General features: G+C 54.4%; 1 protein-coding gene across 2 annotated transcripts; it reads left to right on the top strand.

Moving 5' to 3' along the window:
• The first annotated feature begins 9,813 nt into the window (after window positions 1-9,813).
• NFAM1 (NFAT activating protein with ITAM motif 1) lies at window positions 9,814-59,060 on the top strand. 2 transcript variants are annotated; one of them, XM_010372768.2, is made up of 6 exons: window positions 9,814-9,998; window positions 30,479-30,808; window positions 32,694-32,806; window positions 44,557-44,655; window positions 54,944-55,033; window positions 56,813-59,060. In XM_010372768.2, exons 1-6 carry the CDS (start codon window positions 9,875-9,877, stop codon window positions 56,870-56,872), a joined length of 816 nt encoding a protein of 271 aa, XP_010371070.1. In that variant the 5' UTR covers window positions 9,814-9,874; the 3' UTR covers window positions 56,873-59,060. The 2 variants fall into 2 exon arrangements, with proteins under 2 accessions (XP_010371070.1, XP_030770309.1); XM_030914449.1 differs by lacking the exon at window positions 9,814-9,998 and adding an exon at window positions 25,689-25,839.
• Window positions 59,061-69,687: the final 10,627 nt, after the last annotated feature.

Raw genomic sequence — 69,687 nt, 5'->3', positions numbered from 1 at the left:
AGAAAAAAGGGGGTTTGAGAGCCAGAGATATCTGGGTCCGAATCCTGGTTCAGCCTCCTCCTCGCCCTGAGAATCCTGGGTGACTTGCTTGTTGCAGACTCAAGTTCTTTGTCTATAAAATGGGGATAACCTGCCTGACCAACATGGAGAAACCCCATCTCTACTAAAAATACAAAATTAGCCAGGCGTGGTGGCGCATGCCTGTAATCCCAGCTACTCGGGAGGCTGAGGCAGGAGAATCGCTTGAACCCGGGAGGCAGAGGTTGTGATGAGCTGAGGTCACGCCATTGCACTCCAGCCTGGGCAACAAGAGTGAAACTCCATCTCAAAAAAAAAAAAAAAAAAAAAAAAATGGGGATAATCTGAGCTCCACAGGGGGCTGTGAGGTCTGGTGTGTGTGCAGCATCTGGGGGACTCTGGAGTCCTTCACCTCCGTTATTCTTTGCCGCTCCCCTCGATCTTTCCTGCTCTGTGGCCCACCCTGTGGTCTCCATGCCTTCTGATCAGTGCAGGGCTGTTACCCTGGCCAGGCGTCCTCGGGGAGAGTAGATCCCAGGGCCTGATCATGTCTTTTTCTAAATCCAAATGATGAGTGTACCATCTCAGCCACTGAGAAAGGTGCTGGGATGAGGATGGGACAGAGGGGAAGGGCAGTCGAGGGGTCTTCCAAAACAGCTCCCTGCCTAAGGGTCACCCCAAATGGGTCCCTGCGGGGAAGGAAGGGCCTTGCCATGAGGGAGGCACAGGTGGTTCAGCATCACAAGGCACCCACAAGACAACCATGTAGGGACGGCGCCCACATCTCAAGAGTGAGGAAGGGCCTCCTGGGGCCCAGAAGGGGCACGGCAGAGGGCTTCCTGCAGCTGGCTGGCTCTGACCCCGGCTGGAAGGAAATGGGGGACCCGAAAGGAGCCAGGGGTCTCCCAGGAGCCATGTGTCCATGGGGAGGGGACCACAGTTCCACCGACCTCCATTCTGGTTAGACTTCATCTGGACACGGAATGCAAGCTGGGGGATCCCCCACGGAGAAGGGTCTGGAAGCCATGTTGGGAGGACCAACAGGACCAGGGATGTCCTGGCCTGGAGAAGGGGAGGCTGGGCAGCCACAAACCCCCATCCACACCTACCAGAGATGCTGGGGAGAAATTCCCAGGGAAAGGGCTGTTCACCAGGCCAGGCTGTGGGCAGTGGGGGAACACAGCAGAGGGGGTGGGCAGGGAACCAAGCTGCGGGGCCTCGGGCGAACCGGGGACCCTGTAGGGAGGGGCTGGTGACCTAGGAAACCCCTCCTTCCCCTAGCCTGCCTCCTGGGCTTCCGGGCCTGTGTCCAGGTGGCTGGGCCTCACCTGTGCAACCCGAAGCGAGGGGATAGGAGGTTCCAGCGGGGTCTTCTCTTTCCAGGTGCTCTCGGCGCTTGCCGGGGTCTCCCTTAACACCCATGGAGTTGAACGAAAGAGACAACCTGGATCTGAAGCCACCTGCCCTTTCTCCTCTGCCTGCTAGCCAGCACCTTCCTATCTAGGGCCAAACGCAGCCTGTCAGATTCTGACCTCCACTTTCTACAAGCCGGTGTGACCCAGGCCCTACTTATCTTCTATTAAATTTAGTAGAATCCACCGAGGTGCCCTTTCCACCTGCACATTAAAGGAAAGGGCTCCACCTTCATGCGTTCATTCAAGAGATTCCTGCGATTGGGCCTAAGCACCTGCAGAGAGGAAGGGGGGCCTGCTGCAGGTCGCGGGGGCAAGTGAGGGGCTGCAGCGAGCTCCTGTCTAGCTGGGAGGCACAGGCGTTTCTCGAGGTTATCCCCAGGCAGTGTGCCTGGTCCTAGGATGCGAACCCCAGCGCCACCTCCACTGGCCATGTCACCTTGAAACAGCAACTTCCCTTCTCTGAGCCACAGATTCCTCATCCGCAAATTGCAGACACAATAGCACCTGCCTCGCAGCGTGGCTTAGAGAACAGACTCAGCCAAGTGTCTGGCAAGTAATCTTTTCCTACCTGATGCCACCTCTTCCTCATCTTGCCCTCACCCTCACTCAGTGGCCATGCCCAGCAGCTGGTCGCCCAGTGCCCAGAAGGGAGTCGGAAGGCTGTGGCCACCTGGAGCCAGGCCCTGGGGTGGGTGACCAAGGGCCTCCCGCCCACTCCTAGGCCAGCTGTTCCTGGCAAGTGCCCAAGTCCCCATCCCACAGGCAGCTCAGAGATGGCCTGGCCCCATGCTCCCTGTGTGACACAAAGTCAGCAGACACCAGGAGGAAAGAAAGGAAAAGGGAAGCCCAAGAGAAACAGTGACTCAGGCACAAGCTCCCTTCCAGGCAGATGAAAAAGCCCCAAACACTTTCCTGTTGCCCCAGGGGAGTTTCCTGGGGAGGGAGCTTCTGACAAGTGAAGCCTACAAGTGAAGCCTTTGTGTGACCTGCTGGGAAGATCACAGTCCAGAGATTCAAAGGCGGATTTTCCCTTCCTCTGATTCTATTCCAATGATGCAGGACAGGCTGGGATTATTGTTGATCTGCGCGCCCCTGGGAGATTTCTGGTCCTAAAACAGCATCTCGCCTGTATTCCCAGCTACTCAGGAGGCTGAGGCAGGAGAATTGCTTGAACCCGGGAGGCGGAGGTTGCAGTGAGCCGAGATGGCGCCATTACACTCCAGCCTGGGCAACAAGAGTAAAACTCTGTCTCAAAAAAATTAACAAACAAACAAAAACAAAGCAGTATCTCTTCAGTGTTGCGGGGCATTTTGTATAGAACCGACCTTGGAGTCCAATAAGCGCAGGAAGTCTCTAACTTCCCAAGGAGCTGCCTCCTGGAGAAAGTCGCTCCCACTCAGAAACCAGATTATAAAATGACGTCGGGCTACTAGGAACTGCCTGAAAGCTTCTGAACTCTGAATGCCGCTGCAAATCTGTACATGTGAAATGAAAACAGTAAAAATCGATACTAGTAGCAATACCAGTAATTTCTGAACAGAAAAAATAAATGGTTTTATGCATCTGACTGTGGCTGCTGGAGAGAGAAGACAGTTTTCATCAGAGGAGGCCCAGGGGAGGAGGGAGGCCTTCTCATTCCACTTCCCCTGGGTCCCTCTCCAGCCTCTGCCTCTCAGCCAGGAAGGAACACCCCAGTCCCTCCTCCTGCGAGCACTCTTGTCTAGTCCCGGAAGCTGCTGCTGCTTTTTTTTTTTTTTAGACAGAGTTTCACTCTTGTTGCCCAGGCTGGAGCGCAATAGCGCGATGGCTCACCGCAACCTCCGCCTCCCGGGTTCAAGCGATTTTCCTGCTTCAGCCTCCTGAGTAGCTGGGATTACAGGCATGCACGACCATACCTGGCTAATTTTGTATTTAATTGGTGGAGACGGTGCTTCTCCATGTTGGTCAGGCTGGTCTCAAACTCCTGACCTCAGGTGATCTGCCCGCCTCAGCCTTCCAAAGTGCTGGGATTACAGGTGTGAGCCAGCACGCCTGGCCTAAAACTACTTTTCTATCAACATCTTCCTGTTTGCAGAGTGCTCTCAATTCGATTACTTCCATTGTTCTTCACTAAACCCTTACAAAGTGGGTATTTCACCCCCATTTTGTGGATGCAGAAACTGCCCCCAACTCCAATGCCTGAGGAGACAAGGCTGGGATGCAAACTCAGCACACACCAGATCCCTTGCCCTTCCCAGGACACAGCGCTGACCCTCCAAGGAGGAGGGAGAGGGGAGGGAGCGGGGAAGGAAGAAAGGTTGTCGGGAGGAAGGGGAAGGAAGGGAGGGAGGGCAGGCGGAGGGCAGAAGCGAGGGAGGAGGGAGGAAGTAGGAAGGAGGGCGAAGAAGGGAGAAGTGGGGGAACGGAGAGGGGGAGGGAGTATCAAACCGGTCCCAGATTTGAGAGGTGCTTGGAGCAGTTTCTGAAGTGGGAGAGCCAGGGTCTGTTTAAATGCAGATTTCCTGGCCCTGCAACTCTCTGGGGTGGAACCAAAGTCTGCAGATTAGTGGCAGCCACACACCCTCTGCCCACGGGAGACTGAGGCGCTGGTCTCACAGAACCTGAGAACTGTGGGTGAGGAAGCATGAATAGCCTCAGGGGAGGTTAATTGCTTCCGTAATTAGCTGAACCCGCTCTGGGGAGCCCTGCCCGGAAAGTCCCAGGTGCTGGGAAGGATGGGACCGGCTTGCCAGGCGGCCAATAACCGTCTCCGCTGGAGGCTGCCCTAGAGGAGACTGCGCGGCGTTCCCAGCAGAAACAGCACGAGGGGAAAGGGCCGGGCCACCGGGGTGCCCAGGAAGGGATTTAAAGAGGCGAGCTGAGGTCCTGCAGCCGCCACGCCCTGCACCCCATACCCACAGCCCTCCGCCGGCACATTCCTGGTTCTGTCTGCACCGGACACCCCCGGAACCCCCACGGCCCTATCCCACTGCCCCTCAAGCCCTATTCTGATCTTGCTGGGCAGTGGCCTCAGGGCAGCCCAGGAGCCCTAGAGGGGGAAAAGGGGTCACGGAGACGAAATCTCAGGTGAGGGCGTTCCCATGTCTACCACCAGGTGGCACCATCAGCACAGGCCAACCCTGGGGCTGTCCTGCGTGGCCGGGAGGGGAAGTGGGTGGCCCTGTTAGTGGGGCATTTGGTGGCTCTGGCGTCTGCTGTCTGAGGGTCTCCTGGTTCTGTGCTCGTCTCTTTCAGGGACACGGTTGTGTCAAGGGCCCGAGCCTCCCAGAACCTTGGCACATGGTGGACGTGAAATAAATGTTGAAAATTGCGGCAGGGTGTGGTGGGTCATACCTGTAATCCCAGCATTTTGGGAGGCCGAGGCGGGCAGATCACTTGAGGTCAGGAGTTCGAGACCAGCCTGGCCAACATGGTAAAACCCCGTTTCTACTGAAAAATACAAACATTAGCCGGGTGTGGCAGTGAGCGCCTATAATCCCAGCTACTTGGGAGGCTGAGGCAGGAGAATCACTTGAACCTGGGAGGAGGAGATTGCAGTGAGCCAAGATCACACCACTGCACTCCAGGCTGTGCGACAGAGCAAGACTTCATGTCAAAAAAAAAAAAAAAAAAAAAATAGAAAAAGAAAAAAAAATCATGCCACCTTTTGTTTTTTGTTTCTTCCAGATCTTGAAGATTCCTTTTGGTGTGGCGGGGTTGGGGAGTGGGCATTAGCTCCTTGCTGCCTCCCGGAAACTGAGTAGAGCAGGGGACCATGGTATGTGTCCAGTAGGAAAGCCCTGGTCCTGTCTGTGACCTCAAGCAGGTGAGTCACTCTGTTTTTCTCCCTCACTAATTATGTCAGCTGAGGTGTATATCTGCCCTCATTAAAGGACCAGGTGAATTGCAGGAGAGCACAGTGGTTAAAGCCAGGTCCCGGGAGCTGGAGCCCTTGTTCCACTGCGTCCTCACTGTGTGGCCTTGGGCAAGTGGCTTGTGTTCTCTGAACTCCAGTTTCCCCATCTGCGAAGCAGGAGCAGTCATAACACCTCCCATACAAGGTTTCTGTGAGGGCCGAAGTACAAGAAAAGCCTTTAGAACTGTGTCTGGCATCAAACAAATGCTTAAGAGCCAAAAATACAAGCAGCTGGAACTGAGAGGGGATTCTGGAGACAAGCCAGGCCAGGCTTCCAGCCCAGGCAGCCTGCGGGCAGATGGCCTCCAGGTGGGTCTGCCTGCCTCTGGTGGGGTCAGCACCACCCAGCTGCAGGGCCACTGTGAGGCACAAGACGGCCCCAGAGGCAAGCCCGGCTGCTCCTAGGATGGAGGCTGGCCTTTTTGACAGTGGGGGTGTTTGAGAGAGAGGATGGATCAGCCCCCGAGTACCCTGCAACCCTTTTCGACTCAGCGAAGCCAGCTCAGAGGGTCATTCTGAGGGTCCCCTCCTGCTGGTCGGCTCAACTCCTCTCGGTGCTGGAGTCTTTGGGGAGGAAGGAAGTGATTTCCGCAGCTGCAGCGGGGAGCTGAGGGGTTCCCTTCCCATGGCCCTTCTGCTTCCTGTGCAGAAAGGAACCACGAAGAGCTCAGGACCTCACTGTGTCCCGACTGGAGGCCCCTCAGCCACCACTCGCTCTCTGGGGCATTTGAAAATCCTGGATTGAGGCCAGGTGAGGTGGCTCACGCCTGTAGTCCCAGCACTTTAGGAGGCCAAGGCGGGCAGATCACCTGAGGTCAGGAGTTCGAGAACAGCCTGGCCGACATGGTGAAACCCCATCTCTACTAAAAGTACAAAAATTAGCCAGGTGTGGTGGCAGGCGCCTGTAATCCCAGCTACTCGGGAGGCTGAGTTGGGAGAATCGCTTGAACTAGGGAGGCAGAGGTTGCAGTGAGCCGAGATGATGCCACTGCATGATGAAGGGATAGAGTGAGACTGTCTCAAAAAAAAAAAAAAAAGCAAAAGACAAGAAAATCTTGGAGGTGGTAGTAGGTAGGGGATCTGTTTTCCTCCCTAGACATGGAGCGCCTTGAGGGCAAAACCATGACTTCTGTCTGCCCATTGCCTGGCATGCAGTAGGCACATAATAAGTGTTTGTGGAACTAAAACTGAAAACAGAGACGGCTGGGCGCAGTGACTCACACCTGTAATCCCAGCACTTTGGGTGGTCGAGGCGGGTGGATCACGTGAGGTTGGGAGTTCAAGACCAGCCTGACCAACATGAAGAAATGCCATCTTTACTAAAAATACAAAATTAGCCGGGCATGGTGGTACATGCCTGTAGTCCCAGCTACTCGGGAGGCTGAGGCAGGAGAATCGCTTGAACCCGGGAGGCAGAGGTTGCAGTGAGCGGAGATCACACCATTGCACTCCAGCCTGGGCAACAAGAGTAAAATTCTGTCTCCCGAAAAAAAAAAGAAAAGAAAAAGCAAACAGAGGCCAGTGACTGTGGTCTCATTTGGAAAGCCTTAGTCTTAGCGTGGAGGAGGCCTCTGAGGACTTCAGGGGACGTCTGGTCTCCCCCATTTCCCCATCCAGCTGCCACCTCCTTCAGGGCTGCCACCTGCTCCATGAAGCCCTCCTGGGCAGCCACTCAGAAATTACTTTAACCTCCCTGTTCCTCAGTTTCCTCCTCTGTAAAATGGAGGTAATTAGAGTGCCTGCCCCATAGGGCTGCAGTGAGGATCAAACTGTCAAGGAGAGCCGGTCCCCTGGAGCAGTGTCAGGCGCTTGGAAGCTGCGCAGAGCTGCTCTGTCATTGCTTCGCTCTGCTGAGGTTGCTGTACCCCTGCTCCAGGTGCAGGCTTTCCAGGGAGGCTGGGCTTTTTCACTTCTACGGCCTCTGTGAGGCCAGGGCCCAGGGCAGGGCAGGTGTTCAGTATGCTGTGAGGCATAGATGCACGGACAAATGGGTGGATGGACGGAGGCCTGGGCCAAAGCCAGTGTCTGAGAGGTGTGGTCCCCCAGGGACCTCACCTGCAAATTCAGCTGCCAAGGCCTAGCTCTAAGGCTGTGCCACTGCAGCTGCCCCTGGGAGGCCCACAGAGCCTCCTTCCATTCCTCTGCTCCGCCTTCAGCCTTTGGGGCCTCTACTGTTTATTCACAGCTCTGGCTGAGGGCACAGAAGAGGAAGCACATGAGAGGTGCTAGAAAGTTTTGGTAGAAATGAGGCTCCTGGATGCGCTGCGGTTTTATTTCTATCCCTCTGGCTCCCGAGGAGGATCAGGGCCAGACACGAGGCCCAGACAGCACAGCCAGGGCTGCTGGGCTCCTTGCCAAGGCCTATCCCTGCCTCTCCCCAGGAGGCTACGCGGCTGCAGAGCGCCTCAGAAACTCGGCAATGAGCTGGGACCCTCAGTTGCTTCTTGTCCAGTCATGTCTGCGCTCCGCGGCCCAGGGCCTGCCTGGGGAGTGTGCAGGCCTTCTCTCACCCTGCCTCCCAGAGCCCTACCCCTGCCCCAAGGCTTCCTGTGCACCAGCGTGATGTTCGGCACCTGCCTTCACATCGAGCCTGGAGGAAGGCCTCTCCCTGCCTTACGCTCACGCATCCATCCATTCATGCACCCCCTGGGCCAGGCTCAAGGAGGAGAGGGGAGGAAGACAGACAGCCAACTCAGGCAGGCAAGTGTGGAAACCAGGTGTGCAGCAGGCTAGACCAAGACTCAGAGGCAGCAGAACTCCCGGGAGTCCGGGGTACAGAGCTGGAGTGTGGGGGGCACCGTGACGGGCTGAGGGGCTTGTCTAAGAGGCAGGGGCAGTGAGCTGGCACAGGGGCAGGAGCAGAGGCGGCACCGGTATTGGAAGAGCAGGCTCCCTTGTTCCGAGGCAGTTTGGCATTCAGCTGCCTCCCAGTGCCAAGTCGTAACGAGACTTGTGGAGGCACAGACCAATGCTTTTCCAGTGCTCCCTGTGTGCCCTGAGGCATTGACATGAGGTCTATCACCATGGCATCGAGGTGCTTAGACAACCCGCTACCCCCAGGAGCCGGGAATAGCATGAAGCAGCCAATCTGCATCTCACTGTGACATATGTGAGCATGTATCACTGTGATGGATCAACAGTCAATACCACTGGGGTCCCCGCCTGCCCCCTGCGCGGTAGGAAACATCTCCTGTTCATATGTCTTCCTCCCCCAGTGGGCGGCCCCTGCTCTTGCCAGCCTCCCAGTGATCATGGCATTGGTGGAAATGTCTTTTGGCTTTCATTGTCCATGTTTGGAGCAGCCCAGGGAAAAGCGTGTGTGCAAAGGACTGAAATGGACCTCACGATGCCGTCACCGGGGGCTGCAGCCAGACACACCTGAGCAAGCAGCAGGGGAGTGGGAGGAGGCTTGGACATCACACCACTGGCAGTTCCAATGCTCGCCCCATGGACCTGCCCTGATCCTGGGTAAGTTGTTTTGCCTCCTGGGGCTGAGGTCTTCTCTTTTGTACAATTGGGATCATCATATTTATCTGGTGAGTGAAGGGAAACCTGCAGAGAAGGGAGGTAAGCGCTCAGCACATGCTGAAACGCAGCACATGCTGAAACGCGTCCTCCACGTACCAGGTGCCTCCAGCTCCCCCAGCCATCACCACACCCCAGCCCCTTTCCTTTGCCACTCCAGACATGCAGGCAGACGTGTGGGTGTCAAGGGTCAGAGGCTCCCAGTCGGCTGGGGAAGGGGGTCCCGGCAGCAAACAATTCCTGTCCCAGGCTGATGCTGCTAGAAGTGAGAGCAGGGGCTGTGACTTGCAGCCAATGGGGAAACAGTTCGAGGGTCTCACAGGTGGGAGGCTGAGTGAACTAAGCTTTAGGGAAGCCACAGGGAGGAGCTGACGCTAGAGATGGACCCGAGAGGAGGCATCCCCTGGGCCTCTGCAGGGGACCCACACAGGCTCTCGCTGGGTGAATGATGGGCAGCCTGCCTTTCACCCACCCTGGGTGTTTGGCCCTCTCTAGGGCTGGGAACATGAGGCTCCTGCCCTTCACTCCAGCCTCCCTACCGCCCCCCACCCAAAAACCTACTGTTTGGTAAACACATTATTAAGGGATTCTCGGAATATTTTAGAGAAGTTTGTGTGAACATGCTTGTGGTCGTTTCAAAAGTGCTTCAGAAGTGAGAGGCTAAACCAAGGCCTGAGGTTCCTCATGGAAATCCTGTGACCCCTCTGCATGGTTACCAGTGTCTGCTGGACGGGGCCCCCGCTGGAAAGGGGCCGAGATGGGGTGAAGCCCACCAGGAGTTGGACTGGGGAGGCTTGGGTCCCCATCTCCAGCTCTTCTTCTGGCCGTGTGGCCTGGACCAGTCTCAGTGCTAGGTTCTTCATCTGGCGGCCACTCAGCCGGGCTGTTCCAGCCTTGCTTCTGAGCGGAAGGTCAGGGGCTGCCAGGGAGGAGCTTTGTGGGGAAAGCAAAGGGGAAGCTGTCAGCGCCCGCTGTCCCCTCCTGTGAGCTAAAGAGTTGCCGCGGACAAGCAGGCCCCCAGATGGAGAGCCAGCCTCCGAGGTGGCGGGCCCTGCCGGACCCCCCACGCCCTCCTGGGCCCCCTGCAGCCCCCCGGCTCCTCCTTGGCCTGCTGCTGCTGCTGCCCGGGACCCTACGACTGGCAGGTAGTGTCTGTCCTCCTCCTTCTCTCTACTCTCTCGCTCCAGAACATCAGAGCGGCTTTCATCCCGCCCGGCGCAGCTAATTCCCAGGGACCTGTCTCTGGGGATTTGCTGGTTGTCGTTTGAACGCTGCAGACTTCACAGGGGAAGCCTTCTGGGACCGAGAAGATGTTTAGCTAATACCTTGCCAAGGTGGCTTTTGAAGGGGAGAGGGACAGCGCTCTCCCCCTCGCTGCTGTCACAGCTTCCCCCCAGCAGTCTGGCCTCCTGGCCCTTAAACAAGGAGGGTGGGCGCTATATGGCTGGGGTTGGGGGCAGGGCAGTGGGGAGGGACAGCTCCCCACCCAAGGAACCTCACGTGGCTGCTGCGGTGGAGCCTGTGTTGAACCTGGCAAGTGGCGGGGCTACTCTCTGGGTTGTTGCTGGCATTGGCCGGTGGGGGGGGGATACCAGGGCCAACCACAGGGCGCTGCGCCCAGAGACACAAAACTGTCAGTCACCAGAAAGGGTCGCACCTCCCAGTTCCTAAAATACAACCAGAGGCCAAGTGTTTTAGGATGCAAGTGTATCTTTCCAGGCCAGCGGCACTCCTTTCCTGGTCCCAGGCTCTCTCGGAAGCTGGGTGGCCAGGATCCGAGCCAGGCTGTGGGGTAGGTGGCCTCAGGGTCAGTTCATTAGGCCAGGGAAGGCCCAGGAGGGTCCCGTTTCAGGGCTGCCAGCACCAGGGCTCAGTGAGTTCTGCCAGATTCTCTCTGCTCCTCCTTGACCGGGCAGCAGCCAGCCCTCCCTCTGGCCAAAGGGTGGCCTCCACTGTGGAGACAGGGTGCCTTCCTTTCTATTCTCTTAGAGCTTATGAGGCTTCCAGGAGCTTCCCCCACCCCGTCCTGCTGCACCCCCTCTCATTACCGCGAATTAGGCTTTATGGAGACCTTAGCAGGGCACACTGGCCACCCTCACAGCACCCCTTGGGGTCCCTATTGTTCTCACCTGCACCATTTTAAGGACAGGGAAAAGCAGGCTCAGGGAAGCCAGTTCATTTGCTCAAGGCCTAGCCGGTAAGTAGAGGCCAGCCTCAGCCCCGAGCTGGGCCCCTCGGCCAGTAGGCTCAGAGGCTCCTCTTACTTGCAAAGAATGTTCTTCACCGAAACTTACCCTGGGGAGGCAAAGGCTGACCTGTGTGTACCTCCCCAGGCTGGAGCCCAGAGCCCTAGGACACCATCTCCTTTAATCCTGTGCATGCCTCCCCCAACACCCCAGACAGTTGGTGCAAACACAGCCAGACCCCGGAAACGCAGCCTGTTAGTGTCAGTGTGTCTCAACTCACAGCCATTCTTAATTTCCCCCCAATTCCCATCCTTTCCCTTTGTGTGGGTCCTCCTTCCCAAAAGACACCCAGCACACCCTGGTAACCAAGCAGTAAAAGAGGCTTTGTGGGGTGTTACTGAGGAAAAGCTCCTTTGTAACAATCTCAACTACAAACAAAAACAGATTCCCAGCGCCATCTCCTCCTACCCGGTGTTGCAACAAACATTACATAAAAGAGAAACTGCTCTTTCACAAGAGGTGAAAACACCCTTATGGTGTCCTAGAGTCCCTTGGAGCAGCAGACAGACCCCCACCCACGCTTTTTTTTGAGACAGAGTTTCACTCTTGTCACCCAGGCTGGAGTGCAGTGGTGCCATCTTGGCTCACTGCAACCTCCCCCTCCTGGGTTCAAGCAATTCTGCTACCTCAGCCTCCGAAGTAGCTGGGATTACAGGCATGCACCACCATGCCCAGCTAATTTTTGTATTTTTAGTAGAGACAGGGTTTTGCCATGTTGGCCAGGCTGGTCTTGAACTCCTGACCTCAGGTGATCCATCCGCCTCAGCCTCCCAAAGTTCTGGGATTATAGGCGTGAGCCACTGTGCCCGTCCTGTTATTTTTTTGAGACAGGATCTCGCTCTGTCCCCCAGGCTGGAGTGCAGTGGTGCAATCTCAGCTCATTACAATCTCTGCCTCCCTCGCTCAGATGATCCTCCCACCTCAGCCTCCCAAGTAACTAGAACTACAGGCATGTGCCACCACACCCAGCTATTTTTTAAATTGTTTTTAGAGATAGAGACTCACAGTGTTGCCCAGGCTGGTCTCAAATTCCTGACCTTAGGTGATCCACCCACCTTGGCCTCCTAAAGTGCCGGGATTACAGGCGTGAGCCACTGCGCCGGACCCCCAACCCGCTCTTTGTCCTACCCCGTGCATCCCCCTTCATCTATCTGTCACTCCATGTCACACCCCTGCTTTCTGGTCTCAGAGCTTTGAGGGTTTGCTGGAAGGAATCTTGCCTCTCCTACATCTTCCAAACCTCCCCTGACCATAACCATCAGCCTTAACCATCAGCCTGGTGCAACCAGCTCTGCCATCTGTCAATACCAACCCAGCTTGCATCCCTCAGCTGCATCCAAAGGGGTGTCACTGAAGGCCAGCATCCCTGATTCTGCACCGTATCCCTGAACTTGCGATAGGGTGCTGGCTTATGAGTACAGGCCAGGGGCATTTATCTTCAGTTTGAATGTTTTTTTTTTTTTTGAGATGGAGTCTCGCCTGTTGCCCAGGCTGGAGTGCTGTGGCACCATCTTGGCTCACTGCAACCTCCACTTCCCAGGTTCAAGCGATTCTCCTGCCTCAGCCTCCCCAGTAGCTGGGATTGTAGGCACCCACCACCATGCCTGGCTAATTTCTGTATTCTTAGTAGAGTCAGGTTTTCACTGCGTTGGCCAGGCTGGTCTCGAACTCCTGACCTCAGGTGATCCACCCACCTTGGCCTCCCAAAGTGCTGGGATTACAGGCATGAGCCCCCATGCCTGGCCCAGTTTGAATTTGAGCTCTGCTACTTGTCCAGGCATCCTGGGCAGATTACTTCTATCGCTGTGCCTCAACTCTCTCCTCTGTTAAATGGATGTGATAACACTGCCCGCCTCATAGCACATCCTGAGGACTGAGTGCCCAGCATGTCATTAGTGCTCAGTGAGAGTCAGCTGCCTGCCAGCCTCGCCAGAGCCATGGAAACTTGAGGTGCAGTTGGCGAGCCCACGGCCTCCAGCTCATCCTGGGTACCCACTCCTGCTCCCAGCCATCCTCCTCCTCCCACTTGAGCCGGGACTTGGGCCTGCCCTCTGGCTTCTTGACACCTCTGCAAAGCCTGCTTTTCTCCAAGGCAGCCACTGGTGGTCTCCCCAAGAGGGGAATTGTTGGAGGCTTGGCTTTTCCAGGAACAGCTGCAACTCAGCTTCCATGGGCCTCAGTCCTCCCCAAGGACTTTGGGGCTGGACAGACCTGAGTTTCAGGCCTGCCGCCTTCTGGTGACGGCTGTGTGACCTCGGGCAATTACTGAAGCTCTCTGCACCTTAGTGTCTTCTGCAAATGTCAGTCCCTTCTCTCTTTGTGGCCTTTCCAGAACTCTGGGCTGTATTTATTTCTCAAATATCCATTGAGAAGGACCGGTTCTAGGCACCAGAGGGACCCAGAGGTGAACAAGCCATAGGCCCCACTCTCAGCCTGGTGGGACCATGAGCCTCGGTGGGAGTTACCAGACAGGTTTCTTCTGGATCCAGGTGGTGGGCGCCTGTAATCCCAGCTACTCAGGAGGCTGAGGCAGGAAAATTGCTTGAACCCGGGAGGCAGAGGTTGCGTTGAGCTGAGATCGTGCCACTGAACTCCAGCCTGGGTGACAGAGCAGGACTCTGTCTCAAAAAAGTAATAATAATAAAAAAAAAAGATGTTCAGGAGCACCTGCCTGCTCTAGGCTGAGGCCTCCTGCCTCCCTTCCCGCCGCTCCAGACCTCTGTCAGGAGGAGCTTCTGTTTTTCATCTTTGTCTAATCCCAATAAAGGGCTTTCGAGGCACAGGCAGAGGCGGGCAGGGAGAGGCAGGGGAGTGGGGACAGAGCAGGAGGTGGCTGAGGGAATGAGGGCTGAGAGCCTAAAAGGCAGGGCCAGGAGGGCCGGGAGATGCTCAGCTTGACCACAGGGAAGTCTGACACAGCAGTGGGATGCAGACTGTGGTTGGTGGATCACAAATGTCCCTCAGGTCGGGGTCCGGGACACACTCCCGGCGGGTCCTGTCTCACTGCTGTCTCCTCTGTCATCATGAACTATCACACAGAAAAACGCAGCGTTGCGTGGTAAGCACTAGAAAACAAAATCCTGTGTGACTCCCACCAGGTCAAGAATGAGAACATCCCGGTGCCTCAGAGCCCCTTCTACTCTCCTCGTCCCACCAAAGGTACCGCCATCCCAGCTTGTCAGGAGATCACTTCCTGGCATTTCTTTGTAGTTTTATCATTAGTACACATCCCTAAACCATATGGACTAGCTTCGCCTGTTTGTGAACTTTGTATAGTTGAAGGATACTATGTGTCTTCTCCTGCAACGCGACCTGCTTCTTTCATTAAGCATTATGTTTTTTAAGGTAGATCCAGTCCACGTTATGGCTGAAGTTCGTTTTTGTTGCTATAGATAGAGCAAGAGTTGAAACCACGGCCGGTGGGCTAAACCCAGCCCACTGCCTCTTGTATGGCCTGTGAGTTATGAATGGTTTTTATATTTTTAAGTGGTTGAAAAAATCAAAAGGGACTGTGCAGACTCATGTGGCTTCTAATCCTCGACTCCCAGCACGGGGCCGGCACCCAGCGGATGCTCAGGAAATGGTGACAATCAAGGATGAATTAAGCCCTGAGCAGGGTGGAGACGCGATGCCACAGGAGGGGCACCTGGGGGAGGAGATGGAAGGACTGGGTAGTCGTCCTCTGCCCTCCCTCTGCCCTCCCTGAGCCCTGGCTCCTCTCCAGCGTTGGTAGGGTAATGAGACCCCCTGTATAGTGAATGGTAGAGAGGACACAGGCATCCTGGGGAAATGTGGACCTGGAGGCAGGATCTGACCCTCTGCTTGCTCCTCGTGGATCTAAGGAAAGCCGTACCCTAGTGGGGACATGGGCAACAGGACCCAGATGGGGCTGAAGCCAGAGAAAGGGGCGGGGTGAGCCTGGTGAGAGGGAGGAGAGGGATATGAACATGAAATTGGCAGGCGGGGCGCCTGGGCTCCCGGTGAGGTCTGAGCAGCCTGGATTTGGGTCCTGGGAGCCTTTGGCCAAGTCTCCGGAGCATGCTGAACCTCCACGAGCCCCCCTGCCTGGGTGCTCAGCATCCTCCCAGACACAACAGGAAGGCACATCCAGCACCATGATGGCCTCAGGGCCTGGCACCTGGGACCCCTCAGGGAGGGTCTTTGAGGCTTTGGCCCTGGGGACAGGGCTCGAGGGCACAGCGAGAGGGGGGACTCAGTGCTCACCTTCGGTCATGGGTCGTGGGTGTCCTGCCCACTAGGCTCCTCTGGGCCCAGCCACCAGCCCTGCCTACTCCTCTGCACTCCGAGACTCAGGTCCTCACAGGCCAAGGGGTCACCATGGCCTCCCAGTTCTCCCGCAGGCAGGGGTAATTCACTGTCCCTGGACACACTCTGGCCAGAGCCCTGATGGCGCCTTTGCCAAAACAGAGCTCCTGGAGGGCCAGGCCCCGCCCAAGCTGGTTCTCTGAGGCCGCGTCCAGCACTAGGCCAGGCACAGAGGAGGGGCTGCAGAGTCTTGGCTGGGACTTGGATGTGCTTGGCTGCTGAGGGTCTATTTGATGAGTGGTTACACTTGGGGGCTTCATTCTAGGGCTTGGGGGCTGTGCAGGGTGCCCAGAAGAGGCAGAATGCTGACCCTGGCTATTTCTGCTCCCCACGCACTCCACTGCAGGTGCTGAGGTGGAGGAAGGGCAGGGCCTGGGCCAGATCTGTGCTTGCTGCTAGTGGGCCAGGGGCCAGGGGCCAGGGGTCCACAGAGCATAACTGCAAACAGCCCCACTGCCATCAGCAGGCCTCTAACCCTGGTGCATTCAGATAAGACCCTCCTCAGCCCTGGGCCACCCCTTCTTCCTGGGCGCCCGCTCCTTATGGCCACTCCCACCTTTGAGGCTGGCTGGAGGCAGAGGACTCCCTGTCCCCTGAAGAAGCCAGCCACACCCTCTCCCCTGAACCTTTGCTTCTACACTGCTCCCTGTGCCTGGAGGGTATCCTCTCATTTGCCCACCTGGTGATATCCAAACTGTCTGTCAAGGTCAAACTCATAGTCTCTTCTGTAGTACCCCCTCTGGCCCCTTCCCTCTTCCCCAAGGTGTTCACCTGTGTGGTCCTGGGCACACAGGCACTCAGAGGCATGTGGGGCATGACTGAGTTCGCCTGAGGCATGTGAGGCTGTGGGCAGAGCCAAGGAACAAGCATCCAACTTTAAGAGGCAGGCTGTGTGACAAAAGCCAGGGACAGTGCAGAGAGAGTATGCAGGCTCAGGAAACCTGGGGGTGGAGGGGAAGAGGAGGGAAGGTCAAAGAGAGAGGGTCTGCAGGGTCATGGTCAAGGTCAGAAGCCTCAGGACCCTCCAGCATCTTTGCTAACCTCCTTGGTGGCAGCAGAGCCAGCCAACTGAAAGCATCCCATAGCGGGCAGGAGGAGGCAGACAGGGAGGGAAGGAGGGAGCTAGCAGGGTGGAGGAAGTAGAAGGGGAGGGAGGGGAGGACAGAGGGGAGGACGGAGGCCTGGAGAGGTTGTGTGCCCGGAGGGTGAGGGATCTTGTGGGAGGTAGAGATTTAAGACAAGTCAGGATAAAAGTGAGCTAGCCAAGTTGACCAGGGGAAGGAGTCAGTGTGTTGACAGCCAGAAGCATACATATTTTAAAAGGAGGCGGAGGGCGAGAGTGCAACAGATCCCACAGAAGGAATCACTAATACGAGGCAGGGTTTCAAAGACTGAGGGAGACTGGAATTCTAGTATTTCTCTTGTCCTTGTTCTAAAACGCAAATATGGGCAGGCATGGTGGTTCACACCTGTAATACCAGCACTTTGGGAGGCCGAGGTCGGTGGATCACCTGAGGTCAGGAGTTCGAGACCAGCCTGGCCAACATGGTAAAACCCCTTCTTTACCAAGAACACAAAAAATTAGCCAGGCATGGTGGCACACACCTGTAATCCCAGCTACTGGGGAGGCTGAGGCAGGAGAATTGTTTGAACCTGGGAGGTGGAGTTTGCTGTGAGCCGGGATTGCACCACTGCACTTCAGCCGGGGCGAGAGAGCAAGACTCCATCTCAGAAAATAAATAAATAAGAAAGAAAGAAAGAAACATGATCATGTCACTTCCCAATTTAAAAGCCCTCAGAGGCTCCACTAGGTTTCCAGGCAGTGTTCAAGCTGCTCCCTACCTCTAAGGTATCACCTTGAACCCTCCTCCCAGACACAAATCCTTCCTTCCAACTCCACCAAGGCACAGTGCCCATTTCAAGAATTTGAGAAGCTTCACCCGAGCACTTTCTTGCACTTAAAACCTCTCTCCACACCCCTCCCCCAACTGTCTGCTCCTGCTCTTCTCTGCTTTCCAAGTTCAGCTTTGTAAAGGGATGGGAAGAAAGATGGCAAGATTTTCACAGCTGTGAGGTCAGGTGGCAGAACCGTTCAGCTGAACAAGTTCAGCTTGCTTCTTGAGATTTTGCTGTCATTTCTTTTTTTGTTTTTTGTTTTTGTTTTTTTTTTTTGAGACGGAGTCTCGCTCTGTTGCCCAGGCTGGAGTGCAGTGGCCGGATCTCAGCTCACTGCAAGCTCCGCCTCCCGGGTTCACACCATTCTCCTGCCTCAGCCTCCCGAGTAGCTGGGACTACAGGTACCGCCACCACGCCCGACTAGTTTTTTTTTTTTGTATTTTTTAGTAGAGACGGGGTTTCACCATGTTAGCCAGGATGGTCTCGATCTCCTGACCTTGTGATCCGCCCGTCTCAGCCTCCCAAAGTGCTGGGATTACAGGCATGAGCCACTGCCCCGTTCGTATGTTTGTTTGTTTTTTTAAGAGATGGGGTCCTAGCCAGTGCAGTGGCTCACACCTGTAATCCCAGCACTTTGAGAGGCCAAGGCAGGCAGATCACTGCCTCAGAGATCAGGAGTTTGAGACCAGCCTGGCCAACATGGTGAAGTCCTGAGGTCAGGAGTTTGAGACCAGCCTGGCCAACATGGTGAAACCCTGCCTATACTAAAAATACAAAAACTAGCTGGGTGTGGTGGCACACGCCTATCATCCCAGCAACCCAGGAGGCTGAGGAAGGAGAATCACTTGAACCTGGGAGGCAGAGATTACAGTGAGCTGAGATCATGCCACTGCACTCCAGCTTGGGCAAAAAGGTAAGACTCCATCTCAAAAAAAAAAAAAAAAAAGAAAGAAAGAAAAGAGGGATGGATTTCACACTGTCACACAGGCTGGACCAAAGTGGTGTGCAGTCATGGCTCACTGCAGCCCCAAACTCCTAGGCTCAAGTGATCCTCCCACCTCAACTTCCAGAGTAACTGGAACTGCAGGCACTGCCACTTTGCCCAGCTAATTTTATTTATTTATTTATTTCAGAAACGGGGTCTTGCAATGTCGCCCGGGCTGGCCTTGAATTCCTGAGCTCAAGTAATCCTCCCACCTTGGCCTCCCAAAGTGCTTGGCATTTCTAGAATTTCTACAGTGAACGTGGTTTCACTTTGTTACTGGGAGGTGGTAGGGGTACCTAAAGAATTCTAATTTAAAAAACAAATAATGACCCACACTGCAAGAGTTGCCTTCCCAGGAACGCTTTGCCCCTCCCAGGCTGAGCTGGGCCCTTCTCTGGACTCCTGCAACCCAGGGTCTTTCCTTTCTCCCACCTCTTTCTGTCTCCATCTGTCAGCTCCTTCCTCGTGGCAGGGCCTGGCCCTCCTTGTTGAGATTTGGGTGAACACACACACTCCCTGCTGAAGGAGGCACTCTGGGGGATCTGTTCCCCTCACTTCATTTCCTTTTTTTTTTTTTTTTTTTTTTTTGAGATGGAGTCTTGTTCTGTCGCCTGGCCTGGAATGCAGTGGCGCGATCTTGGCTCACTGCAATCTCTGCCTCATGGGTTCAAGTGATTCTCATGCCTCAGTCTCCCAAGTAGCTAGGATTACAGGCACCCACCACCACGCCTAGATAATTTTTGTATTTTTAGTAGGGACGGGGTTTCACCATCTTGGCCACGCTGGTCTTGAACTCCTGACCTCGTGATCCACCCACCTCAGCCTCCCAAAGTGCTAGGATTATAGGTGTGAGCCACCGCGCCTGGCCTGTTCCTCTCACTTCATATTGCCCACTCCAATTCAGAGACAAGAAGCAGACCCCAACCTCACCCTTTTGGCCCTATTGCCACCTTCCACACCATCCTGATGCCCCTTTGAGGGTAAAGAGGTGGCTGTAAAAGGAGAGGCTGAGTCCCTTGATGACGGAGACCGCGCTCAAATGAGCTCCAAAGTTGGAGCGACTTGACCTTCTTTTTTTGTTTGTTTTTGTTTTGAGACACAGTCTTGCTCTGTCACCCAGGCTGCAGTGCAGTGGCACGGTCTCAGCTCACCCTCCACCTCCTGAGTTCAAGCAGTTCTCCTGCCCAGCCTCCCAAGTAGCTGGGGCTACAGGCACCCGCCACCATGCCCAGCTAATTTTTGTGTTTTTAGTAGAGACGGGGTTTCGCCATGTTGGCCAGGCTGGTCTCGAACTCCTGACCTCAGATGATCCATCCGCCTCAGCTTCCCAAAGTGCTGGGATTACAGGCGTGAGCACCTGCACCTGGCCTTGACTTTCAAAACAGGCAAAAAGGAGGCAACTGCTATAAAGACACTAATTGACCCTTGTGAGGTTTATTCCCGATTCAAACCTTGGATGCTCTGCACTTGGTTTGTGTCCCCAAGCGGCCACCGTACACCCTGGTTCAGGGGTCTAGAGGCATGAAAATGAGCTGTGGACGGGCTGTGGAAATGGCCACGTCTTGATGCATCTTTGTAATTTGGAGGTGTTGAAAGATGTGACAGTCTGTCCGATGGCGCCATTCCAAAGGCAACGGTGCTAAAAGCTCCGAAATAGTCTCTGTTCAAAGGTTGCCTTCCAAGGCCTGTGAAATGTCCCTCCCTCGCCAGCCACTTGGCCACACGCCTTTGCATTTGATGCCTGTGTCCTGCCCGCCCGCTCATCTGTAGCATCCTGGGATTCGTGCTCAGGCACATGGCTGGGGCTCTGTGATAAAACCAACAGCCCTGATCACAGCCTTTCAGATGGGCCTTTAAAAAGGCACAGCTCTGAGAGATGCCAGAATTAAATTGGAGGGCAAACCCCACGCCTAAAATAAAGACCGTGGGAACTGCTTTCTTCTGTAGCTGGGGAATCAAAGTGTTTTCCTTTAAAATCGACCTAACTCGGGATGGATACCTTTGATCAGCGTTGTCTGGGCCCTCACGCCCTTGGCTGACAACGCGCGCTTGATGCCATAGAAAGGATTGAGTTCCATGCAGCGGGGAGCCGGGACCAAAGCCCTGGCCCATGACTTGGTGGTGAGAGGAGCCTCAGCAGCTGGAGCAGAGTGTGACGGATGGAGGAGATTGTGGGTGGCAGATTCTGGGGGTGAGAGGAAGCCGTGGAAGCATTTTCTTCTCTTTTTCTTTCTTTCTTTCTTTTTTTTTTTTTTTTTTTTTTGAGACACAGTTTCACTCTTGTTGCCCAGGCTGGAGTGCAATGGTACGATCTCGGCTCACCGCAACCTCCACCTCCCAGGTTCACGCGATTCTCCTGCCTCAGCCTTCCAAGTGGCTGGGATTACAGGCGCCCACCACCACGCCTGGCTAATTTTTGTATTTTTAGTAGAGACGGGGTTTCGCCATGTTGGCCAGGCTGGTCTCAAACTCCTGACCTCAGGAGATCCACTCGCCTCACCTTCCCAAAGTGCTGGGATTACAGGCATGAGCCACTGCGCCTGGCCCATGGGAGCATTTTCAATAAGAGCGTACCATGTTTTCCACAGTGCATTCCTTTCCTAAAACGTCCACCCCTGCTGTGGAACAGGGATGCCATCTGGCCCTTTGCAGCACTGGCCTTGTCACAGGGCCAGCCTGTAGAGGGCTTGTGGGTCACTTTTGTTTTGGGAGCCACAGGCTCTGCTTGAGCTGAGGTGACAATAACAGTCCCCCAGTGCTGCAGGGCCATTTCTGACTACCATTGTCCCCAGGCCCCTACACGTTGCTGGCCCTGTCTACCTATTAGATGACCCAAATTTAAGGAAACAGTCTCTGAATTTTTGACTCCCTTTAAAGAAGCGTATTTCTTTCCTTTGAGAATGTTTTCTCTTGCTTGCTTTAAGGGGTTTGTTTGTTTGTTTGTTTGTGACGGAGTCTCACTCTGTCACACAGGCTGGAGTGCAGTGGCTCGATCTCAGCTCACTGCAACCTCTGCCTTCCAGGTTCAAGCGATTCTCTTGCCTCAGCCTCCCGAGTACCTGGGATCACAGGCGCCTGCCATCACACCCGGCTAATTTTTGTATTTTTAGTAGAGACAGTATTTCACCATGTTGGCCAGGCTGGTCTTGAACTCCTGACCTCTGGTGATCCACCTGCCTTGGCCTCCCAAAGTGCTGGGATTATAGGTGTGACCCACCGCACCTGGCCTGTTTGCTTTCTGAGACAGGGTCTCTCTCTGTCACTCAGGCTGGAGTGCAGTGGCATGATCATAACTCATTGCAGCTTCGAACTCCCAGGCTCAAGTGATCCTCCTGCCTCAGCCTCCTGAGTAGCTATGACTACAGGCATGCCATCATGCCTGGCTAATTTATTTATTTAGTAGAGATGGGGTCTCGCTATATTCCCCAGGCTGGTCTTAGTCCTGAGCTCAAGAGATCACCCAAGGTCAGGAGTTCGAGACTAGCCTGGCCAACATGGTGAAACCCCCACCTCTACTAAAATTACAAAATTAGCCAGGTGAGGTGGCACATGCCTGTAATCCTAGCTACACACTCCTAGATTGTGTCATTGCACTCCAGCCTGGGCAACAAGAGCAAAATTCCACCTCAAAAAAAAAAAAAAAAAAAAAGACTGGGGTTACAGACTCAAAGGGACCCAGTTTAAAATCCCATGTCTACCACCACTATTTGGGCAAACCTCTTCCTTTTTCTGAGCCTCAGTTTTGTTATCTGCAAAAGGCGACACCAAACCCAGGAGACATTGGCTCTTCTGATCACATGGCTGCACAGTGATGCCTGAGGGTCTGTGCTGGGCGGGGCAGCCAGACACACAGGAGTGGCTCAGGGAGGAAGTGAGCACATCCTGGAGACAGAGAGGGCAACCCCCAAGTCCAGGAAAGGAAGGAATGGGTAGGACATTCCACGCAGCCGGAACAGCACGGGTGAAGGCGCCAGACTGTGGCAGGCTGACGTCTACGCGGGAGTGGGCGAGTGAGGGCCAGAGAGCAGCTGAGCGGGGCTGTGCAGGTCCCGGGAGGCAAGAACTGGATCCACCAGGCCAGGGACTTTCCATTTTTTTTAGCAGTGGCCCAAAGTTAAGAGATGCGTGTTTTAGCGTGACCCTGTCTGAACCCAATTGTATGAATATAACTGAAACCAGAAGGTCACCAACAGTGCCCTTACTACGCATGAAATGCTTCATGTTCTATTTTTTTTTAATTGCTTGTCCTGACCCTGTAAATTCATTTCAGACTCCTTCCTGGGTCTCCTCCAGCAGGGAGCCCCTGCTGGTTCAGGCAGGGCAGGAGCAGGATGAGTTTCTGGATCGCTGGGGGCTCAGCCACAGAGACAGCCCTGGTTGGGTAGGAGAAGTGACTGGATGGGAGCTGTTGAGGTGGAAGGATGGGGGCGTTGTGCTGGTGGTGGGCAGGTCTGATCCTGAACATCAGTGATCCACAGGAAAGCTGCCAGGCGGCCACACAAACGCATGGGGGCACACCCCACCAGGGACTCACTCAGCATGGGGTCCCTGCGCCAGGTGCAGGAGGATAGCAACTCCGCCCACCTCTTAAACCCCAAGTTCGAGCAGCCACAGATTCATACGAAGAACCAGAAAAGAAGGACTCAGGCACCTGCGGGTGGTTGACAAACTCTTTCCCAACAAGGGGGGAGAAGAGCAGCTGGAGGCTGAAGGCAGAGGGTTGTTCGTGCCCCCAGCCCTGCACACAAGGGGCCTTCAGCCAGGCCAGGTCAGCGCCTGGGACAGGGATGGTGCCCGAGTCTGGGTCAGAGACAGGCCCCTGGAGGTCCTCCTGCGCCTGGACCATCAGGGCCTATGTGCCCTGTGCTGAGGGCATGTCATTTAACCAGGCAGAAGAGTAGGGCTGGCATTGCCTTTTTTTTTTTTTTTTTAAACAGAGATAGCTCTTGTCACCCATGCTGGGCTGCAGCAGTGCGATCTCGGCTCTCTGCAACCTCTGCCTCCTAGGTTCAAGCAATTCTCCTGCCTTACTCTCCCAAGTATCTGAGACTATAGGCCTGTGCCACTACACTCGGATAATTTTTTGTATTTTTAGTAGAGATGGGGTTTTACCATGTTGGCCAAGCTGGTCTTGAACTTCTGACCTCATGTGATCCGACTGCCTCGGCCTCCCAAAGTGCTGGGGTTAATAGGCATGAGCCGCCACACCCGGCTGGGATTTGCCTTTGTGGATCCCCAAGGAGGACTCCCTGCCTCATTCTTGTCCCCTGGGGAAAGGCAGCCTGGCCCTTGGCAAGTAGCTGGGTCCCAGGTCCCAATTAATCCCATCAGAACCCCTTAAGGTTGGCATCGTTGCTCTCCCTGTGTTGTGGGGAGATGCTGAGGTCACAGAAGTAAAGCCACCTTCCCAAGTTGCACAGCCTTGAAGTGGCAGAGCCAGGAGCCACATCCAGGCCTGTTGCCTCCAGAACCTGGGCTTTTCCCAAACGCCCCCGCTCACCGCCCCTATTTCTGGCCAGGCCCAGGACTTCCTCACAGTGTGGGAGGGACTTCCCTGGAGCTGCAGAGAAGTGAGGGATGGAGGGTGTGTCACCCCCGAAAACACAGTCTCCTATAAAGTGGGGTGGGCAGACTGAGCAGGGATCCGCGGCGCTGCCCAGATGAGATGTCTGTGCTTGCAGTTGTGTGGGGGTGGGGAGGCACAGGAGAGGAGCTAAAGACTCAAAACAAACAGCCAAGCCCGGGGGCGGGGCCCTCCCAGACACAACCTGTGGCAACCCTGCCTCTGATAGCCTTGCTGCCCTCCTGCTTGACCCTTCCTCCCCCATGGCCCTCAGTATAGGTGCCCTCTCCCCTCTCCCTGCACCATCCTGTCCACATTCACCAGGCTCAAGATGCTCCTGTTCAGGAAACTCCCCCTGGGCCAAACCCTCCCTGCCCCTGCAGACTTCCCTCCTGGCAGGGCAGGCCAGGTGCAGAGTTCAGGTCTTCACCCACCCCTCCGTGCCGTCTCCGTGCCCCAACTCTGCCCTCCCTGAGCCTCAGGGGTGCTCCTTGCAGCCACCTCCAGGCCTTGCTCTCCACCGGGTGAATCTCAAATCCTCCTAAATTCTCTAAATGGAAGAGATCAAATCCATTCCCTGCACAGAAAACACCTGGGGCTCCTTCAGACGTTTCCTCCCTGCGCCCCAGGACCTGTTCCAGCTCTGCCTGCCCCAGATCCCATGGGACCTGGAGAATGACCAGAAAAGCAGCTGGGAGCGGCTCCTGGGCCCTCCAGACCCCTTGGTGTCGGGGGATTTCTCCCAGCAAAACTCAGCTCCTCTGGTCACTCTAAGTCAGAGTTCTATGGTCACCGAAAGTCACAAATGCGTCCCAGTTCTTCACATCTCTAACCCTGTGTAACAGACAAAACTTCAAACTCTAAGGCTGACGTGGTTCCCCAGGCCACCCGGTGCCTGTGTGAGGGTGAGGGGCGAGGTCCCTCTGCTCTTTCGCACCCAGACCCCCTCCTTATCCGTCCCCACCAGTCAACCTGGGTGGAGGCAGAAAAGACCTGCCTTGTCAGGTGCCGGGGAGGCTGGCCCTGGGCTCTGGGTGCTTGCAGTGTTGGCGTGGAGTCCCTTGAGGGCCCCACAGAAGTAGGGGAGTGCTAAGTGGAATTCTGTGACTCTCACTCCTCAGCCCCCAGGAGTCTGGTATCCACCCTGGTCTTCCTCGCCAAGCCGTGGGCCCCTCTAGGCAGCTGCATGAGCCGGTCTAGGAGGACACTCAGCCAGCTCACTGCCCCGACCCATGTTATCCCATGGGGATACACTGCCTTTGCCAGCAAAGGGACAAACCATGATGCAGGTACACCACGCCCTGGCATGAGATAGACAGCGGCTTAGTGCCCTCACTCAGGGGATACTGCCCCAGCTCAGCCAGGGTCCCACTAAAGCCCCTCTCAACCTGGGGTGAGAAGCAGACACCCCCAGGGCAGGCCAGATGCCCTGCAGCTCTTCCCAGCCCCCTCTACACCCACCCTCTCTGACCCCTGTGGTCTCCATGTGATCTTGGAGCCAAGTGGCCCCTTGTTGGCCATCTGGTGGTGAAAATTTGTGACGCCCACTAGGGTTCTGCCAAACCTCTTGTTAGCATCTGATGGCTACTGTGCCCAGTGCCACCATGAGCACCCCCTGCCATATCTGATGGCAGCTTCCCAGCCCGGGTGCTGGCTCTTCTTCCTCAACACAGCCAGACCACCTGGGGTCCAAAGCCTGGCCCCACCACTCATGAACTCTGTGGCTTTGGGCCTCTAAGGTCCTCTGGTTTTTTGGTTTTGGTTTTGAGATGGGGTTTCACTATGTTCTCAGGCTGGTCTCAAACTCCTGGGCTCAAGCGATCCTCCTGCTTCGACTTCCTGAGTAGCTGGAACTACAGGTGTGCACCACCACTCCCAGCTAGACCCGCTACAGAATGCGGTTGCAATAGTTGCCTCATAGGATCGTCATGGTGTTTAATTGACATAGGACCTGTGTCACACCAAGCCAGGTTACGATTTCTGTATTTTATCTTTTCCTTCTGTCTGTGGGCTCCTGCTTCCAGGTCATGAACGGCCTCTAGACTCCCGGGCCACCAACCCTGCACCCCACCCGCATCCCAGGCAAACTCAATGCTCCCCATAGCAGCCCTTCTGCCCCAGGCTCCTTCAGCTCCTTCCCTGTTGGACTGGGGATGTTGCCAGGACAGGAGCCCCTCCTGGTCTGGGGCAGGGCCTGTGACCTAACCAGTACCCCTTCAATGTTTGTGGGAGGCACAGAAAGATGACAGCTGAAAAGAATTTGTGGACTTGGAACTGACCGTGAAACCTATCAGCACTGTGCCTTCACAGGGGGCCGCTTCTAGTCAGCAGCCAACTAGGGCCTGGACCTCTACCGCCTGCACCCGTGAAGGGGCCTCTGGGAGGCTCCAGGAGATGGGGTGGGAGCTGGGCAGCTGCAGGGATCCGGCTCTGGGGTGCTGATGCCCCATTGAAAGGAAGGTACAGGGGAGATGGTGAGCTATATCCGCAGGCCAGAACCCGAGGCCTTGGCTGCAACTGCAGCCCTCCTCTACTCCCCCGGGTTTTTTGACCTGATATCTCCAGACTGGCTGTTGTTATTGACTGAGCTCATGAGACACGGCTTCCTCTCTTTACTTTTGGAGACAGCAGTTTCATCAGAGGTCTGAGGTTCTTGCTTCAAAGCCTCTCCTTGCTGTGGCAGACCTGAGTCAGAGCCATGCATTGTCATGAGCCTAACCCAGTGACCTTAAAGAAACGAATCCCAAAAGAACATAGAACAGTGGATGTCTGTTTTTATAGATTTCCCTGGAATTGTAAAGATCGGCTTAATTGCAGTAGCAGAGTTCATCATTTTCTAGGATACCTCAGACAGGGAGAATTTTTAAAGACAGTTGGTCTGAAGTCTTCCTGCCCAGGACAAACAGGAAGGTTTCGTGGTGCTGACAGTGTCTGTGTCCTCCCCCTGGAGTGGCCTCTTAGATACACTGTGAGGAGGAGCAGGAGGCCCCGGGTGAGGAGATGGAGGTCACAGGTCGAGGAGGGCCACAGGGTAGGTGCATAGAGCAGGCAGTGGCCTGTGAGTGCTGTGCGGGACTGCTGGGCAGGGTCAGTGGTGATGTCATTTGTGGTTCACTCTACCCCTCTTGTCTCTAAAAAAAATTTTTTTAATCAAAAATATATTGATGCCCAGGCTGGCCTTGATCTCCAGGCCTCAAGAGGTCCTTCTGCTTTGGTTCCTGAGTAGCTGGGATTACAGGCATGTGCCACCATCCCCAGCCCACCTGGGACCCTGGGGGACGATGTAACGGCCCCCACCTCTATACGTCTACCCCCTGCCACATCTCGGATAAGTCCCTGCCCTGAAGCAAGGCTCTTAGTTTTTTGACAAAACTAATGTAATGTTATCATTAAACAGCAGCAATCCTGCAGTAGAGTCCAGAGTTACAAAGCCCAGGGTAAAATCCCTCCTGCTCCATCCACCAGAGGGAAGCCCTGGAGGGGGCCTGGGTGCCAGCTCCCTGGAATGACATTTCACAAGTGAGCCTCGTTATATCAATTACAAGTCGAACCCACTGTGACTGCCAGACATGTGAGTCGATTTCCTGGAACTGTCAGTGACTTTAGTTCTTTGAGGGAGGGAGTGTCTCTTTTTTTTTTTTTTTTGAGTTGGAGTCTTGCTCTGTCACTCAGGCTGGAGTACAGTGGCGCAATCTTGGCTCACTGCAACCTCTACCTCCCAGGTTCAAGCGATTTTCCTGCCTCAGCGTCCCGAGTACCTGGGATTACAGGTGCCCACCACTACACCTGGCTAGTTTTTGTTTGTTTGTTTTTTTTTTTTTTTTTTTGAGACGGAGTCTCCCTCTGTTGCCCAGACTGGAGTGCAGTGGCTGGATCTCAGCTCACTGCAAGCTCCTCCTCCTGGGTTCACGCCATTCTCCTGCCTCAGCCTCCCGAGTAGCTGGGACTACAGGCGCTCACTAACTCGCCCGGCTAGTATTTTTTTTTTTTTTTTTTTGTATTTTTTAGTAGAGACAGGGTTTCACCATGTTAGCCAGGATGGTCTCGATCTCCTGACCTCGTGATCTGCCCGCCTCGGCCTCCCAAAGTGCTGGGATTACAGGCATGAGCCACCGCGCCCAGCCCAGTTTTTGTATTTTTAGTAGAGACGGGGTTTTGCCACGTTGGCCAGGCTGGTCTCAAACTCCTGACCTCAAGAGATCTGCCCACCTAGGCTTCCCAAAGTGGTGGGATTATGGGCATGAGCCACCAGGCCTGGCCAAATTTTTGTTGTTGTTGTTGTTATACAAATGAGGGCTTTCTGTGTTGTCCAGGCTGGTCTCGAGTGCCTGGCCTTGCCTCCTTATGCAACAGGACAACAGGCCTGAGCCACCACAGCTCTCGATGTTTTTGTTTTTGTTTTTGTTTTTTTTGTATTTTTACTAGAGGCGGGGTTTCACCATGTTAGCCAGGCTGGTCTCGAACTCCTGGCCTCAAGCAATCCACCCACCTCGGCCTCTCAAAGTGCTGGGATTACAGGCATGAGCCACCCCGCCCAGCCTAGGGGTGTCTCTTTAGTGGCTCAACAGGAAGCTCAAAATATGAGCGCAGCCGGAGTTTTGAGGGATTAACTGAAGCTCAGGGCCAACTCCATCTCTGTTCCTGCATCTTCCAGAAGGCTGGCCTCCCTTTGGGACCCCCTTCCCAGAGCTGTGGCTCACAGCTGAACTGAAGAGACCTGGGAAGAGATCAGCCTGGCCTCACTCCAGCTCCACACCACAGGCGGAGTCTACGCCTCACTTTCCCCAACAAAATAAATCTTGCGGCTCCTCTGAGCATCTCAAACACACGATCTTCTCCGGATTAACAACCCGGCCTGCATGTTCTTGGCTGCTGGCTGCCGACCTCAATTTAGAACTGTCTGCTGCTCAGCTGCTGGAGAAGGAGGGGCCTGGAGAACCCAGGAGCGCTAAAACCCAGGGGCCTACGCAGCTGAAGTCTGGGGCAGGGGATGGCTGCTGCCCCCAGCCCAGGATCCAAACAGCATCTCAGACGCCTGCAACAGGGGTTAGAGGCCCCCCAGGCAGGGCTGCTGCTTTGGCATTTTCAAACTGTTTTCTGAGGTGCCTCTGATGAGTGGGGGGAGGGGTGGCTCCTGCAAAATTGGCTTTGTCATAGTCATTGACATCATGATCACAGCCGAAATGGCCCCACGTGGAGCACCTCTGTGTTGTTGGAAAAACGGCTGTTAGGATGTTGCCTGTTATACTATATAAAAAGCTGACAAATCCTCTCCGAACCCAGAGTCCAGGAGAGGTTTGTGTCTCCCACCGCCTGCTTGCCTCCTTACTTTGGCACAGGGAGAACTGTGGGCAGACCTGCCTCCCTCTCTGTCTACCACCAGGAAACGCTTGGGTTTCTTTATTTTGTTTTCCTGCCTCCTTCTTTATTTCTCATCCATCACCAGCTTTCTGTCTTCTCAGGCCTGTGCTTGGATCCCAGGTGGCCTCTTGACATTTGGGAAGAAGAGGGGTTGGGAGTGCAGGCTCTGGTGTCCCCCAGCCCTGGATGGGATTGTAGCTCTACTCTCTACCTGCTGAGGGATCCAGAGCTAAGTGCTTCAACTCCCTGACCCTCAGACTCTTCCTCTTTATAAAACAGGGGCTCTCACTTTGCCTTGGGGTGTATTAGGAGAGGTAGAGTGGTGTGTGTAATATGCTTGGCACAACTCCGGCACACAGCAAGTGCAGGAGAGGCAGGGGCTGCACCTGCGGAGGTAAGCTGCACAGGAGGCAAGAGACTTGTCTTTCTTTTTTTTTTTTTTAGACAGACTCTTGCTCTTGTTGTTTTGTTTTTTTTTTTTTTTTTTTTTTGAGACAGAGTCTCGCTCTGTCGCCCAGGCTGGAGTGCAGTGGTGCGATCTCGGCTCACTGCAAGCTCCGCCTCCCGGGTTTACGCCATTCTCCTGCCTCAGCCTCCCGAGTAGCTGGGACTACAGGTGCCCGCCATCTCGCCCGGCTAGTTTTTTGTATTTTTTAGTAGAGACGGGGTTTCATCGTATTAGCCAGGATGGTCTCGATCTCCTGACCTCGTGATCCACCCGTCTCGGCCTCCCAAAGTGCTGGGATTACAGGCTTGAGCCAGTGCGCCCGGCCAACTCTTGCTCTTGTTGCCCAGGCTGGAGTGCAGGGGCACGATCTCTGCTCACTGCAACCTTAGCCTCCCAGGTTCAACCAATTATCCTGCCTCAGTCTTCCGAGTAGCTGGGATTACAGGCATATACTACCACGCCTGGCTAATCTTTGTATTTTTAATAGAGACGGGTTTTGCCATGTTGGCCAGGCTGATCTTGAACTCCTGACCTCAGGTGATCAGCCCACCCCAGCCTCCCAAAGTTTTGGGATTATGGGCATAAAAAAATTAGCCCAGCTAATTTTTGTATTTTTAGTAGAGATGGGGTTCACCATGTTGGCCAGGCTAGTCTGAAACTCCTGACCTCAGGGGATCCGCCTGCCTCAGCCTCCCAAAGTGTTGGAATTACAGGCGTGAGCCACCCACTTAACAGGCAAGTGGGTGGGACTGAGGCAGCCTCAAGTGACCTGTCGCTCTCTCCCTTTGCTTCCCCTCCAGGAGGACAGTCAGTAACCCACACCGGCCTGCCCATCATGGCCTCCCTGGCCAACACAGCTGTCTCCTTCAGCTGCAGGATCACCTACCCGTACACCCCCCAATTCAAGGTTTTCACAGTCAACTACTTTTATGAAGATCTCCAGGGACAGAGGAGCCCTGAGAAGCCGACCTACTGCCACCCTGTACTGGGCACAGAGAACCAGACCCACACCCTGGACTGCCAGGTCATCCTTGTGTTGCCGGGTGCGTCAGCCACTGGCACCTACTACTGCTCTGTCCACTGGCCACACGCCACGGTGAGCGGCAGTGGCACCTTCATCCTGGTCAGAGGTGAGGCTTCCTCTGTGGCTCTCCTGGGGCAAAGGACCTAGAGGTTTCAACCGGCAGTTTGGGACTCCAGATCGGAAATAGAGAATGGGGCCAGGCGCGGTGGCTCACACCTGTAATCCCAGCACTTTGGGAGGCCGAGGCAGGTGGACCACCTGAAGTCAGGAGTTCGAGACCAGCCTGGCCAACATGGTGAAACCCCGTCTCTACTAAAAACACAAAAATTAGCTGGGTGTGGTGGCGGGCACCTGTAATCCCAGCTACTCAGGAGGCTGAAGCATGAGAATCGCTTGAACCTGGCATGGGAAGTTGCAGTGAGCCTAGATTGCACCATTGCACTCCAGCCTGGGTGACAAGAGCAAAACTCTGTCTCAAAAAAAAAAAAAAAAAAAAAAGGGAAATAGAGAATGGTTTGCCTTGTCTGCCAGCATTGGCAAAGCAGGCAGAGCCACTTCAGGGAGCTGTGGCCTGTGGCTGTGCCAGGGCTCCACCTGGGTGTGGAAAGGGCAGGGCCTGGCATGCACATCTGCCCCTAAACGCCACCGGCAGGTGACCTGAAAGAGCTCACTTGGACCCTTGATCTCAGTGTGCCATGGGCATCATGGTGGGGGAACTTCTGCAGAAGTCAGTATGTGCATGTATGTATTTGTGGGGGCCTCGTTTATGTGAGCACTTGGCTAATGCATAATACACCTTTCCAGGGCAGAGTTTTAGTTTTCATCACATTCTCTCTGTTTTTTTTTTTTTTATTTTTATTATTTTTTTTTTTTTTTTTTGAGACGGAGTCGCCCAGGCTGAAATGCAGTGGTGCAATCTTGGCTCACTGCAATCTCTGCCTCCCGGGTTCAAGCGATTCTCATGCCTCGGCCTCCCAAGTACCTGGGATTACAGGTGTGCACCACCACATCTGGCTAATTTTTGTGTTTTTAGTAGAGACAGGGTTTCGCCATGTTGGCCAGGCTGGTCTCGAACTCCTGACCTCAAGTGATCCGCCCGCCTCGGCCTCCAAAAGTGTTGGAATTACAGGCGTGAGCCACCACACCCAGCCAGGTTTCATCACATTCTCAAAGGAGTGATGATCCCAAAAGTTTTGAGTGAGCCCATCACCAAAGCCCTGATTCTCTGACCTACCTCTGCGATCCCGTAGAAGGAGCTGGGGGCTTCGGAATTCCATAGACCTGGGTTTGAACCTCTGTCCTGCTGCTTGCCCAGTGTGATCTTGGGCCTGGTCTTCGTGATGATCCTCTGCCTTCCAAGGACTTGGATGAGGTTGAAGGAGATGGTGCCCATGTGGGCTGGTGGCTGACGATAGGCAGTGTTGGCGAAATCATGCTCATGTGCCTGGCACGTGGTTGGCACTCCGTGTGTTTTTGCCAGCCAGATGGATGGATGGGGTGAGGGGAAGGAGAAATGAATGCCAGCAGGAGGGACCGGGGGATGGCTTGGTAGTGGGGGAGGTCTGGGCCTCACCTAGCCTGGGTGCAGCCCCCTGTCAGTCCCAGTATAAACCCGCCTCCTTCAGCTCTAGCCACATCCACCCATATTATCACCACCTCCCACAGGGAAAACAAGAGGCCCTAAGAGGAGAGACATCTTGCTCAGGACCCTACAAGCAGCCTTCAGGGGAACCAGGTCACTGGGGCAGGGGCACCAGAAGAGCAAATGTGGTGGTTCCTGTCCTTACAGAGAATCAAGGCAGTGAACATGAAAAGGAGCGAGGGCGACAATGAAGTCCTGAGGCCTGGCTCCCAGGGGGCCTAGTGGGGTGTGGAGTGTGTTGGCGGGGGAGCATTGAAAACAGGGTCCTGAGTGAGGGAGAACATCATGTGTGTGTGCCCCGCTTTCTCCTGGGTCACTGACCCCTCTGCTCCCTTGCCCTTTCTCCTAGATGCAGGGTACCGAGAGCCCCCGCAGAGCCCCCAGAAGTGCCTGCTCTTGGGCTTCACCAGCCTCCTGAGTGTCCTGAGTGTTGTGGGCACGGCCCTGCTACTCTGGAAGAAGGTACGGGCTCAATGCTCACAGCCACGCAGCCCCTCCACCCGACACACCACGGACTGGGGGTGCTTCCCGGGGGCAGGCAGGCTGCTGGCCTGCCCTCTGCAGGGCGTTTGGTGGGTCCTGGTGAGAGCACATCCACATCTGTAACAGGTGGCCTTCATGGCCCCTTGCACCGGGGCTGGGGGCACCCCTCCTGTGCCGTTCCCTGTGCTGCCGCGGGGCGCCTTTTGATCTCGTTGCAAGAAGCCAGGGCTCTGCAGGCTTTCCCCAGTCCTGGGTCCCTCTGAGAACTTGAGAAAGGCCGCAGGCCCTCCTGCCTACCATTTCTAGCTTGGCAGATTAGGGAATCCCTGCTCAGGTTTTCTTGATCCCAACAAGCTGGAAGGGATGAAGGGGCTACCAGTAGCCACTCGCACAGGTGCTCTCCCACTCACCCTCCCACACACCCTCCCAAACACCCTCCCACATGCCCTCCCACACAGCCTCCGGCAACCCTCCCACATGCCCTCCCACACACCGTCCACCATAGTTCCATGAGGAGGTTTTTTCCCATTTCACAGCTCTGGAAGGTCAGGCTCAGAGACGCGATTTGCCCAGGGTCGCATAGTTAAGTGTACAGCAGTCAGGGCTAGAGTGCAGGATGGGGCGGCTTGGTCCGTCTCCTCACCTGGACAGTTCCTGCTCACACTGTGGGTGGCACCTGCCTGGGGAGAGAGCCTCTCTGCTGGGGATCCCCTCGTGTTCATCATCTCCCAGCCCTATGGATTCCTGTTCGATGCCGGCCCACCTTCCCTGCCTGGCAGCAAGTGCCAGGAGGCCAGAGGCCGAGGCAGTCTTGTTCAGGGGCTCCATGCCCAGCACATGGCGGTGCTCAGGCAACCTGCTAAGTGAAAGGATGCTGTGCCCGGCGGGTACCAGGTTCTCCCAGGCTCAGGGTGCAAAGGTGATGGGTCAGGGCTCCTCAGAGGCTGCTGTTAGCAGCTCAGGCTACTGCTCCACCCTCTGGGGACCTTCGGGGCCAAGCCTAGGGGCAGCTGAGTCAGCGACAGCCCTGGGTGTGAGGGGAGAGCACTGGCACCATCACCAGGGTTTCCCTGGGTCAAAAAAGGCTGAGCCCCTGCATCCAAAGGCCGAGACCCTACCCACACCCAGAGAAGAGCTCTCTTCCACTGCAGTTTATGTGTTCATTCATTCAACAAACACTGAGCACCTACAACATTCCAAGCCCTGTTCTAGGCACCAGGGATACAGCAATGACCAAACTGAAATCAAGAAATGTCTGTCTGAGGCCGAGCGCGTGGCTCATGCCTGTAATCTCAGCACTTTGGAGGCCAAGGTGGGCGGATCACTTGAGGTCAGGAGTTCGAGACCAGCCTGGCCAGCATGGCAAAATCCCATCTCTACTAAAAATACAAAAATTAGCTGGGTGTGTTGGCAGGTGCCTGTAATCTCAGAGGTGGAGGGAGGAGAATTGCTTGAACCTGGTAGGCAGAGGTTGTAGTGCGATTACTGTACTGCACTTGAGCCTGGGTGACAGAGCAAGACTAAGTCTCAAAAAAAAAAAAAAAAAAAAAAGAGAGAAATCTCTGTTTGCCAGGTATGGTGGCTCACACCTGTAATTCCAGCACTGTAGAAGACTGAGCCAGAAGGATTTCCTGAGCTTAAGAGTTCAATATCAGCATGGGTAACATAGACCCCATCTCTACAAAACATTTTTAAAAATTAGCCAGGTATGGTGGCGTGCACCTGTGGTCCTGGCTACTTGGAAGGCTGAGGTGGAGGGATCACTTGAGCCCAGGAGGTCGAAACTGCAATGAGCTGTGATCACACCACTGCACTCCAGCCTGAGCGACAGAGGGAGACTATCTCAATAAAGAAAGAGGCCAGGTGGATGTGGTGGCTCACGCCTGTAACCCCAGCACTTTGGGAGGTCAAGGTGGGTGGTTCACCTGAGGTCAGGAGTTGGAGACCAGCCTGACTCACGTGGTGAAACCCTGTCTCTACTAAAAATACAAAAACATTAGCCAGGCGTGGTGGTGGGCACCTGTAATCCCAGCTACTTGGGAGGCTGAAGTGGGAGAATGGCTTGAACTCGGGAGGCGGAGGTTGCAGTGAGCTGAGATCACGTCAGTGTACTCCAGCCTGGGCGACAGAGCAAGACTCTGTCTCAAAAAAAAGAAAGAAAAAAAGAAGGAAGGAGGGAAGGAAGGGAGGGAGGGAAGGAAGGGAGGGAGGGAGGGAGGGAGGGAAGGAAGGAAGGAAGGAAGGAAGGAAGGGAGGGAGGAAGGGGACTAGGTACGGTGGCTCATGCCTGTAATCCCAGCACTTTGGGAGGCCGAGGCAGGTGGATCACCTGAGGCCAGGAGTTCAAGACTAGCTTGGCCAACATAGCAAAACCCCGTCTCTACTGAAAATATAAAAATTAGCTGGGCATCGTGGTGCGTGCCTGTCATCCCAGCTACTCGGGAGACTGAGGCAGGAGAACAGCTTGAACCCAGGAGGCAGAGATTGCAGTGAGTTCAGATAGCACCACTGCACTCTAGCCCCTGGGCGACAGAGCAAGACTCCATCTTAAAAAAAAAAAGGAAGGGCTGGGTGCGGTGGCTCATATCTCTAATCCCAGCACTTTGGGAGGGCGAGGCAGGCAGATCACAAGGTCAGGAGATCGAGACCATCCTGGCTAACACGGTGAAACCCTGTCTCTACTAAAAATAAAAAAAATTAGCCAGGTGTGGTGGTCATGCGCTTGTAGTCCCACTTACTTAGAAGGCTGAGGCAAGATAATTGCCTGAACCTGGGAGGCAGAGCTTGCGGTGAGCTGAGATCGTACCACTGCACTCTAGCCTGGGTGACAGAGTGAGACTCTGTCTTAAAAAAAAAAAAAAAAAAAAGGAAAAATAAAAGAAAGGAAATCTGTTTTCATTAAATTGATATTCCTGTTGAGGCGAGACAGACGATGAACCACCCGGTGAGTAGGTCGTATATCTCAGATGCGATAAGTGTTGGGGGAAACTCAGCAATATGAAGGGGGTCAGTACGGGAATGGAGAAGTACCTGGAATGAAGGAGGCAGTTGCACATCAGGGCTGGGCTTGTCCAGCGGGAGAACAGTGGGTGTAGGTGCTCTGAGGCAGGAGCAGGCATGGGATGTCCCAGGAGCCGCAGGGGGGGCCCATGTGGCTGGTGTAGCCTGAGCTCACGGAACGTAGAGGGATAGGAAGTGGAAGCAGATGCACCAAGGTAGGGGGCATTGAAAGGACTTTAGCCCTTACTCTATGTGAGACAAGGGAGGGGGTGGGATCAGACCTAGATTCTGATGGACCCTCTGTCTGCGTGAGGGATACCCGGTGAGGAGCTACTGCAAAGTCCAGGCAGAGGTGACAGGAGCCGGGGCCAGGGTGGCCTCAGGGAAGTGGTGAGCAAAGCAGGTGAAAGCCTAGAAGCGGACCCAGAGGGACTCCGGGAACGGTTTGCTCTGTTCCCTCCAGGAGAAGGCCTGAGCCTGGGGGTGTTTGGATCTGGGCCTGCTGGGCAGGTGTCAGGTGAGCTGTGGACTGGAAGAGCAGGCGAGGAAGCTGAAGGTCAGAGCGTGACTGAGCCAGAGCAAGTGGCAGGCCTTAGTTTCCCATCCTTGTCTTAAGGCTGGGGGTGTCATTGCTTTTCCAAGAAGGCTCTGAGATGCTAAAAGAGCATGAGCTTGGCCCCTTTCACCCCCAGGAGCCCTGCAGGCTGCATTTCCTGCCTTCCGTGAGCCAGTGTCTAAGTCAGGGTCTCAGCCGTGAAGCTGGCTCCCCTCCTTCCTGTGGGTCTGACACTGGCGTGAATGTTCCTACTCTGACGTTGCCCTGTTGCGGAGCTTCAGGGTGAAGTGAGCCACAGGCCCTGGGTGCCACTGTGAAGTCCAGGAGGGCTCTGTGCTTGGCCTTGACTCCAGCCCAGCCAGCGGGACAAGCTGAGCCGGGAAGACTCAAGACGGGTGGGAAACACTTCCTTCAGCTTCCATGAACCCAGGGTTAGGATGGAGACCCGCCGGCTTCGGGCCGCCTCCCTCCCCAAGTCAGCACGTGTGTGCAACTGCCATGTGCCCAGCCTGGGCCTTTCTTGCACACCCCTGACTCTCGCCCTCAATATATTCCCTCCCTCCCTCCTTCTGCTTTTCCCATGATGATAGCAAGTAGGGTATCTCTCAATTTATTCACTACTGAGCAGCCCCCAGGCACTCAAAATGAGGCCAGGGGAGGAGCTGGGGCGTGGACACAGAAACTGGGCTTCAGGCACAGGTGATGAGGGACTCCCCCCCGCCTGCAGACCCCCACCCAGGCTTACAGGAGTGACCCGCACAAGTGCCCTCTGTGTACACGAAGCACAGTGGGCAAGGGGCAGAGTGGGGCCAAGTGAGATCTTAACCCTGAGCCCCCCACTTGCTGAGCAACTCCAGCTCCTGCCCTACAAAGATGAGACCGGACCATAGGGACTGGATCACAGTATCAGTAAAGGAGGGAGCAAAGCTCAGAGCCCTGGCCTTGAGTTCTGGTCCCAGCTCCCTCCCATCCAGGATGGCCTCAGTGACTCCTGCCTTCCTCTTCCTCCTCCTCCTCTCACCACCCTGCCTGTGCTTCCAGAAATGTCTGCAAAGTGTCTCGTGTGTGCCATCACTAGGCTAAGTGCCAACAGGGTGAAAGCAAGTCCTCTTGTCAAGTTTGGACCCTCTCTGAGCCTCAGTTTCTTCCTCTAGAAATGGGTATAAGGATAGACCCTGCCCACCAAGTGAACGTGGAAGGAGATTCCACGTTTTTTTTTGAAATGGAGTTTCACTTTGCCTAGGCTGGAGTACGATGGTGCAATCTCGACTCACTGCAACCTCTGTCTCTCAGATTCAAGTGATTCTCCTGCCTCAGCCTCCCAGGTAGCTAGGATTACAGACGTGCGACACCACGCTCGGCTAATTTTGTATTTTTAGTAGAGACAGGGTTTCACCATGTTGGCCAGGTGGTTTTCAAACTCGTAACCTCAGGTGGTCTGCAGGAGAGCACTTCTGAGGCACCAGTTGGGTGCCTGACACACAGTAGAAGCTTCCTGCTGCCCACACACCCTCTGTACCTGGGGAGGACAGCTGATGTGAGAGCCTGGGCTGGTAGGGAAAGAGAACCCGGAGGCCAGAGCAGCTGCTGTGTTTGCATTGCTAAAGCAGCCCTGGGAGCCCCAGGTTCACTGTTGATGCCCCGATGGCAGTGGCAGGATGGGGTATGGAGACAGTCCAGGAGAAAGAGGTTCCCTCCAGGCACAGAGGGCCCAGGAGCACCTGCGGTGGTGGATAAATGAATTGAAGCTGGAGACTACCAACCAGAAGTGGCAGAGGGTGGACCCAAACCGCAGCTGGCAGCTTTGGGGACAGTGAGACAAAGACAGAGCAGAGTGTGCAAACCCACTGGGGTGAGTCTAGAAGAATGGCATTGCCTCCCAGGGGCAGTGCCTGCACCTGAATTCTGCAAAGGCCAGGCAGGAAGGGCACGGAGCTCACACCTCCCGGGAAGATGAGAGCTGGAAGGTGGCAAGAACTGAAGATGCATCAAGTCTGCCCGGAGGGGCTGGGGCGGGAGGGATGGGGGTGGAGCCCAGAAGGGATGACCCGCAGGTGGCACAGTCAGCCCTGCCCGCAGGCCCTTCAACAGCAGAGGCCTCCCAGGCCCTCCTTGTTCTCTGTGTTCCAGCACCTGGGAGGCCTCCCAGAGATCTCCTCCTTTGCTTTCTGGACCCAGCTCCCATGTTCCCAGCTCAGAGAGGCCCTCCCTGACCCCATGGCATCTTCCCTGACACCTCCCTTGCCTCTGCCCTTATCATCTGCAGGTCCCCTGAGCTTACTCCGTTTCTTCCTCAAGGCCAGCTCTATGAGGCCAGGTACCTCTCAGCCTGTTACCTACCCAAGCCCCAGCCTCTAGCACAGGGCCCCCCACATAGACCCTCAATAAGCATCTGCTGAAGGCTTACCATTTATAGTGCCGTTTCACACCTATCATTAAATGCATTCATTCAGGCTGGGCGCGGTGGCTCATGTCTGTAATCCCAGCAGTTTGGGAGGCCCAGGTGGGCTGATTGCCTGAAGTCGGGAGTTCAATACCAGGCTGACCAGCATGGCAAACCCCTAACTCTACTAAAAATACAAAAATTAGCTGGGTGCAGTAGCGCATGTCTATAATCCCAGCTACTCAGGAGACTGAGGCACAAGAATCGCTTGAGTCTGAGAGGCGGAGGTTGCAATGAGCCGAGATTGCACCATTGCAATCCAGCCTGGGCGACAGAGCGAGACTCTGTCTCAAACAAACAAAAAATTCATTCATTCATTCCTTAAATTGATGTTAGCTGAGTATCTACTATGTGTCAGGCCCTGTACAGAGGCTGGGAACACAGCAAGCTAAACTCTCAGTCGGCTAGGGAGATCAGCTGTTATGCTGTCATGACCTGTTCTGGCAGAAAGTAAGTAGAAATCAGCAGGGCTTAAAAGCACAGACTTGGGCCTTTGTTCAGTTGCAGTTCTACCACTTACCAATTTCTCCAAGCTGGGGCTGGGTGCCCTGGGCTTCAGTTTCCCCAATGGGGATGCCAAACAGAGGAGCTGTGTCATGGGGCCGTAGAAGGCACAGAGGGGTGTGTGGGTCTGAGGCGCTTTGAGTACCAGGAGAGGTCTCTCTCTCGAGAAGGCAGCGGTCACCATGATTTCTGCCGTGAGAGCAGGTTTGGGGGCTCCTGCCTGGCTTGAGGGGTCAAAGAGGTCTTCCCAGAGCAGGCGCCCCTGGCAGCTGGCCCGTCCCCATCTTCAACCTCTCACGGCGTCGGACACAGCAGGCCTCCCACCTCACAGCACACTCCTCTTGGTTCCAGTATGCCATGCCCTCCTGGTTCTGTCCCACCCCATGGGCAGCTTTGCTGGGTCACCCCCTTCTTGGTGACATCTAAATTCTGGCACATCCTGGGCCCCTTCCTCCGAGCCCTTCCGCTCTCTGTCTGTGCTCCTGCGGTGAAAGTTCTGCTCTGCGGGCGGCAGTCCCCGTCCACAGATGCTGCTGCTCAGATCCCTCCCAAAGCTCCAGACCACGGTCCACAGCCCCACGTGAGAGCCTGAGGGCACCACCACCTCATGCGTCCAGAGCAGTGCTCCTCAGTCCCCAAGTCCTCTGCGTCCCAGCACATGTGCTCCAGATGCCCAGGCCCAAGCCTTGGAGTTGTGCTAGGCTCTTCCGTCTCCCCACATCCGTCCCTCAGCAAGCCCTGCACTCAATCTGTCCCAGAGCCAGCCCCTTCTCTGGGGCTTCCAAGGCGTCCCACGCTCAGGGCTCCATCACCCTCTCCTGCAATATGGGTCTCTGCTGTCACGCCCTGGCTTCTGTTACACGCTGGCTTCTGTCTTTATGCTGTCTGTCCTGCCAAAGCACAGCCCCTGCAGTGGGGGGGACTTAGTGTCCCCAGCGCCTGGGGGAGCCTGGCATGCAGGGCGTGCTTGTGGAAGGAATGACAGGATAAATGCACGCGAGGACCTGGAAGATAAGGCAGAAGTGGCCAGGGTGTGAGGTGGCAAAGCCACATTATCGCTCCCATTTTACAGAGGAGGACACTGAGGCCCAACAGGCTTCCTGAGCTGCTAATGGCAGCACCCCTGGTGTGCAGAGCTGGATCTCAGCCCAGGCCTGGTGACTCCCTGTCCCACCACCATCTAGCAGGGAGGGGAGACTTGGGCCACAGAGAGCTGGGCACAGTGTGAGAACCCACGCTACAGATTCATCTGAAAATCACAGTTGAAAGGGCAAATGTTGGCCCCGAGGACAGAGCGCTTGGTGGGCAGGGATGGGCAGGGATGGGCAGGGAGCAAAGCAGCCCCATCCCCTACAACTCACACGTAGTACAACGTGAGTTTTCAAGAAGGCTCCCTTACCATCCTGGCTAACACACGGTGAAAACCCGTCTCTACCAAAAATACAAAAAAATTAGCCAGGCGAGGTGGCGGGCGCCTGTGGTCCCAGCTACTCGGGAGGCTTAGGCAGGAGAATGGCGTGAACCCAGAAGGCGGAGCTTGCAGTGAGCCGAGATCGCGCCGCTGTACTCCAGCCTGGGTGACAGAGCGAGACTCCGTCAAAAAAAAAAAAAAAAAAAAAAAAAAGAAGGCTCCCTCTCTGCTCCACTGGACCCCTTGCCCTGGCCCAGCCTCCCCAGCACCCCCAGAAGGCCTCTCTCCTGGAGATCCTGCCTCCTCCACTTGCCAGCCCCAACCTGCAGTCCACCCCGCATCTGTGGCAGCGGAGGGAGGTTTATACAATGTAACTGTGGCCACTTCCCTGCCCTGGTGGCCCACAATGCCCTCCGGGTAAACACCATGGCATTTGGCCTTTCATGGCCCCACTCGTGCCGGCCTGTGGCTCATCTCCTCCTTTCTGTCTAACTGTCCATTCTTCTGTGCGTCTGTGACACTCCTGCCCCCGAGCTGTTCGCAATGCATAAGACACTTTCTCGGACCGGGAGAACTTTGAAATTCCTCCCGCGTCTTCAGAAGACAGCACAAGATGGCCCTGAGACGTCTGCTTCAGTCCCCTGCAGACTTGGGGCTCCTTCCTGGGACCTCGCAGTGGAACTCACTTCTCTGACAACCCCATCAGTCTCACTAACAGAGCCTCGAGGCCAGGCGTGGGTCTTGCTTACCAGGGGGTCCTCCATGCCCAGCCCAGGTCCAGCATGTAGGAGGGCCAGGGAGAGACACCAACAGCTACTTGAGCTCCAGCAGGTCCAAAGATCTGAGCCCAGGTCAGCCTCCCGGGAGGGCCACTGTCCATGAGTTCACATCCTCAGTCCTGGCGGTGTCCAGGCCGGCCGGCTCAGCGAGGAGACAAACACTAGGTCCCCAGCTGCCTTGACAAGAGGAAGAGCCGAGGTGCACTGGGGTGGACCACAGCCTCTGACTGTGACGGTGCCCTCAAGAAGCAGGTGGTGCAGGGGAGGCGGCCCTGGATTTGAGCACACATATCTGGGTTTGATCCAAGAACAGCCTTTTACCAGCTGGACAAGCCTCAACTTCCCCCTTCTGTTTTTGTTTTTGTTTTTGTTTGGTTTTGGAGATGGAGTCTCACTGTTTTTGCCCAGGCTGGAGTGCAGTGGCGCAATCTCAGCTAACTGCAACCTCTACCTCCACTTGAGGTTTAAGCAATTCTCTTGCCTCAGCCTCCTGAGTAGCTGGGATTGATTACAGGCGCTCACCACCATACGTGGCTAATTTTTGTATTTTTAGTAGGGATGGGGTTTCACTATGTTGGCCAGGCTGGTCTCAAACTCCTGACCTCAGGTGATCCGCCCACCTTGGCTTCCCAAAGTGCTGGGATTACAGACGTGAACCACCGCACCGGGCCCCCTGTCTGTTAAACGGGCCATTCCATGTCCACCTCCTCTGGCTGTTATGAGAATTAAATGAAAATAAGGACAAGTCCCAGCAAACTTCGTAAACTATCAAGTGCTACACAGACGCCAGCACTTCTCTGTGTCTGTGAGGCTTACACGTTCTAACTAAGCAGAGCAGTGAAAACTCCAGCTCCTGTCTCGTCAATATCTTGGTGAAACACAGATCTGGATTCAAATCAAATCTTGCCTCTGCCACTTCCTGGTTGCGGGGCCTCAGCAAGTCACCTGCCCTGTCTCAGCCTTCACGCCCTCATGTACAGAACAGAGAGGGTGGAAAGATTCACCTGTGGTTTGCGGAGGGCGTGTGAGAGAAGGCAGGTCAGGTGTTGAGAGCCCTACCTGGTTCCATGCTCTGAGCCATTATGAGCTGTGACTGGGGGTGGTGCCGGCTTCTGCCTGCCAGTTAAGTAGCTCTCAACAGCTAATCCCGCAGTAAATGGGCTGGGGTTTGGCAGGAGGCCAGGGTTTTTAATTAGCTTCTGCCCTGAGATGAGGCAGTTGTGGCTCTACTGTCAACAGTGGCAGTGTGGTGCCTGCAATGAGGGGGGATGTCCAGGCCATCTCCCTCTGCCTCTGGAGGGCCGCCTGTACCACCTCCTGACTCTCCCAGCCTTCATCTTCCCAGCAGGCCCAACCCAGCCTCTACTGTGACCAGCGGGAGCTTTCTCCAGCACAGTTCTGACCCTGGTGTTCCCACTTCCAGTCCTCAGATGTTTCCTATGCTCTTCACACAGACTGCATTGCCACGCCATGCCTGCACCTCCCAGGCAGGGTTCCCTCTCCGGTCACACACTGATCTCTCTCTCTCTCTCTGTTTTTTTTTTTTGGTTTTTTGTTTTTTTTTTTTGAGACGGGATCTCGCTCTGTCACCCAGGCTGGAGTGCAATGGTGTGATCTCGACTCACTGCAACCTCTGCCCCCTGGGTTCAAGCGATTCTCCTGCCTCACCCTCCTGAGTAGCTGGGATTACAGGCGCCCACCACCACACCTGGCTCAAGTTTATAGTTTTAGTAGAGATGGGGTTTTGCCATATTGGCCAGGCTGGTCTCAAACTCCTCATCTCAGGTGATCCACCCGACTCAGCCTCCGAGTCCCAAAGTGCTGGGATTATAGGCATGAGCCACCGCGCCCAGCCTATGCTGGTCTTCTCCAAGTGCCTCGAGACCTCCAGGCTTTGGCACATGCTGTTCCCTCTACCTGGGGCTCCCTCCTCCCTCTCTTGCTAAATGAACTTCTTGCCCTCGGGATTTCACCTTCAATATCGCTTCTGCCCGGTGGGGCATTGGTTTCCTCCTCATGTGCCAGAGGCTCTGTGCCTGGCGGTCAACCCACATACCAGGTTTTGGCAAAACTACTGGTTCATCCTCCATCTTTTCACTGGTCCCTAAACTCCAGGAGGGGAGGGACGGTGCCTACCTCCTCACACTGCCTGGCTTGCCAGGGCTATCAAGTGTGTGTTGGTTGACCGAGGGCCTTGTAAGCACCACCTCCTAAGCACCAGGCACCGACTCCCTGTGCCCTCCTTGTATCTTTGCAACAACCTCACAAAGGAGGGTTATTGCTGAAGAAACCAAGACCCATGGCCGGGCGCGGTGGCTCACGCCTGTAATCCCAGCACTTTGGGAGGCCAAGGTGGGCGGATCACAAGGTCAAGAGATCGAGACCATCCTGGGCAACATGGTGAAACCCCATCTCTACTAAAAATACAAAATTAGCCAGGCATGGTGGCGCGCGTCTATATTTCCAGGTACTGGGGAGGCTGAAGCAGGAGAATCGCTTGAACCCAGGAAGTGGAGGTTGTAGTGAGCTGAGCGCACCATTGCACTCCAGCCTGGGTGACAGAGCAAGACTTCCATCTCAAAATAGTAATAATAATAATAATAATAAATTAATTAAAAAAGAAACCAAGGCCCAGAGAAGGGAAGTGGCTCTCTCAAGGCCAGAGCCAGTGACAGCAGAGCAGGACTGGACACGGGACCTGGCTGGCGCCACTAGGGGTCCACCCACAGCTGCTGGCTCGGTCCCTGGGGCCCTGCCCTACTGGCACTGGGCCCAGTAGCTTGTGTCCCTACCAGCCAGGTGCTCTGTCCAGGGACACCTCGTGTGGGCCTTTTCCATTTCCTGTGTCTCCAGGTGCAGGAATGGCCTGATGCAGGTCTTATAGGCATTTGCCATGTTGAGGGTGAGTGGGAGGGACTGAGTGACGAATCTCTGTGTGACCTCGTGACAATCTGCCATCCTTTCCCCTGGTGGGATCTGTGAGAGGAGGAAGATGAGAGCCACTCTTCCCTGGCCCTGACTCCTTTCTCCCTACAGAAGCAGATGCGGGGTCCAGGGATGGACCCCACCAGGAAGTGCCCAGATCCAAGATCTGCCAGCAGCCCCAAGCAGCCTCCTTCAGAATCCGTCTACACAGTGAGTCCCGGCGCCCCGCTCCCTCCACTTCTCTCAGGCCTGAGGCAGGGTCTGTCTTGTACCAGGGTCTGTCTGGCTCAGTCTTGTACCAGCTGTGTGACCTCTCCTAGCCTCAAGTTCCTCATCTGTAAAACGGGGACAATTCTCACCTCATGGAATTTCTATGAAGCTGAAAAGAGATGACACGTGCGGGGCCCCTGGAAGGCATATGAATGTCAGGTGCCCCCCATACCCTGTTCCCCTCCTTGGCACAGCCACTCATTCTGGGACAAGGGGTAGTGAGGGCACAGGTTGGTGAGGAATGAAGGAAACTCCTTCATCTGACCAAACAGCCGTTACCACTTCCTCCTGTTTTTATTGCACAAACAACAAAAAATCACAAAAAGAGGAAGAGGTCAGGCGCCATCCCACGCCCTTAACACATCAGTGATTTTTAATTATTTGCTCTCCCTCCCCTCCTAGCACATGCAGACATTGTCTTACATGGTCACAGTCACAGCAGAGGCACGCGTTGGGACCCTGTTTGTTCCACTCTCTGCTGTGTCATAGGCATTTTCCAAAACAATCTTCCTGGAGATGTGGGTGCATCTTCAGGAAGTGGACGGTAGGTGCAGTGTAGGGGCCGAGGAGGCCAGGCCACCCCAGCCCGGCCAACCAGCCAGCATGCAGCCCTCTGCCCAGTGGCTGGGGCCTGGGAGGGCTGGGAACACTCTTTTTGCTATGTTCCTTTCAACTCCACAAGCAACATATGCTCCAAGTAGAGCAAGTGAAGAACAAATGCCACCCAGTGCCAGCTGGGGTCCCCATCCCGTGAGATCTGGCACCACCAGGTGGGCTTCCCACTCCACGCCTGGAAGGCACACAGCCCTTCTGGGGCCCTGCAGGTTCCCCAGGTGCACGCTCCCTAGGTGCACACTCCCTAGGTGCACGCTCCCTAGGTGCACGCTCCCTAGGTGCACGCTCCCTAGGTGCACGCTCCCTGGTTGTGTTGGCACTTGGATTCTGCTCGTACGTGCTGCCATTTCTGTTCCCACAACATCGACTCACTCTGATAACGCCACAAAATGCCACACAGAGGACGTCCAGGATATGGCCTTGTCTGCTGAGGATGGGGCAGGTGGCAGCGAGGCCAAGGAAATGTCCCTGTGGGGCAGTGCCAACAGTCCCAAGTGAAATGTGATGGTTCTCAAAGGGCTTTCAGCTTCCCCATCCCGGGGAGTTTCCATCAGCCACGGCTTTGCATGCGGCCGGAGACTTCCTCATACTCTCTCCTGTCTCCCAGCATCTCATAGTGGTATTTTCCCTACCAGGGATTCTGGTGTCAACTGTTAGATGAAAATATTTCTCTCTCTCCCTCTCACTCTCACTTTCCCTCTCCCCCAACATACACATATGTGAGATATATATATATATATATATATATATATATATATATATGGAAAATAACCAGCATCCTAATCCCATCTTCTTCCAGGATAAATACTAGGAACATTGACTAATATATTTTCCAGTATTTTTTCTATAAATACATACAAAGAAACCCAGACACATTCACACATACTTCTTTTTTAATTGGAGTAATGCAGCTATTTTTTTCATGAACATCTCATGAACATCTTTCCACACGAATAAATATCCTTCTGTGAGATTATTTTTAATGGAAGAGCTCTTTTGAGCAGAGCTTCTTTTTTGCCTGGGTTTCAAAGTCTCTAGGACTCAGGCCGACTTCTCTGGAGTGAGGTGAAGAGACCTAACTGCCTGCAGGGTTGCAAGGCAGCTTGGAGAGTAGAGGTCATAGAACTTTGCTAAGCCCTTGACATAAGGGTCTACCAGCTGAGATTGGGCCTGGGAGGAGAAGAGTGACAGTCACAACAATGATGATGATATCAAGAGCCATTGTTGTGTGCCTACTATGTGCCAGGGATCATGGCAGGACTTTACACCTGTTATATTTTATCAATCCTCTTGATAAGGTTTTAGGGTAAAAGTGTTGTCCCCATTTTCACTTTCTTTACTTTTATTTTCTTTCTTTCTTTCTTTCTTTTTTTCTTTTTTTTTTTTGAGGCAGAGTCTCACTGCATCGCCCAGGCTGGAGTACAGTGGCATCATCTCGGTTCACTGCAAGCTCTGCCTCACGGGTTCACACCAATCTCCTGCCTCAGCCTCCCAAGTAGCTGAGACTACAGTCGTCAGCCACCATGCCTGGCTAAATTTTTTTGTATTTTTAGTAGAGACAGGGTTTCACCATGTTAGCCAGGATGGTCTCGATCTCCTGACCTTGTGATCCACCCGCCTTGGCCTCCCAAAGTGCTGGGATTACAGGCGTGAGCCATCGCGCCCAGCCTTCCTTTGGATTTTCTACGAACCTAGTCATGTCATCTATGAATAATACAAGTTTTACTTTTACCTTTCTGATCCTCATTATTTTATTTTGTTATTATTTTTATTTATTATTATTATTTTTTTAGACAGAGTCTTGCTCTTGTTGCCCAGGCTGGAGTGCAATGGTGCAATCTCAGCTCACTGTAACCTCTGTCTCCCCTGTTCAAGTGATTCTCCTGCCTCAGCCTCCTGAGTAGCTGGGATTACAGGCGACCACCACCATACCCGGCTAAATTTTTTGTATTTTTAGTAGAGACAGGGTTTCGCCATGTTGGCCAGACTGGTCTCGAACTCCTGACTTCAGGTGATCCACCCACCTTGGCTTCCCAAACTGCTGGGATTACAGGCGTGAGACATCACGCCTGGCCTGTTTTATTTATTTATTTATTTTTTTGAGACAGGGTCTTTGTCTGTCACTCAGGCTGGAGTGCAGTGGTGTGATCTCGGCTTACTGCAACCTCCATCTCCCGGGCTCCAGTGATCTTCCCACCTCAGCCTCCCAGGTGGCTGGGACTATGGGTGTAAGACACCGCACTCGGCTAATTTATAAATTTTTCGTAGAGAAGAGGTCTCACTATATTGCCCCGGATGGTTTTGAGTTCCTGGGCTCAAGTGATCCTCCCACCTCTCAAAGTGCTGGGATTACGGGCATGAGTCACCGCACCCGGCCCAATCCTGATACCTTATTTTTTTTTTCACTTTATTGCACTGCCTGAGGTCTCTGATATAACCATGGTGAATAGAGGTGATGATAGCAGGCATCCTTGTCTTGTTTCCCAGTCTCCGGGGAAGGTTTTTTGTAAATATATTCTTCCCTCTTTGGGCGGATACTTAAATAATGTCCTATCTTTCTTCTTTTCTAATTTCTGCACTTACAGCATGAATTTCCCTTTAATAGGGCTTTAGCTGCATCCCACAAATTTTGATGTCATATTTTCATCATCTTTCAGTTTAAAATTTCCATTGAGAATTCTTCTTTGCCTCACTGGTTACTTAAATGTGATTTGCTTAATGTGATGTGGTGGCACACACCTATAATCCCAGCTACTCGGGAGGCCGAGGTGGGAGGATTGCTTGAGCCCAGGAGTTTGAGACCAGTCTTGGCAACATAGCAAGACCCCATTAAAAAATTATTTTAGGCCGGGCGCGGTGGCTCAAGCCTGTAATCCCAGCACTTTGGGAGGCCGAGACGGGCGGATCACGAGGTCAGGAGATCGAGACCGTCCTGGTTAACACGGTGAAACCCTGTCTCTACTAAAAAAATACAAAAAATTAGCCGGGCGAGGTGGCGGGCGCCTGTAGTCCCAGCTACTCGGGAGGCTGAGGCAAGAGAATGGCGTAAACCCGGGAGGCGGAGCTTGCAGTGAGCTGAGATCCGGCCACTGCACTCCAGCCTGGGTGACAGAGCGAGACTCCGTCTCAAAAAAAAAAAAAAAAAAAAAAAGTAAAAAATTATTTTAAATTAATAAGGATATGGAAAGCCGAGCGCAGTGGCTCACGCCTGTAATCCCAGCACTTTGGGAGGCCAAGGCAGGGTGGATCACCTGAGGTCGGGAGTTCAAGACCAGCCTGACGAACATGGAGAAGCCCCTCTCTACTAAAAATACAAAATAATTAGCTGGGCATGGTGGTGCATGCCTTTAAGCCCAGCTACTCAGGAGGTTGAGGCAGGATAATGCTTGAACCCGGGAGGCGGAGGTTGCGATGAACTAAGATTGCGCCACTGCACTCCAGCCTGGACAACAAGAGTGAAACTCCGTCTCAACAAATAAATAAATACACAAATAAAAATAAGGATATGGAATATTTTATCAACATGATCAACAAACTTGAACTAATTCACATACATAGAATACTCATTCAACCAGGCATGGTACATGTTATTTTCAAGTGCACACAGAATATAAACTGAGCCATAAAGCAAGTCTCAAAAAATTCAAAAGGATTAAAAGCCACACAGAATGTACTCTCTGATCACCGTGGAATTAGGTAAAAATAAAAAACACCACATAGCCATAATATAATTAGACATTCAAAACTATTGAATGAGCACTCTCATTCATTAAGGATTAATAATTGATCCTTACTAATTAAACTTTTTTTTTTTTGGCTGGGTGCAGTGGCTCAGGCCTGTAATCCTAGCACTTTGGGAAGCCGAGGCGGGCAGATCCTTTGAGGTCAGGAGTTCGAGACCAGCCTGGCCAACATGTTGAAACCCCATCTCTACTAAAAATACAAAAACTATCCAGGCGTGGTAGCACGCACCTGTAATCCCAGCTACTCAGGAGGCTGAGGCAAGAGAATCACTTGAACCTGGAAGGCAGAGGTTGCAATGAGCCGAGATCGTGCCTTTGCACTCCAGCCTGGGCGACAAGAGCGAGACTCTGTCTTAAAAAAAAAATCTGAGTTTGGTTTGAGAGAGATGCTGTTTAGATATTCAAGTGGGGTTGACTCTGGTGTTCAGAGGAGATGTCTGGGCTGGAAATATAAACTTGGGAGTTGTCAGGATATAGATGGTCTTCGGAACCTTGTGGCTAAATGAGATCACCCAGCAAAGGGAGTGAAGAAGAAAAAGGGTCCCAAGATGGGCTCCAACCTTTACTCCAATTTTTTTTTTTTTTTTTTTGAGACGGAGTCTAGCTCTGTCGCCCAGGCTGGAGTGCAGTGGCCGGATCTCAGCTTACTGCAAGCTCCGCCTCCCGGGTTTACACCATTCTCCTGCCTCAGCCTCCGGAGTAGCTGGGACTACAGGCGCCCGCCACCTCGCCCGGCTAGTTTTTTGTATTTTTAGTAGAGACGGGGTTTCACCGTGTAGGCCAGGATGGGCTCGATCTCCTGACCTCGTGATCCACCCGTCACGGCCTCCCAAAGTGCTGGGATTACAGGCTTGAGCCACCGCGCCCGGCCTTTACTCCAATCTTTACAGTTCAGGGTTCCACTGGTTCTGGAAGAGGAACAAATGAAAGGGACTGAGGAGGTGTGGTGGTGAGGCAGGGGAGGATCAGGAGAGTGTGGAATATTCTGGAAGCAAGTGAAGAAAGTGTGTTGAGGAGGAGGGAGAGCTCAAGGGTGTCGATGCTGCTGATTCATCAGGGAAGGTGAGGGCCGAGAACCATCCATTGGTTTAACAATGTGGAGTCAATGGTGACCCTGAGAAGGAAGGTTCTGGCGAAGAGGAGGGCTGCAAGCCTATAGAGAGAAACAGAAAGGAGAGGGAGAGGGGCCGAAGGTGAGAGGGCCCTGTCAACGCTGGAGGAACTCTGTTCTAAGGTGCTGTGGAGAAACGGCAGGGAGCTGGAGGGGGATGCGGGCTCAGGGAATTTCGGATGGAAGAAATCATAGCATGTTTGCAAGCTGTAAACCAGTACTGCACTGTTCACCCTATTTTGCAGATTATGGAACTAAGACTCAGAAAGTGTAAGTAGCAGACCCAGTAAGCAGAAGGACAAGGCTCGGATGGGGGTTTTGGTGGGTCTGTCTGACCCACCCCGAATTCATGCTTTTAATATGTCAAGTTTTTTCTTTTATTTTTAAATTCATTTTATTTATTTTTATTTATTTTGAGACAGAGTCTCGCTCTGTCACCCAGGCTGAAGTGCAGTGGCATGATCTCGGCTCACTGAACTTCTGTCTGCCGGGTTCAAGTGATTCTCCTGCCTCAGGCTCCCAAGTAGCTGATACTGCAGGCGTGCACCCCCACGCCTGGCTAATTTTTGTATTTTTAGTAGAGACGGGGTTTCGTCATATTGGCTAGGTTGAACTGGTGACCTCAGGTGAGATTCGCCCACCTCGGCCTCCCAAAGAATAGGTCAAGTTTTTTAAAAAAACAAATAGAAGTAGTACCGCTTTTTTTTTTCCATGTCATAATATGCCATGAGTACTCTTCCACATGAATAAAAAGCAAGAACTGACATAATTAAAAGGAGAAATAGACAAATCCACAATCATACTGGCAGATTTTAACTAACTTCTGTTAAAAATTGAGAAAACAGACCAAAAAAATCAGTAAGGACCAGATGTGGTGGTATGCACCTATAATCCCAGCTAATCGGGAGGTTGTGGTAGAAAGAGCACTTGAACCCAGGAGTTCAAGACCAGCTGGGCCACATAGTGAGACCTCATGAAAAACATTATTTATTTATTTATTTATTTATTTATTTATTTGAGACAGAGTCTTGTTCTGTTGCCCAGGCTGGAGTGCAGTGGCACAATCTTGGCTCACTGCAACCTCCACCTCCTGGGTTCAAGCGATTCTCCTGCCTCAGCCTCCCAAGTAGCTGGGACTACAGGCGTCCACCACCACACCCAGCCAATTTTTTTATTTTTAGTAAAGACGGGGTTTCACCATGTTGGCCGGGCTGGTCTCGAACTCCTGACCTCAGCCTCCCAAAGTGCTGGGGATTACAGGCGTGAGCCACCACGCCCGGCCCGCTCCCTTGTTCTTTCAGCTTTCTGCCCTAATGGGACCTTTCAGTGCAGCCTTTTCCTGACTTCCCTTTCAAAATTGCAACCTCCCCTCTTTCCTGTCCCATCCCAACCTCCCTATCTTCCTCCTCTGAGTCTCTCCAGTGCCTTCATGGCCACCTTTTACTGTGATTATTGTCAATCTGGAGCCTCCTGGCGCCCAGCACACAGTAGGTGCTCAGGGGTCACCTCTTATATGATGGGCAGAAGCCTGTTCTTACCTCCCACAGTGTCCGGGGTTCCACGGGGTCCAGCACAGGGAAGGGGAGACAGTAGCAAATGTGAGGCATCAGGATGTGATCTGTATCCTCCTTTAGCAGCAGTACTCAGACCCCCCACCCGCCTGGCGACTCTGTCCCAGCCCAGCCTGGCCCAGCATCCTTGATCTTGCTGTCAGCCTCCAGTCCCTCCTGCTCCTATTCCTGCTCCGAGCTGCCCCCGGAGGGACCTTTCTGACACACGACTCTGATGCCTGGTGAGGAAGGCCTTTAGGGGCTCCCCATTGTCAGTGCCTGGTCTAGAGCTGAATTGCTTCTCCACGGAGTGTGCTCCTTCCCGAACAACACCCCCAAATCTCACCCATCACCCCCAATGTCCGGGACTCTCAGACTAGGTCTAGGTCCAGGGACGCTAACTTCAGCTCTAGCCTCAGCCTGCTTGGAGGAAGGCCTCGGCATTGACTTCACGCCTCTGCCATTTGGATGGCCACTGGGGTCGGCACCATTGCCCACTGGGCAGCAGGAGGCAAAGGGCCTGGAGGGCCTGGATCCCATACAAACAGCCACAGCCCAGCCCAGCCCCCAGGCCCCACACCCAACCTAGCCTAGCCCAGCCCAGCTCCCAGGCCCCAACACCCAGCCCAGCCACAGCCCAGCCCAGCCCCCAGGCCCCAACACCCAGCCCAGCCCAGCCCAGCTTCTAGCCCCCAACCCCCAGCCCAGCCCAGCCCAGCCCCAGCCCCACAAGTGGCCCACTCCAAGGCCTGTGCAATCTCCCAGCAGATATACCTAAGGGAGGGCCAGGAGGGGATGTTTCAGGGGCTCAAAGGGTGTCCTGTTGCCAAGGCTGCACCCTGCATTTCACAGTCTGGTGATGCAGGTCATACCCTGCATATAAATGCACTCCAGCAGTCAGGACTTGTCAAAGGCCTCACTCAGCAGCTGCTAATTGGTGGCCACCTCCACAGCCTCCCTTGCCCTCAGCCCCGCAGCTGCTCCTGCCCTGCCCACTGCACCACCGCCCACTTGCCTATTCCCCGACTGCCCCACTGTATGGGTTGGGGGCCTGCAGCATCCCAGGGCAGGCTAGTCTTCTCTGGTCCTGCATCGCCTGCCCTCTCTGGGCTCATATGTTCTGGGCAGCCCGGCTGAGCTGGACAGGAGGGAGAGGGAACCCCAGATCTGCTCCCCTGCCGAGACATGGGCAAGGAGGGTGCTCCCCTCCCTTCTCTCTGTGACCAGAATCATCCAGCTCAGAGAGACTGTCAGATCTGTGAGACCTCGAAGGGGTCTGGGCCTGGGTGGGTGGAGGGTTGGGAGCACAGGACCACAGAGGAATGTTCCCACCTGGGTGCCAGGCCGTGGCTGGTGCTCCGGGCAGGCACGAAAGCTGCACAAGGCAGGGCAGGCCTTGGAAGTTTCTCTCCACTGGAAATGAGGCTTCTTCCTGGGGCAGCCCTGGTCCCTTTCCTACAGGGAAGCAGGTTGGAAGCCCCTCTCCCCAGACCCAGCCTGTTTCTGGCTCAGAGACCCCTTGAACTCGTCCCCAGGTCTGCCCCACCATCCCTGTGTCTGATGCCCTTGAAGTGAGGGTCTCCCAAGCGCCAAATGGTTTATTACTTGGATTTTCATGCCCAGCTGCCTCTTGGCGCCTGCCTCCCTCCCTCCTTCCCTCCCGCCTCCCGCCCTCCTCCTGCCTCTGAGCACCACCTGTCTCTCCAGCCTGCCTCAGCAACCCCTGCTTGCCTGTTGCCAGGGAAACCGCCTCCTTGGCAACCAGCCGGCATCCATATGACACGTACACTCAGAAAGGAAAAGCTTCTGCTCTTGCTTAGGCTGTTGGTGAGCTCTGCTCTGAAGCCCAACAGGTTCTGAGGGAGGGTCTGGTTTGTGATCCCAGAGAGGGGAGGTGGGCAGGCATCATGCCTCTCTTGACCATTCAACAGCAGCTTATTAAGCACGTACTACTTCCCTGACTATGTGCGTGGCCCTTTGTGCACAATATCTCATTTAATCATGCATTGAACCTGCAAAATAGATGTGATTATTCCCATCTTACAGACGTGGAAATTGAGGCATGGAGAGGTTAAGACTGTCAGAAGTCAGAGCCAAGATTCGAACCTACTCTTGTCTAACTTTAAAGTCCCAGTTCTTTCTACCATCTTGAGGTCTCTGGCTAGGCCTCTCTTAGCTGGGCCAAGAGTGAGTGGGCCTAGGACACAACCGAGTGATGGGGAAGCCCCCTCACCGTAGTTCATCTGGTGCTGCTCCCTTTGTGCCAGGCACAGCTGTATAATCAGAAACCTAGAGATAGACTAGGCATAGTCCCTGCCCTCAAGGGGTTGCCAGTCTGGTGAGATGCTGATGGGAGTAGGACTCTGACATGACCCAGTGCAGGAGCCATGAGGCCAGGGGCAGGGCCTCCAAGCCCAGCTGAGCTCGACACTCACCCGGGCTTCCTGGGAGGAGGCTTGGGCTTTGGGGGGCCTGTGGTCAGAGAGTGGGTGGCAGGAACTTGACACCTCCAGGGAGGCGCATATGGGTGATGATGGCAGCCCAGGTGGCCCGGGAGGTGTGGCTGAGGGACATGAAAGGAAATTGACAGGCAAGGGGGATGAGGGGTGTGCTGAGAACCAGAACTGGACTCTGGAATCCCCCAGCAGGGCACACGCTCGATGGCCAGGGAGTGTGACCCCAGTGGGTGCCTGGGTTATCCTTGAATACAGGCTAGGGTGGGGGTTGGGGAGAACTGGAGGGTGCGGGTGGGTGGGAGGACCCTCACAGGGGCCGGGGCTTTGAACAGGGGGGTAAAGGCAGAGGTCATGGGGGCGTCCTGTTGGAGCAGTGGCCACAGTTATCATGCAGGAGGCTGCTGGCTGCAAGGCCCTTAAGTGCCTAGGGACAGCAGGAGGAGGCCTGGCCCTTCCTCTTGCCAGCCAGGTGGAAGCCTGGATAGAACCCTCCAGGTGGAACACAAGGCTTTACTGGAGGACCTTAAGGGGGATTAGGGAGGTGGCTGAGAACAGAAAGGGATCAGCCCTGTACAGGCAGGGAAGGGGAAGGTGATTCTGGGAAAGGGGGTGGCAGGTGAAAAGATGTGGCTGGGCTTTGCCCTCGCCTGGGGTCCCACGGTGGGGTGTGTAACAGGCAGGGGGCCGGCTGCTGGGGCTGGGGACTGCCCCTCTGCACACTTGCCCCTGATCTTGGCACCCCGTCTCCTGCAGGCTCTGCAGCGCCGCGAGACCGAGGTCTATGCCTGCATCGAGAGTGAGGATGGCCGCCCACCCACCGCCAAGCAGAGCCCCCTCTCCCAGGTATGCAGGCGCTGGGACCCCACACCTGGCTTCTCACTCCATCTGACCCTCCCGTCACCGGTGAAGTGGGGGCGGGGGGCAAATGGGACATGGAAGTGAGCCACCTGCTGTGGAATCCCAGCCCTCTCTGGGTGGCAGCTGGCCTGCTGGTTAGGAGGACTGGTGGGCCTGAGTTCCTGCTCTGTCCCTTAGCCACTGTGCAGCCCTAGTCGAGGTGTCTGACTTCTCTGTGTCTGAATCTCCTTGTGTGCAGACTGAGCAACCTAACAGTACCTACCTCATAGATGTTCAGTGAGGGTAGAATGTTGTACTGAGAGAGCTGCCTGGAAGCTGTGCCCATGCACTGTGAGCTATTGTAACTACCACTGGGCACAGTGTCCACACTGGCCAATCAGACAGGGGTGTTAGGCTGCCAGCTGCCCCCAGGTTGGTGTTGGCTAGCGTCTGGAGTTAGAGTGTGAGCTAGGAGAAGCTGGGCTGGCCTGGTCAGGGCTCTGTGATTGTCATGATAGGGCCTCAGGCATATTATCCAATCATATTTTCTCTCCTCTCTCTCTTTTTTTTTTTTTTTTTTTTTTTTGAGACAGAGTCTTGCTCTGTCACCCAGGCCGGAGGGCAGTGGCGGGATCTCAGCTAACTGCAACCTCTGCTTCTCGGGTTCAAGCAAGTCTCCTGCCTTAGCCCCCTGAGTAGCTGGGATTACAGGTGCCCAGCACTATACCCAGATAATTTTTTGTGTTTTTAGTACAGACAGGGTTTCACCGTGTTGGCCAGGCTGGTCTCGAACTCCTGACCTTGTGATTCACCTGCCTCAGGCTTCCAAAGTGCTGGGATTAAAGGTGGGATTAACAGGCCCACCACACCAGGCACATACTTTCTCTCTTAAACCTGTTTGCTCATCTGTAAAGTGGATGAGCAATGATTTCCTGCAATACCAACTGCCCCTGAATTCAAACATGCTCCAAGCTGAATAACATCTGCACCAGGGCTTTCAGCACTGTGAAGTGTGAGGTGTTGTTCAGCCAGAACAGGAGCCCACAGGCCTCTTGGAGCATCCATCAGGGGGTGTGGGCGGCTGGCACTTGGCCTTCTCTGGCCCAGGCCGGCACTGTTTGTTAAATCGCCTATTCTCAAAGCCCTTTCTATACTCAGCCATCAACTAGACCCTGAGTGAAAGCAGGGCTTCCCCGACCCTGGGATCTCCAGGGATACCTGGGCCATCTCAGGCAGTGCCCACCCTGTGCCAGGCCCCAGGGTGCTGGACAGGAGAGCTAGGCATGTCCCTGCACTCTGGGAGCCATAGTCTGCAGGAACAGGTCACTGACCCCATGGACACACAGAGGCATTTGTAGCCCTGTTGTGAGGGGTGGTCTTCTGGGAGGGACCAGCCAGGACAGGGAGGGAGGGGGTCCCTCGGACCCTGCGATGAGCCCGCAGGCAGGATGAGTAGGAGGCAGTCATGGAACAGATGTGTCTTTGGGAGGAGGTGCATCCCACACAGAGGGCAGAAGGCAGAGGGCAGAGCTGTGGGGGAAGCTCTGAGGCTGGAAGGGCAGACCCATGTGGATGGAGGGCAGTGAGCAGGGGTGGGAAGCGTGGTGGGGGAAGAGGCTGGGGAGGTGGGTTTGGAGACAGAGGGCAGGCCCCCCATCAAAGCTACACAGGAAGTAATCTGTTGCCCTCTGGCTAAAACTAAATTAGTGCAAGTTCATTCTTTTCCTACCTAATGGTCATTCTCTCTCTTTCTCTCCCTCCCTCCCTTTCTTCTTTTCTATCCAGGAGAGACTGCATAGATTCAAAGATGATGGCGAACTTAACCTGGTCTATGAAAATCTCTAGGATGGGCTCCACTGCCCATAGAGCTTGCTCTGGGTCAGAGGACAGGGCAGCCCCTGCCACCAAAGGACTTGACCTGAGTTGGGAGTAAGGCCACCAGGGGTACCCCATCATCTCACATTCAAGGCCCTTCCCGCCTTGGCATGCCCCACTGCCCCCATTCTATGCCCCAGCCGCCAAGGCTTTCACATCTTGCGGCCTTTGCCCAGGCTGTTCCTTCTGCCAGGCAGGCCCTTCTTCCCTGGCCCAACCAGCAAAGTGTCCCTCAGTCTTCAAGGGCTTTCCTGGATGCCACTCTTGCCCAGAGCCCTGCTCACTGCCTCACGCTTACAGAGCAGCATGCTCTCTTGGCACCAGAGAGCTGGCACCTCAGCCAGCAGGGCAGCCTCTGAGCTGAGGGAGGTCCCTGCAAGGGCCCCTTAGCAGCGCTGTGTGGGGAGCTGAGGTGTGGAGGAGCTGGGGAAGCAGCTATGCAAACCCCTACCTGCCCAGCTGGGCCAGAGGCACGAGGCAGCCAGGCAGGGTGGGAGCAGGGGCTGGCGTGGGAGGTCTGGGGGACAGACAAGGATGATGGACCCCACAGAGGCAAGACTGGAATCAGGGATAGATCTGGAGGCCCAGGACATGGCTGAGAGGTGGTCAGCAGGCTGGGGGCAGAGAGGGCTTGGGTACAAGCCGGTGAGGAAGGAGATTATGGCATGTTTGGGATGAGGGCAGAGGGATGGATGAAGGGAGCAGGGTGCTGGCTAAACAGGAGCTGAATGAATGGCCTGAAGTTCCCCCTCCCCCAAGGGTCCCTGCTCCCATTGGTCTGGCCCTGTATGCGCACTGTGTCATCTCCTTGGTCACCCTCTGCTCCAGGCCTGCCCCACTGCAGGACCTCAGCTGTCCCTCCTTCTACCCAACGTGCAGTCCCCCAAAGTCCCTTCTGTCTGGCCTATCCTGTGCCCACCACCTGTGGCTTCATCCAGTCCTCCTGCTCTGTCTTTATCTGCCATAGGCCCCAGCTCTGGCCCCCTGTGGATTGAGGTCCCAAGTGGTCCAACTGTGGGATTTGGTGCTGGGACCCTCAAGGGCAGCCGGAAGGTCCCTCTGAGGCAGAAGCTCCGGCCCCATGGTGACAGTGGCTCCCTAGTGCCTGGCCCTGAGCCATTTCTGCTGTTCTGAGTGCCCATGTCACCCTCACTTCCTCCTCACAGCAGTCCCTGCACTGTGCCCAGAAACGCATCCACAGGCAAGCAGTGGCTGGGGTCCGGATGGTCCCAGGCTGTTAGGCTCTGCTTCCTCCCTCCGCTCCCCCATGTCTCCCTGAGTTCTCCCACCTTTGCTCATTTGTGAAATGGGCAGGTCAATCCTCCCATCCCACCGTGTGGGCTGCCCCAACCCCAAATGTGCCCAGGGAGGGTGGCAGGGAACTTCAAGGCACAGGCCCTGGCCCTGCCCCCAAGCAGCACTGGGCTACTGGCTCACAGAGGCACCTTTGGTTCTGCAGGTCACGCCCCTCCCTGCAGAGAAGGGAAAGCTGGTGGTAGAGGCTGGGCACAGACTGGCCCAGAAGAAGTCCCTGGGCCTGCTAGGGTGGCACCAGACTTCTCTGGTCCCACAGGACAGTCAGTGACCTCCCAGCTTGGTTCTGGGCCCCCGCCTGCAAGCACACACGGCAAGGAGGGCTTTTGCAGGCTCACATCACCGAGTGGCAAGGCCCCTGCTCCCAGAGGCTGGATTTGAATGAACTCCAGGCCTGTTTGGGGAGGTGAAGCTGCCAGGTGTGCACAGGGGTCTCCCAGGCTCCTGGCTCCACCAGCCTGAGGCAGGGGCAAGGGTCAGAGCAATGGGGGACAATGCCGCTCAGGATGCAGTGAGCTCCCCTGGGAATACTGAAGCCAGCAAGACCAGGAGAGCGCCACCTCACTGGGCCTGCCTCCCCCACCTCCTGGGCCTCTCTGACCTCAGCTTCTGGACCCTGGATCCTCTGGCTAGGACTCAGCATTTTCCGGTCTTTTTCAGGGGTAGGGAGGGGAGCCTGGGTTGAACTTTACCACCGTGCCCTGGCCCAGGCATCACAAACACGGCCTCCCTGTGGCTGCCCTGACCCCGACAGATCCCGATTAAACCCACACCTGGCTTTGGCCCTCCCCTGCTCCATACCTTGCATGGTTTTTACCTCACTTGGAATAAAATTCCAACTCCTTCCTGTGGCCTAGGAGGTTCTTGGGGCTGACTCATCACCCCTCTGGTAGACATAGACATTGCCAGCGTGGTGGTCGTCTGTGCTTGGTTCAGGGCAAGGCTGGGAGGCAGTGGGTGCTGAAGTCTTCAGTGAGCAAGGAGAGAGGCTAGGAGGAGGAGGAGGAAGAGGAGGAGGAGGAGGGCACAGCGTGGAAGGACGGGACCCTAAAGGGCTTTGACCCAAGGGAGGATGGGGTAAGAATGTTCTGAGACTTCTGTGGGCGACAAAGAGGACTCAGCACCTGTTCCCCAGCTCCCAGCCCCAGGACTGAGAGCCTGCAGAGACAAGCTGGGGCAGGGTGAGGGGTGGCAGGGAACTTCAGGGTGGGAGGTGCATGGGGCAGGCGGGAGGAGGAAGAACCGAGAGGGCATGAATGGAAGCTCCTGGGGTACAGGCTTGCTTTCCGCTATGAATGGGTGGAGGAGGGAAGAGAAGAAAATTGCTTTTGAGAGCCACGCAGGCTGGGTGGCCCCAGGGCCTCCCTTGAATCCCTGCTCCACCTCTCACAGGTGGACTTGTGGACTTGTGGATTTGGGCGAGTCACTGGCCACCTAAGCCTCAGTTTGCAGTGACAGTTAGGACAGCTTAGGCCGGGCTTGGTGGCTCATGCCTGTAATCCCAGCACTTTGGGAGGCCGAGGCGGGTGGATCACTTCAGGCCAGGAGTTCGAGACCAGCCTGGCCAACGTGGCGAAATCCCATCTCTACTATAAAATACAAAAATTGGCCTGGTGTGGTGGCATGCACCTGTAGTCCCAGCTACTCGGGAGGCTAAGGCAGGAGAATCGCTTAAACCTGGGAGGCAGAGGTTGCAGTGAGCCAAGGTGGCACCACTGCACACCAGCCTGGGTGACAGAGCATGCTCTGTCCAAAGCAAAAAACAAATAAACAAAAACACCACTCAGTGTCTCAGAAAGGACAGATGGGGAACTCCCTGGCTCAGGCAGAAGCTCAGTGGGTGTGCATTTCCTTCAAGATTCATCCCTCAGAAGATATAGGCTGCTGGGGCAGTACAGAGGGGTCTAAGTGAGAGGCAGGCCTCCCTGGGAGCTGGGTCCCTGGGCTCTCTGCAGCCATGCCTTCAAGGAGTGCCTACGGGATAGCATGATCAGGTGGACAGGCCAGGGCTGCCCAGAGCTGGGAGTGGGGGCAAGTTAAGCAGAGAAGTGAGGGGAGGAGGGTGCTGGCTTAGCAGGAGCTGAGTGAATGGGCCTGGAGGGGAAAAGCTAAGGGCAGGGGTGGCTTGAGTGGAGTCGGTGAGGCCCAGGTGAAGGGGAGCTGTGGACCTTCCAGGACCGGCGGATGTGAGCAGTCCTCGGTGGGGACTGGGGTTAGGGCGGGGAAGGGAAGCCCCAGGCAGCCTTGCAGGCCCCTTCCCCTTCCGGCAGGGCAGCCATGTCTCTGGCTCTCAGCTGATGCTTCCCTTCGCCCACTGGCCCCTGGCCTAGTGGGATTTCCCGCCATCTCTCTGGGCCCAGCCTGCCCTGCCTTCCTAGGTCTTCCCAACCTCCCCTCTGCAGAAACATCTCAGCCATGTCTGGCCCCCCTAGGCTTCCCTGCCCGCCTCTAGGAAATTGACCCCTTTAGTGGGTTTCAGCCTCCAACACCCCCTGCCCTGCCCCCACCACTTGGCTTCTGCTCTATCAGCACTTGCTTGAGAAAATCATCCTGGGAAACCAGCCTCTGGGAGCAGGGGCCTTGCCACTCTGTTCTGCGAGCCTGCTGAAGCCCTCCTTGCCATGTGTGCTTGCAGGCAGAGGCCCAGAACCAAGCTAGGAGGCCACTGGCTGTCCTGTAGGACCAGGGAAGTCTGGTGCCACCCTAGCAGAGGGCCCATGGACTTCGTCTGGAGGTCAGTCTGTGCCCAGCCTCTACCACCAGTTCAGAACTTGACGTGGGTGTGGTAAGCGGTGGCCCCTCCTCAGCAAACATTTCCAGAGGATTCTGGCAGCAGAGTTTCCATGGGAACATGTGCCAGTGCTACGCTGAACCCAGTGGGGCTGGGGTTCCCTTTCAGCCAATATTGCAGGACCTGAGCCTGGTGGCTTCGGCCAGGGTAGGCAGTGCTCTTGCCACCCACTCTCACAAACCTGAACTCAAAGAACTCAAGTTACGGGCAAAACCTGCTTTTCCTTTTTCTTCTTCTTCTTGTTTTTTTTTTTAAAGCACATTCTAATTTAAAGGCCATGCTCCATTCTAAAGATGCCTCTGGGATTTCAGGGATGGATTTTTATGTAGCTCAATAGTTTTCTTGGCAGACAGCTTCTGCAGGAGAGGTGGGCCGTTGGCTCAGTCCAGCCAGGCTGAGTGGCGTCACTCCGTTCCTCGCAATGCTAGGGGATGTCATTTGTCCACCTGAGGGGCTTCCCCAGTCTCCCTTCCCTGACCTGTGATCAGAATGATGGCCTCAGCCTTGACTGAGAAGGGTCAAGCCAGACTCTCTGCACTTGGTGTTCGCGTGTGTTTTGTGTGTGTCTGGAGGTGACATATGTGGGTGACAGAGGCATATGTTGCAGTGAAACATTAAAACTACAGCAAAGTGAAACTCCCTCTGATGCACCTGCCACCTCCCAGCCTCCATACCCCTCCCCTCCCCAGCAGTAACCGATTGGGTCATTTGGGAGTGTTTTCTTCGTCGCTGCTTTTATGGCATCTAGGTGCCTACCTGTGAACATGTAAAATCTGGAGCGCCGTGTGGGCTTCCAAACAGCAGCGACGGATTCATTCTGTAGGTGTTGTTTGCACTGGCTTTGCTGATGCAGCCCCACGTGGTGGGATCTGCCGGAGACAGCACGCAGGAGCTGCCAGACTCCAATTACAGCAAAGGATCCTGCAGGACAGATGGATCGTAATTTAATCACGCCCCTATCGAAGGCCTTTTCAGTTGTTTATGATTTTTTCAACCTCACATAAGGGGCTGCAGGGAATATCCTTGTGCACACACACGTCTGCAAAACTTTCTCTATGGGAAATGAGGAGGGATTCCTGGGGCCCAGTGTGTAGAAGTTCACTGTTCTAACAGTCACCACCAAATCGCCAGGCGCTGAGGTTGGGCTGGTTTCTATTCCTCAGACTCTTTATCTAGAATATTTCATTTAATCCTGAAAATAAGTCTGTGATGGTGGGCAGGGGTGATCTCTCCATTTTACTGAAGCAGAAGCTACCACTCAGAGAAAATCTGACTGGCTGCAGGTCACACAGCCCAGGAGAAGCAATGCTGGGCTGCTTTGGTGTGTGTGCAGTCCTGCTGTCCCCGAGGCCGGATGGGGGAGGTGATGGAGGAGGCAGAAAGAATCATGGAGGGATGTGGTGGCCCCAGGACTAGGGAAGCCCATGGAAGGACAGACTTCCTTCAGCGTTGTGCTGGCAGCCTCACATTCCTCATATCCAATTTCTCAGAATTGTGTGTGTGTAAGTTGGGGGGTCCTCCTGCCTCCCGGTATTCTATCTCCTTGGGGAAATGGAGGCAGGTCCATAGAGCCCCAGGGATTTTGGGCCTCCCCGGCAGCTCACACCCGCTCTGAGGCCTGGATCCTGGCAGCCTGGATGCTCTGATTCCAAGTCTACCCTGGAAATTCCCAGGCACAGCATGCCTGGAGGTGTGAGCCGCCTCTTAGAAGCTTTATAATCCCGGATAATGCTGCTGTAATTGGCATTGTTTTGCCTTTACAATCCTCTCATTACCTGAAAACTGACTTTGCAAATGGCTGTATCTGGAGTGGGTTTTATTTTACCACTTTGAGGACCTTGAGGGGCTGAGGAGTGGGGGCATTTTCTCTGTCTCTCCCTTGCCTGCCCCATCTCCATCCCCCAGTGAGCTCCACAGGCCCAAGTGGGCCAGATCCTGGCCTTGGCTTGGGACATAGCCCTGTACCTTGCTCCCTGCCATGGGCTGATCCAGGGATGTCTCTTCTCAGATGCCCCTTCTGTCCCACTGCCATCAAGGCCACCCATAAGAGCCTCCCTCCAACCCCTCCTCCTCCCAGCCATTCCCAGTCCAAACAAGGCTCACCTGATCTTTATATAGCACGTATCTGACCACATCATTCCTCTCTCAAAAGCCAGCCATACCTTATGGTAATGGTCAATTCTTTCCAACAAGGGTGCCATCATCATTCAATGGGTAACAGTCTTTTCAATAATTGGTGCTGGGAGAGCCAAACCTCTACATGACCCCTACCTTACACCCTATACCAAACTTCACAGTGGTTTCCACTGTCCACAGGATCAGGGCTCAACCCCTTCATCTCACATTCAGGGTTCTTACCACTCCTTCACTCTTTTTTTTTTTTTTTTTTTTTTGAGATGGAGTCTGTCTGTGAGGCCCAAGCTGGAGTTCAGTGGTATGATCTAGGCACACTGCAATCTCCACCTCCTGGGTTCAAGCAGTTCTTCTGCCCCAGCCTCCGGAGTAGCTAGGACTACAGGCACATGCCACCACACTCAGCTAATTTTTTGTGTATTTTTAGTAGAGATGGAGTTTCACCATATTGGCCAGACTGGTCTAAAACTCTTGACTTCAAGAGATCCACCTACCTTGGCCTCCCAAAATGCTGGGATTATAGGTGTGAGCTACCACTCTCAGCTTTTTTTTTTTTTTTTTTTTTTTTTTTTTTTTTTTTTTTTTTTTGAGACAGGGTTTCTCTCCTATCACCCAGGCTGGAGTGCAGTGGCACAATCTTGGCTCACTGCAACCTCTGCCTCTCACTGCAACCTCTGCCTCCCAGGTTCAGGCAATTCTCCTGCCTCGGCTCCTCAGCTTCCCAAGTAGCTGGGATCACAGGTGTGTGCCACCACGCCTGGCTAATTTTTTGTATTTTTAGTATAGACAGGGTTTCACCACGTTGGCCAGGATGGTCTCAAACTCCTGACCTCAAGTGATTCGCCTGCCTCAGCCTCCCAAATTGCTGGGATTACAGGTGTGAGCCACCATGCTGGCCATCCCTTCATTTTTTTAACAACATTTGTTGCTCCAACTATGTGTCATGCCCAGTGCTGTAGCTGGAATAAGTAATGGACAGTCCTATCTTCATGGAGTCTACTAGCTCATTTCTGACTGACTCCTGCTGGCCCAAAGTCACCCCAGCTCCATTCATGCTTCCATCCATGTCTGCTGTTCCCCAAGATGCTGAGCTCCCCACTTCTGAGCCTGGGCTCCTACCATTCTCCCTGCCCTGAGGCCCTGAACCCTATTATTTGCCTGAGGAATTCCTGCTCAAATGCTACCTCCAACCAGGCACAGTGGCTCACGCCTACAATCCCACCACTTTGGGAGGCCAAGGCAGGTGGATCACCTGAGGTCAGGAGTTTGAGACCAGCCTAGCCAACATGGCAAAACCCCATCTCTACTAAAAATACAAAAATTAGCCGGGTGTGGTGGCACACACCACAGATATCAGCCACAGGGTAAGACTCAGTCTCAAAAAATAAAAATAAAAATGCTACCTCCACCCTGAAGTCTTCCTTAAAGCCCCCTCCCACACCAAGCAGTTTACTCGATCCTCTTATTTCTTTGACCTCTTCAAACTGAATCAATTCACACACATCCATCTCCCCCCAGAATTCCCGAGTTTCCCAAGCATGGCAAACACCTCATTGGTCTCTCTTTGTCTTTGCCTGACTCACAGTAGGGGCTTAGGAGCTGTTTGTTCAAAACATAAAGGAGTCTTTTCCTTCCCTGGTGATTCAACACCTGTTCTTAGTGAAAAGGGAGAACTTTTCTTTTTGATTTCCAGGAAGTGATCTTTAATTAGTATGTGACCCATTTTACGTATGTGAAAATTGAGACAGACTGTTGCTGCACCCACACCACCAGGAGAAGCAAGGCAATGAAAAGTGCAGGCTCTGGAAGGCCAACAGCCTCTGCCTAATGGGGAGAGCTGGGGAGGCTCTGTGCTGAGCTGTTGGAGGCGAGGCCAGGCACAGGGGAAAGGCCAGCATTCCCCTCCCCCACCTCCCTTGGATTCCTGGCTGCCAAGGCTGTCAAGAGGCTCCGAGGACACGTGCCTGCGTCAGGGGCCATGAGCCCTGTTAGGGTGGTTCTGCTAATTGATCCCAGAAGCCCTTGTGACTGCCAGGGGATGCCTCAGCGGACTCAGCAATGTCCTGACCGCTACCTCTTGCCTCACCAGATGGCCTCCCTCCTGCCGCAGCTGCCTCTAGGCTAGGCCACATGCCTCTCACCATTGGGGGCCTGGGACTCCCCCAAGTACCCAGCAGAACTGAGCCGGGCCAGGGGTGGGTGACAGAGGTGTGTGGGGAGCACTGGAGAAGCTCCTTTTTCCTCTTTCTCTAACTGATTGGATGGTTTTCCAAAAATAATTTTTAATGTGTTTTTTTTTTTGTTTTTTTTTTTGTTTGTTTTTTGAGACAGGATCTCACTCTGTCATCTGGGCTGGAGTGCGGTGGTGCGATTACAGCTCACTGCAGCCTCAACCTCCTGGGCTCAAGTGGTCCTCTGCCTCAGTCTCCCGAGTAGCTGGGATACAGGTGCACACCATCACATCTGGCTAATTTTTTGTATTTTTCATAAAGACTGGGTTTTGCCATGTTGCCCAGGCTGTTTGCAAACACCTGAGCTCAGGTGATCCTGCCACCTTGGCCTCCCAAGTTCTGGGATTACCGGCATGAGCCATTGCTGCTTAGCCAGCACTCAGCCTCAAATGCCCTCGCAGCTTCCTCCAGCAGCCCCACAATCTCCTGCCCCTTACGGGTGGGGAACCCTGGCATGTCATGTGACGGGCGTGGAGCCAGGCGAGCTGCTGTCCTTCCCGACCCATTGGGACAAGTCTGTGCAGCTGAGTCTTAGGGATAAGGGTAGGACCCACAGCCAAGTGACCAGTTCCAGAAATATAGATGGTCATTGTGGCGCTCAAGACACCCCTGCCTTCTTCCTGGGTTCAAGCCTGGAGTTCAAGATTGCAGAGAGCTTTAGAACTGCTAATGAGGGCCAGGCGCAGTGGCCCACGCCTGGCCAACAAGGTGAAACCCTATCTCTACTAAAAATACAAAGATTAGCCAGATGGCCAGGCACGATGGCTCTCGCCTGTAATCCTAGCACTTTGGGAGGCCGAGGTGGGTGGATCACCAGAGGTCAGGAGTTTGAGACCAGCCTGGCCAACATGGTGAAACCCTATCTCTACTACAAATATAAAACTTAGCTGGGTGTGGTGGTGGGCGCCTGTAATCCCAGCTACTCAGGAGGCTGAGGCAGGAGAATTGCTTGAATCCAGGAGACTGAGGTTGCAGTGAGCCGACACGGTGCCACTGCTCTCCACTGCTGGCCGGGCACGGTGGCTCACGCCTGTAATCCCAACACTTTGGGAGGCCAAGGTGGGCGGATCATGAGGTCAGGAGATAGAGACCATCCTGGCTAACACAGTGAAACTCCATCTCTACTAAAAATACAAAAAATTAGCTGGGCAGGGCCCGGTGCAGTGGCTCGTGCCTGTAATCCCAGCACTTTGGGAGGCTGAGGTGGGTGGATCACAAGGTCAGGAGATCGAGACCACGGTGAAACCCCATCGCTACTAAAAATACAAAACATTAGCCGGGCGCGGGTGGCAGGTACCTGTCGTCCCAGCTACTTGGGAGGCTGAGGCAGGAGAATGGTGTGAACCCGGGAGGCGGGGCTTGCAGTGAGCAGAGATCGCGCCACTGCACTCCAGCCTGGGCGACAGAGCGAGACTCCGTCTCAAAAAAACAAACAAACAAAAAACCCAAAAAACTGCTAATGGGTATGGGGATTTTTCATGAGGTAATGGAAATGTTCTGGAATGCGACAGCAGTGATGGTTAGACAGCCTCAAGAATATGCTAAAATTCATTGAATTGTACACTTTAAAAGGGTAAATTTTATGTGAATTACATTTCAATAACACAAACCAAAAATAAACCAAAAAAAATTTGCCCTACTTAAACACCTTCTGTTGTCCCCTGTTCATTACCCTTAGGACAGAGCACACACACACTTCCCTGGGACATGGTTCAGCTTCTTCCTCCACCTGCCCTGCCCGTCCCCCTTCCTGCCCTTCCTCCCTTCCTCCTACAGAAGGGCCCTGCTGGGGCCTCTTTCAAGGTCCAGGCTCTGGCACATGAAACTCCCTCTACCTGTCTGACAGTTAAATGCCTACTGAGTTTTTATCTGTGGTGGTAAGTAGGCACTGATCCCATTTCGCAGACGAGGAAACTGAGCCTCAGAGAGCTATAACAACTTGCCCAAGGTCACCTAGCTGGCAGATGGTGCAGTTGAGATTCAGACCCCAGCAGTGGCTTCAGAATCCATGATCTGAACCACTTTGGTTGGTGGCCTTCTGTGGTAGGCTGAAGAATCCCACGCTCGCCAAGATGTCCACATCCTAATCCCTGGAACCTGTGAATGTTACCTTATATTGCAAAGGTGCTGCAGATGTGATTAAGGATCTGGAGATGAGGAGATTATCCTGGATCATTACAATCACAAATGCCCTTATAAGAGGGATGCAGAGGGAGATTACAGACCAAAGGCAGAAGGTGGTGTGATGATGGAAGCAGAGAAAGAGGTCTGAAGATGCTACGCCACTGGTTTTGAAGATGGAAGAAGACGCCACAGCCGGGGAATGGAGCCCCAGAGGCAGGAGAGGGCAGGGAAACAGATACTCCTCAAAGCCTCTGGAGGGAACATGGCCCTGTGAACACCCTGGTTTCTGCCTGTTGAAACTGATCCTGAATTTCTGGTCTTGAGAACTGTAAGAAAATAAATTGTGTGTTGTGTTGTGGGTTTTTAAAATATAATTTTTTTCTTTCTTTTTTCTCCCGGCTTCTCAATAGGGCTAACGTGTATTGTTTTAAGTCACCAGGTTTGTGGTGATTAGTTACAGGAGCCATAGAAAATGAAGACACAGGCCAGGTACGGTGGCTTACACCTGTAATCCCAGCACTTTGGGAGGCTGAGGGCAGGTGGATCACCTGAGATCAGGAGTTTGAGACGAGCCTGGCCAACATGACGAAACCTTTCTCTACTAAAAATACAAAAATTAGCCGGGTGTGGTGGTGCATGCCTGTAGTTCCAGCTACTCAGGAGGCTGAGGCAGGAGAATCGCTTGAACCTGGGAGATGGCGGTTGCAATGAGGCAAGATCACGCCACTGCACTCCAGCCTGGGCGACAGAGCAAGACTCCATCTCAAGGAAAGAAAGAAGAAAGAAAGAAAGAAAGAAAGAAAGAAAGAAAGAAAGAAAGGAAGGAAGGAAGGAAGGAAGGAAGGAAGGAAGGAAGGAAGGAAGGAAGGAAGGAAGGAAGGAAGGAAGGAAGGAAGGAAGGAAGGAAGGAAGAAACTGAAGAACTTTCCCTCCTAGAAGAGCCTATTCTGCCTCCCAGGCTGGACCCCTCTCTGAGAGGCTCTCCTGCCCCCCAGTCAGTGGCCCACCCTATTTTGTGCTCGTTGGGGATGCTTCCTATGACCTCTGACCCTGGAGCTTGCCTCGGTCATGACCTCCATGCTCACCCTGACCTTGGGCCTCTTCTCCGACTCTCAGCACTGACCTCACCAGGCTGGAATCATTTTCCAGTTGCCCAGGGGCAGGCACCAGCTCTGGGGCAGTGTGGAGGAGGAAAGCGAAGCTTGGAGGGGGTCACTGAATGCTCAAGGTCACTCAGCTGGCAAGTGGCAGAGCCGCTGAATGTGTGGTCAAGAGATGACCAGGGCACCCAAGCCGAAGGGCTCGTAAGGAAAGCGGCCACACTGGCTGCCCACTGCCCCTAGGTTCCAATCCAGGCACCCATCTGGGCCCGCATAGAATTGGACCATTCTTGGTGGGCTCAGCTTTAGGAAAACCTGATAGCAAATTCCAAACCAATAAGAGCAAATAAATGAGGGGTGATTACCGACAATAAGAGAGGATACACTGCAGGGTGCCTCCAAATTGCATCTCCTCCAGTACGTTTTAAGTGCTTTATAGGTCATTAACTACTTGACAGAGAGAGCCTGACACTTAAAGCAAAGAATTTGGTACCTCTGCCAGGGAAAATCAATCAGAAACGAAGCTAGAGCATCAGTGGTGTTAAGATGTACTGGGTGGGCCAACGAGATTCAATTTACACAGAATTTTAAGACCCTCTCCATTGTGTAAAGTAAGGCACACTGGTATTTGAAACCATTTATAAATCCCAAACTAGAATTTAGAAACACTTAACCTCTCCCCTGCCATTTTTGTATGTGTGTGGATGTTAATGAAATATTTCAAAGACATAGAAAAGTACAAAGATAAGCTTAAGCATCTAACTCCCCCATCTGACTCTGTCAAATGAAATATTGCAGCTATGATTGAAGCACTCCCCCCACTTTTTTTTTTTTTGAGATGGAGTCTTCCTCTGTCGCCCAGACTGGAGTGCAATGGTGCGATCTTGGCTCACTGCAACCGCCGCCTCCCAGGTTCAAGCGATTCTCTTGCCTCAGCCTCTCACGCAGCTGGGACTACAGATGCGTGCCACCATACCCGGATAATTTTTGTATTTTTAGTAGAGACAGGGTTTCACCATGTTGGCCAGGCTGGTCTCGAAATCCTGAGCTCAGGTGATCCACCCGCCTCGGGCTCCAAGAGTGCTGGGATTA

This window comes from Rhinopithecus roxellana, chromosome 13 (assembly GCF_007565055.1).
Source record: "Rhinopithecus roxellana isolate Shanxi Qingling chromosome 13, ASM756505v1, whole genome shotgun sequence".
Lineage (NCBI taxonomy): Eukaryota > Metazoa > Chordata > Mammalia > Primates > Cercopithecidae > Rhinopithecus > Rhinopithecus roxellana.
Note: the sequence above shows the minus strand (reverse complement) of the source record. Positions and strands in the feature narration are given on the sequence as shown.

Coding starts and splice junctions, on each gene's coding strand:
- NFAM1 (XM_010372768.2), top strand. CDS start 9,875: ATGGAGAGCCAGCCTCCGAGGTGGCGGGCCCTGCCGGACCCCCCACGC. Junction 9,999..30,478: donor CGGGACCCTACGACTGGCAG/GTAGTGTCTGTC, acceptor CTTCCCCTCCAG/GAGGACAGTCAGTAACCCAC. Junction 30,809..32,693: donor CACCTTCATCCTGGTCAGAG/GTGAGGCTTCCT, acceptor CCTTTCTCCTAG/ATGCAGGGTACCGAGAGCCC.